General features: G+C 42.5%; 1 protein-coding gene across 6 annotated transcripts; it reads left to right on the top strand.

The window, feature by feature from the left end:
• Nucleotides 1–19,482: 19,482 nt before the first annotated feature.
• LOC104918237 (mitogen-activated protein kinase kinase kinase kinase 4) lies at nt 19,483–69,615 on the top strand. Of its 6 annotated transcripts, XM_027277871.1 has the most exons (30): nt 19,483–19,540; nt 31,014–31,139; nt 34,666–34,776; nt 35,192–35,282; nt 36,984–37,114; nt 37,288–37,342; nt 37,520–37,598; nt 37,702–37,877; nt 38,152–38,224; nt 38,430–38,640; nt 41,063–41,224; nt 41,318–41,404; nt 43,860–44,189; nt 46,137–46,292; nt 50,332–50,634; nt 52,178–52,287; nt 53,809–53,969; nt 54,081–54,178; nt 54,894–55,072; nt 55,199–55,316; nt 55,799–56,146; nt 56,950–57,064; nt 58,070–58,237; nt 58,527–58,670; nt 62,459–62,593; nt 64,941–65,041; nt 65,244–65,393; nt 65,523–65,682; nt 65,993–66,132; nt 67,390–69,615. In XM_027277871.1, the coding sequence occupies exons 1-30, from the start codon at nt 19,526–19,528 to the stop codon at nt 67,471–67,473; spliced, it is 4,317 nt and encodes a 1,438-aa protein (XP_027133672.1). In that variant the 5' UTR covers nt 19,483–19,525; the 3' UTR covers nt 67,474–69,615. The 6 variants fall into 6 exon arrangements, with proteins under 6 accessions (XP_027133672.1, XP_027133676.1, XP_027133675.1 ...); XM_027277875.1 differs by lacking the exon at nt 43,860–44,189; XM_027277874.1 differs by lacking the exon at nt 50,332–50,634.
• Nucleotides 69,616–70,740: the final 1,125 nt, after the last annotated feature.

The following is a 70,740-nucleotide window of genomic DNA, read 5'->3' as shown; positions in this document are numbered from 1 at the left end:
TAATGACTTTCAGGCACACGCATGCTACTGTATGCACATGCCATGGCACAGACATCCCAAGTCTCCCGGAAGTTCCGGGAGTCTCCCTGATATTAACAGTGGCTCCCTGATGCCCGCGAGCTAGGTAAAACATCCCGGATTTTGGATTACGCGAGAGAGATTAAAAAAAATGCGAGTGTGAGCATAAAGAAAAGATAGTACCTCGCGCATCATGCTCGGATTACTTTCAGTTACATTGCGCAGGCATAGGCGAGAGGAGGGGAGGGGGGTGAGCGCGTGAGACTGAGATACAATGAGCTACATGAAGCACCCGTGCATGCATTCAAGCGAAAACTCTGTTCAGCGTGTTCTCGTGTTCAGGGCGACTGGTTGCGAGAGAGAGAGCGCCGATTGGTTTGGTCAGCAAAATACACCAATAAGCTTTCGTTGTGGGAGGGACTCCCCGGCTGCAGCAGCGTGCATAGCGGGTCTTCACAGAGCTGCTTGAACGCCTGTCTGTAAATGACGCTGGATGCGTATCGGCCGTATCGGCCATGTGTATCGGCCGATGCCGATACACCTAGACAACGCTAATATCGGCCCGATATATCGGCCGGCCGATATATCGGTCGACCCTTACACAACGGCAAAGAAGATAGTGCTGGCCACCACCGACTCGTAGAACATCTTCAGCATCGTCCTGCAGATGTTGAAAGATGTCAGCCTCCTCAGAAGATAGAGGTGGCTCTGGCCCTTTTTGTAGACAGCTTCAGTGTTCTTCTTCCAGTCCAGTTTGTTGCACACACTCCCAAGTACTTGTACTCCTCCACAATGTCCACAGAGGCCCCCCAAATAGAGATAGGAGTTACCTGTGTTTTTTTCCTCCTCAGGTGCAGCCAGCTCCTTGGTCTTTGAGTTATAGGTGGTTTAGCTCACACCATGTAACAAAGTTCCTCTCCACCGCTGATACATCCTACTATTGCAGAGTCATCAGAATACTTCTGAAGATGGCAGGACTCTGTGCAGTAGCTGAAGTCTGTGGTGTATAGGGTGAATGGCAGCAGCTTCCTGTCTGCACCCTCTGTGAGTTTTTCTCCACAATTCGGCCGGTAAATCAGCTGGTCAAGTCCCTAAGCCGGCCGGCATCATGTCGATCAGCTGATCCCGTGAGTAGCAGATTCAGGCAGCATGTCCAGCAGGGAATGAGTGCAGTAACTCCATGGCGAAAAAAGTTGTGAAAAACACGGCCAAAAATCTTCCAAACAACATGTTTAAAAGTGGGCACACACACAAGCCAAGATTACTTAAAAAGTTACTGAACAGAAACGTAGATTACCAAGTAAAAAGTAAGAAAAGTTGAAAACGAACTGGATCAGTGGCAACAGGCTGCAACTTAAAGAGGGGAAACATTTACCATGTCCACTGTAAGAAGAGAAGAAGGGATGTACAAATCAATGCAACTTGTTGCACATATATTCAAATAGCATGGAAATATTAAAGATGCTTTGCTGTATAATCAGTGTCTATTCACTCACACACACACACACACACACACAAGCCTGTACCTGTAAAGCAGCCTGTTGCACTGTGTTGACAGACGGAAAAGGTTGGGTGGTGCTGATTCCAGGTCAGCAGGCGATTCACTATTATTAGCGCAACCACGGGCCAAATATTCATCACCTGAAAACAAAAGCTGCACAGTGTCGCTTGGAATAATCCACTTCTGAATATTTGAATCAAAGTATTGGGAACCTTTTTCTACGTTTTTAACAGAAGTGGTGATTTGTCAGGCAATGACTATTCAGCTGCTCAAGTCAACAAGAGATCATAATGTCAAGAATATTTGTATTATTTCAACTTTTTTTGCACTGTATTCCAACCCCCAAAATGTTTTCTGTACACTGTATAAAAACATCTGAATAAACAAAACCTAAAAAACATGATCCATGGTGTCAGTTGGGTGGTTTTAGCAACACAGTTGGTGTTTTCGACATGTGGTTCTTTATCTACCAGCGATGTTATGCTAGCAGCTAATCGGAGCCAAATCAGCCTCCCTGCCTCCCTCAGCAGCACAGCTCACCCAGGAGTGAGCTAACGTTTGTGCAGTTACTGTTGACTTAAGCTTTTTACTGAATTACTCTTTATTCCTCATAATCCCACAGCTCTGTGCAGAGCAGCTTCGTGCTGCCTTAAATAAGTATTTTCATCCACAAAAGTGAACTCTGGCCTGTTTTCGCCCGTGCCTAATGTTCTGAATAGTTTAAGTGTGGCTGGTCGATGTGTGGTCATTCTACAAACGTCCATTCACTGCACTAAACTCCAGAGAAAGTAGTAATAATGTTTGAGATGAGATTAAGCATGATGGTGTCACTGTCCTGGGACAGAAAAGTGGCCATTGTGCCTGAGATCAGGACCTTTTTTGAATTAAATCATAAAGGTTCATTTGTACCTCAAGTGGAAATTACTGACTCTAACTTTAAGGTAAATTAGGAGCGTTGGACATTGGCAAGATTATTTAAATCATTTTTGTTGACATGTTGGTATGTGGGGCTCTCTGAAGAGAGAAATTACACACCATTATTACTGCGACCTTCGGTGTCTATACGGCGACCCTTCATAATAGTTGTCACGAGGGCTGCTGTGCAGAAAACCCTCTTTGTGTTGGTTCGCTAATAATTCCAGCAGTGTCAGCACTGTCTTAATCATTTCAAATTAAAACAAAGTGGCTGCTTTCTGCGGCAGCAAGAGAACCACACGGGTTTGTTTGGGTCGTCCGGAACAGACAGTCGGCTCTACCAGCATGTTAGCTGGATGCTGTTGGAGGAAAAGTGGAGGAAAGATGAACTTTGACACCAAATATTCATGGTTTATTGTCATTTGAATAGTGCAGTTGATTTTAAACTGGATTTACTATCATCTTCTCTCCAGTTTCAGCCGGGTGAGGGCTGAGTATTGCTTTAATTTTTGGAATACTGGAGTGATACCATACTTTTTTCAGCTGCTTAGCTTCTTATTAAATGTATAAATGTATGTTTTCAAGAAACAAGCAGCCATACAAGAATCTTCCAAGACTCTTACAATAACTGTTTGATACCCGGTGCCACAGACATAACGGACAAGTATTGAGGTTTGATCCCCTAACCATGCCTGAAACAGACTGAAATGACAATTTACTTGATCGACCAACTTCTTGAAGATTATGATCACATTTAAAGATGCATCGCTCCGATTCACTACCAACACTTGGCCTCATGATACCTGAGATTGAGGAAGAATGATCGCATCGTGTTCTATGATGGTACACAGACTTTTTGTCTGGGGGGGGAAGGAGAGCATGGTATCAGATTTGTAGCTGTTATCAACAGTTACACTGAGCAGTATCTTAAGAGAAGTTCGAGCAGTTATATTGTACTGAAATGCAGGCAAAGTCTGAAATTCATTCATCTGTTTGATGCAGTTCGTCTTTGTGATTGGTAGAACCTGTCATAGAACATGGATATTTGAAGGAATGGCCTTTCACCTTTGACATGAGATGATCCCTGAAGCCCTCTGTTGAGATAACGAGCCCTCTGTCTCTCTACTGCTTGTGCAAACAGAATAGGACTGAAAAGTGCTGAACAGAGCAACGGAAGATCGCTCCTACAACAGAGACCCAGTGTTATCCAATCCTCAGTCTAAAATTTCCCTGCTCTGCCAGCCTCCCCGCTTTTCTTTTTTCAGCTGTGTGTTTTCACTGGCGGTTAAAACATCTCCGTCTTAATTAAGTGCGCCTCACCCTTCTCTGCTCTGAAAAAAGAGCCGCTCTCTTTTATTACAGCCCACTGTGAATGTGAAACCTCCTTCAGACCTCACTCCTCGCCATCACAGGGCCCTATATTTACCAGAGCCAGCCCCCTCACCCCACCCCCCCAAAACCCCCTCATTACCCTCGCAGGCCTTTGAAGAGGTGATAAAAATGCCAGTGTAGAAAGCTCCAGCGGTTTGGATATCGCCCTGCCCTTGTGTCTGAAAATGGAGGGTGTAGTTAGCATCAGTGCGAGGAGACGTCACCGCCTGAAAAACACCAAATCATCAGATTGTACAAAAACAACAACGTTTCTCCACGGCAGCGTCAGAACTTCCCGTGACTTTGTCCGTTCGTCTGGCAGCAGCTTCCTGTCTGGAGAGTGGCGGAGATAAAGCCGAGCACTACTAGGAAATGTAACTGCGGGAAGCCTGCAGAGGTGAACGCGGTCCAGACTCTAGCTTTAAATGACAGAGCAGCAGGAGGAGGAGGAAGCATGGAGAACAGCGATCATTTTCCTTGGCTCTTCTCTGAAAAGCTTGGCAGCGTTCACCCTCTTTGATGGTCTCCTCCCTTCTTTCTGTCTTTCTTCCGCTTGTACGTTCAGAGCAGTTTGTTTATCTGCCAGCTCTTCCAGCGCACTAAACACTGCAGTGCCCTATGCAACATCTCTCAAAGGTCCGAATCATCAGCGGAGCCGAGGTTTGGTTTGGAACTGGGCCTAGCAGTTTTCGCTCAGTCAGATAAATCTATATATTACCCACTGCAGGGGAATCTTCCTGTCTTCTCGTCTTTTCCTCTGTCTCTCCTTGCATTTCTTTCCATCCTTTTGGGTTTTTGAGGACAGCAGGCCGGATTGAATTATGGCTCAGAAAATCTCATGAAATCCCCACAACCTTCCTCGAGAAGCTGCACAGAGGTGGAGAGTGTTTGACAGACTTTAGATCGAAATTCTGCTTCGGCTCGGGCAACAAGAGGTTACCACTGCATCAGCTGTCATGGTGTACCCCTCTCAAGTTAAAGTTAGCTCCTTCATGATGGGCCCTTGTTGTGGTCGGGGTTGCTTGGTTGTGGTTTCTTTGGACGTTTTAGGGAAACTGAAAAGATCGCACCTTGAAGTAATGCACCAGCAGCAAGAAACGAAGCCAATAAAACTTAATTTCTTTTCCTGCATGACTCCTCCACGTGTTGCTGACTTTGTTTCAACAGGAAGTGGATCACATTTGGAAGGTCGGACTCTTAAAATGCCATCTCAGTGAGGCAGAGTTGCGTTTTTCTGAGTTCCTGTCTGTTCCAGTTGATGTTTGTGCTTTGGTGATATGGATTCAGAAATCACTGCTGTTGACCTTCGACCTCTGTTTAAATCACATCGGTGCCTCCTCGTAGTCTCAGTTTGCTCTGTTGCCATGGCGATGCAGTGTACAGCGCTGCTACCCCTGAGGGTGCGAGATGATGCATTATGGGAATGAGCACTTAAGTTCCCTGCCACACACATACACACACACACACACAGAGGTACTCAACAAATGCCCTGCAGCTCTTTCCATATTGTTAAATGCAAAGGCAAATACACATATACACACACACACACACACACACACACACACACACGCACAGCTTTTTTAATAACTCAACATTATTGCCATTGGATTTTCATCAATACAAAATACCAGAATTAGCAGAATTGCTGTATTATTCATGGCTGCTGCCCAATAACTCCATGGTGCAGTGAGTCAGACTGAAGCTCGAGCTTACTGTAGCTTCCAATGACAATGATGCAGCCAAGACACAGTGATTTGACTGATAAGAGCAGGTTTGCATCGCAAGCTCTTTAATGTATTTCATGAATCCGCATTCAGGGCGCAGCCCGGGCTCTTTCATTATAAATGTCTTGAAGTTTTTTTTAATCTGCCGTTCACTAAAAGAAAAAATAGTCCAAGTATTAGTATTAATTCTCTGTGTGGCTCTGGAGCCGGGCTCATTGTGAACAGGCCCTTGTAATCATGGCCATCTTGCATCGGTGTCTGGGTAAAAACAGGCCACGGGCCGCATTTGTGTGGCACAGAGCGAGCGGGCGGACGCAGAGCTGATCTCTGCAGCACGCGCGTGTCGTCAAAACGAGCCGTGTCCGACATGACCCGCTGCATGTCGCACGTTCCCCTCGTGCTCCACCTCGGACGGAGCTGCACAGCTCGCGCTGTGTGATGAGTGGCGGTCTGTGTTTGATAGCGTACAGCAGCAGACGCTGCGTGAGTGATTTCTCTCACAGATGGTGCCATTGTTTTAACACCACACGGACAACAGCTCAAGTTTGACTGAAAATCATCTTTAAAGTTTGAATCTCTGTTGCTTTTCTGTGGCATTTGTTTTAGTTTCTCTATCCTGTCCTCCTCAATGCTTTACTTTACATTTGTAATACCGACATATCAAAAATAAGGACATAAAAAGGTGACATCAAATGTCACCTGGCTCTGCCACCCGTACACTCATTAATGGAACGTCCTACCAGTTCCTACCAGATCAGCGGCGTCCCTCCTGAAGACCTCCAGCTCTTCAGAGAGCACCTCCTCTGCTACACCACCAACAACTGGACATGCTACATCTACATGCTAACATGCTAAACCATGATGGTGAATATTATACCAGCATAATCAGTGAGCATGTAGCTCAAAGCACTCACTCTACCTTTTGTAAGCTACTTTGGACAAATGCCCAAATGTAAATGTAGAAATGAACTAGGATTAAGACAGAACTTAAGTTCAGTCTGGCTTGCATCAAGAGTTTCAGTCATGAGCGTACTGATATGAAGTAATTCACGTCACATTTTGTAGGTTTTCCACTGATCTGTTATTGAAATTGAACAAAATAATAGTATCATTAGTATTGCTATCGGCAACAGGATTAGCTGTAGTTGGAGTAACAGGCTCAGCTGTAGATGAGTGACTCTTCCAGTCCTTGGCAGGTCGTTCCATCTTGCTTTTTTTAATCTCCTCCTCATTCTGAGTGCTCATCTTCATTTATTTTAATCCTGAGGAGGAAGAATATCTTCTGTCATTAAGGAGCATTACGGCATCATTTTGTCTCCAGTGCCAAACCCTAAATCTATAAAGAACTGGGTGGTAGCTTCAGCCAGTAGCGCTTCCCACTCACACTCACAGAGATCACGAAAGGCTAAAAGCACAGTGAGCTCCAGCTAACAAGCTAATTCTTTTAGCACTTTAAGCTGGCACGGCCCCGCTCTCATTAGGCTCAGCGTTGGTTTCCAGGTTGAATGTAAGCAGCTTCTGGCCCCATGTGGATTAGTCGGCCTCGCTTCAGCAATGCTCACACTCGCTTCTTTTCCTCTTGATTCTCAATTTTTACTCGCACCATTTGCATTTTTGGTGTTTTTCAATAATTAGGCGGGTAGCTGGAGGATTTAAATCCCTAAAGTAAGCTAGAGAAATGAACAGTTTAAGCTGCTGATGCCTACACAGAGTCCCTGCCATGGAAGGCGGATGTGCTGTTTGATATTCAGCAGCCCGTAGATATAGACTCTGTGGAGATTTTTTGTTAGTTATGCTTGTTAATGAGTCACGACAAATCAAAAGCCAACAATGAAAATACTTTAACGCTGTAAGAATCAGTAGGTTTGAAAAACTCATGCTGTTCATAAGCTGGACTTAAACGGTCACAGCCTCTTGTCTGATGTAGAGTAGGTGGGTGGAGGTTTGGTTGAACCAGGCAGGATGAGAGTGTGTGGGAGTTGTGGGTCACAGAGGGAGCTGCAGGAGGCAGCGAGCCAAAGGAGGAATAAAAACAGATGCTCCGCTGTCGACATTACCTGTGTCCAACTGTATGCCAGGACGCCATCACTCCTCTCTTCCTCCATCGTTTCCCTCAATATTAACCGAGTCATTGTGGTTATACAGCTTCGAAATTATACTTAAACAGATCAAAAGATTAGCGTAGAAGATGATGCACAGACTTGACCACAGGCCAGAGTATGCCAAGTGTGGATGGACTACAAAGATAGAGTAGAAGTTTTACTGGCACTTTTAGAGGAACTGTCCTGCAGTCATTAAGTCCAGAAGTCCAAAAGTCTGAATGTTGGATGTTGCTTGAACTGTTCCCCAATAGAAACCTTTTTGCTTTATTAAAAACATATTCATTCAAAAGACCCAAACATGAGCAGCTCTGTGAGGCCGGACAGCAGAGCTAAGAATTCATCTGGCATGGTTCAGCTGACATAATGCTTAGCATCTTGGTTTAGCATGTTATCATTATGACATATGCTTATTAGCACTAAATGTTAACGCTAACATCAAAATGTTTCGCTCGTATAATACTTATTGTCAGCGCTAGCTTATTAGCACAATATAATGCTACCATGACAGTGTTCAGCTAGTATCATTTGGCATCTTGGTTTAACATGTTAGCATCACACCATTAGCCTTTTAGCATTAAATGCTAATGTCAGCATGATGTTTAGCTGGTATATTTGTATGCTGTTATGTTTAGCTTGGTTTAGCATGTGAACATTTGCTAATAATCAGCTCTAACCACAAACTTCAGCTGTGTTTGGACAGATGAACATGTTGACCTGATGAGGAACATCCACCTAACAGTTGTTGTTGTTTGGACCAAATCGGTGGAATGACCGACATTACTGCACAAACCGTAAAGACCTGAGAAGTTTTACCAACATCCCTCTCTGTTTACTTCCGTCTTTCAAATGACTTTAATTAGCTCCTTACGAGCAGCATTAGTTTCTTTCCTTCAAAACATCGTTCTATCACTTCATCTAGTTTCATCCCGTGCCTCAGAGGAGGCCCCTCTAACAGGATTTGTTTTGTAGTGAACTACTCCCTGATTCATATCTCTGCAGCCCCCAGTGAGCCAAGATCAACACTAATGAGCCTTTGAGAGAGAATAATGAGCTTCCAGCAGTCGCTCGACTGTGTCTTCTCTGGACAAGGGGAGGACGGTGTGTGGAGGCGGAGTCGGCGCAGAATCTCAGTAACAACAGGGGTAATGGCGTCCGACAGCGAGCTAATTCCTCTGGTGTACTCAGCCACTTCCATGTGGGCCTCCATTCAGAGGCTTCAGACCTGGAAGTATCTGATGAAGCAAGGAGGCGGTGGCTCCTGTTTGATTTTTCTTATCTCTTATACAAATGCAGAACTTTAAACCTGAAATTCAATCTACATTTGGGTTAAATTTAGCTCAGACAACCATTTCAGACCGATACCAAAGACATTTAGTTAGTTGTGCAAATTGAGCCTGCAACTCAAGAACCTTCTCCGTCTTATGAATTGAACCAAACAATCGTCTTTGTCTTTCTTTCCTGACAGCCAGCTCCATCTCTTTTCTGTACTTTACACCTTTCCCCACTGCCTTTCTCTCCACTGTGGTGTTGTTTTTTCACTGCTGACCCCCACCTCCTCCGCTAATGGAGGAATGTCCTGATGAAAGGAGCAATGAGAGGACGTCTGGTCGTCTCGTGTCTGGACGTCCTTGGACTTAATGCTGGAAAAATGTAGCAGCACCTCCCCCCTCGTCTTTGTCACTTCAAAGTGAAAGCTAAACTTCTTTGTCGATTCAAGCCACTTGTTTGACTCAGCTACATCTAAGGAATACACAAAACCGTAACTGTAGGTGATCACAAGAAACTTCTTGAAGTTCCAGTCAGGCCATGGCCTCACAAAAACACTGGATTAGGCTTAGTATGATTGGCTGTTTACCTCAAAGTGAATCTTCGGGACAGTAGCTGTATTAAAAAAGAACACTGTTGGTCTTTAGGCGTTCTTTGAGTCGATCTTTCGATGGACTCTGCGTTTTCCCAGTTGCCCCTGTGTGGCGTTTGAAAAAGCCCTGATGTCGTGGTTTGTCGGCCTGGTCATAAGCCATATCCATTTCATTGACGGTCAGTCCTCCCTGTGAGTCTAAAAATGGGGTGATAGAACATTACGTTATGGAAAGTTGCACCAGTGCCCAGAATGTAACCCCCTTTACTACTACTAGATCTAATTACAACAGCTATGCAATGCTGTCTGTCTCTCCAGCTACCTGTCTCACCCCTCTCTGTCTTACTTCCTTCTTCCTTGCCATTGCTTTGTGCTTCTTTAGACCACATTAGCTCCATAGATCTAGCTTGAAAAAGCACATAAAATGCCTGAAGGACGGGGCAACAACTCTATTTATTCACTGTGTACCTGCTTTTCATTTTGTACTAATGATTTGGATGTTTCTTGGGTTTAGCGGAGGAGCGGACACTCCCATGCTTTTTTAGCTGCCCACAGCGGTCAATAGAGATTTGTAACCGAGCGGCCTCTCTTTCTTTCTCTGTCCGTGCGTCTCCCCAGAGTGAGGCTGCTTTCTTGGCCCACTTACACAGAGCTCCCTGTTTGACCACACACTGAAGGCAGAGCGAAGCAGCAAACAGAAACCCAGCTTAGGAGCAACAATCTCTTCATCCCTCACTAACGGTTTTCAGCGCGATGCCCTGAGCTCAACCACTTCACCTCTTTCTGCTCAAAGCTCTTCACAGGCTGAAAACAGCGCGTCATGAAACAGTCTTTGGTTTGGTTGATGCTGAGTCACATGATGTGTTTATTTAACTCTGTGATGACTTGGGGCGCCCCGGTAGCTCAACTGGTAGCTCGTATTTCCCATGTACCAAAGTGCAGACATGTCGTCCCCTGTCTCTCTCCCTGCTTTCCTGTCTGTCTTCACAAGGATGAATAATGAGCAATCAGTCCAGATTACAGCTAACACTGTCAGATGATTAACCGATAAGTTGATCAACAGAAAATGAGTTGTTACTTTCTTGATTGAAAAAATGTCAAATGGTTCCATCTTTTCCAATATGACTTCCATCTTTGGGTTCTGGACGGTTTGTCAGACTAAACAAGTCATTGAAAGATGTCACTGTCTCTATCACCAGAGTAACTGATATTTAAAATGACGTCTATCATTGGTCAGGCCAAAATCCCAAACCTTTGCTGTGTCCAGCTTCTTGAATCTCTAAAGCTTCTTCCACCTCGTCACCTTGAGCTTTGATACTTTACAGACTAAACAATCCATCAACAGATGAATTGATACTGGAAATAATCCTTCATCGCAGTGATACTTCCAACCAGAGATTTATTCCTGAAATGTTTCTGGCAGAAACGAGTGGAATTGTTTTGGGCCTCTTTAAGAAGAGAGAGATCATGATTAAAGTTATCAGTTCTTTTACAGTAAAATCATAATAATGGAAATATTATAGAACTGGTTGCTGCAGTTGTTGTTGATGATGATGATGATGATGATGATGATGATGATGGTGTGTGGCAGGATGCACAGAAGTCAGCAGCAGCTGCTGTCTGTTTTGCTCATCTGGAAACTTCTGGTAATATTTTAACTCCCCCTTTTGGACCTCATTATTTTTCACACTTTTCTGGGTGTGTGTGTGTGTGTTTTATTGTTGTGTGTTGGAGTGCTGGAGGTGTGGAAACCATCGTTATGACAACAATTATCAGCATTTTCATAAATACACGCGTCACTGCTTCCATCAATGAACACTTGTTAGTGAGAAGCTTTTCACACCGCTGACCCGCAGAAATAGGAAGTCTGTTTGTCTCCTAGTGTCTCTCCATGCATGTGTGTGTGTGTGTGTGTGTGTGTGTGTGTGTGTGTGTGTGTCACAGCTTGCACCTGGCTCCTTGTCTATCCCCCAAAGCCCAGAGGGGTGCAATAAAGAACGCCTTGTCCCAAAAACCATGATGCGCACACACACACACGCACACACACATGCACACACGCTCAACAGAGTCAGGCTAAACACGCACATGGACGTGTGATGCAAACAGATGTGTGAAAGTATATGTTACTTCTTTAAGATATGTATGTGTATATATGCGTGAGAACCTCTTCTGTGTGTGTGTGTGTGTGTGTGTTGCAGGATGACTCCACTCCCCTGGCATTTCCTTGGAGGGAAGTCGCGCAGCTCCCTTCTTTCTTCGTCTTAGTTCTATCTGGCTTCCATCTTCCACACACACACACACACACACACACACACACACACACACACACACTCTCTGTCCTTACTTCTTCTTCCTCCTCCTCTATAAACCCTCTGACACTCAGCCTCCTTCCTCTTCTTCCTCCTGCTCGTCTTCACTCCTTCCCTCCTGTGTTTTCTGGCAGCAGACTGAAAAAGTTCAAAAGAGATTGCCAGGTCTTGAAAGGAGATGAACTATTTTTTTAAAAAGTAGGAAAGTTCCTATGAGACGTCGCTGGCCAACATTTCATTGAATTGACTGATCCTCTGTGGCGACGCTGCAGTTACAGGATCAGTAACGTCTTTGCTCTCATCAGCTGCAGCCAGAAATGCAACAAACGACTCAACTCTGTGCTTCATTTGACCCCAGATGCAACATCCTATCTACCACAGAGCTCCTGCAGCGTGTGTGTTTTTACAAACTCAGCTGTCAGAATGTAGCTTTGGTGCTGATGCAGCGTTAAGGTAGCTGAGAATAACGTATTCCTTTAAACACACGGAGCACACTGGATCCACATGGTCCATTTTAGCAGTGCATTTCATTGAAACAGTTTGTCTGTAATGTTCTTACACTTTGCAGTTTTCCAGTGGGTCTGATTGAACCCTTTGGCGGGCTGGTTCTGGCCCATGAGCCGTATGTTTGACCTTAAAACAAACACCTGACTAACAGGTTTATGTGTCTTTTGGCCAGTTAGAGGCAGAGGGAACAAGTGACATCATCAATCTGTTTTTTTTAATACATATTGGGCAGTGACATCACTAATTTGGAGTCTGGATTCTGGCTAATGAATGTCTTTTAGCTCTGTTTTGGTCTCTACCAGCTCATTAAGAAAACAGCTCCCTCTTTAATGCCTCTAAATACTCCACTATGTTCACCAAATAGTGAAAACCGCTGCCTGCTGGTCTAGAAGATGCCGTGGGAGAGCTGTGAGAGTCTTTATTCTTTGTACACTTCCTCTGTTCGAATGTGGAAATGTTTAAACACAGCATCATCTTCGAACTGAGGTAACACTTGTTTATGTCACAGCAAATCCGAATTTTCTCTGATCTCTTCAACACATAGAAAGGAAACTGACCACAGATCAGTATCAGGGTTCAGCTTTTGTCCTGTTCAAATGAGAAACCCAGATTGCCCTCTTTTCCCTTAAGAGTCTCAGCTCCAGGTCAAAGGTCACACCAGCTTGAAGGATCATAGTGGGGCGTATCCTATGGACTCTGCGGTCAGGTCCCCGTAGTCTAGACTAAAGGACCTTATTAAACCTGCCGTCTGCTGGCTCCGTGATCGGAGTGAAGGAGGCTTTAAAGGTTAGACGTGAGCAGGCCTTTGTAAATGTCCGCTGTGGGGCTCGTTCAGGCTCCATGATTGTCGTTTTAATTACCCGCTTTTATTTTTTCAGCAGTCTGTGAAACTGTCGGCACATAAACAAACGGGTCCAAATGTCCCACGGGCCATGAGGTCGATGAGCATTTGTCAAAGATAGAGGATGTTTTTGTTTTCCACGGGACCAGCTTCAAGTTACACACCGTGTTCATTATGAGAATATATTGGAATGAAGTCTACTGCTTCTGTGCTAGTATCAAGAAAATGACCCTCCAATCTAGAAACTCGTTGAAATGAGTTGATTTGTATCAAACAGGTGGTTTTTATGGACGCTATTGAAATGGCTGATTGGAAATGTCGTCATCAATGTTTTCCGATATTTATTAGATGGTAATTATCAGGCATTGTACCTTTAACACGCTGTATTAGACTCATTGATTTTTATGACGTCTGGTCAGCTCAGCAAAATAAAAGACAGCAGTCAGCAGTTGATAATAGGTGTGAGTGTAAAAAAAAAAAAAAAAAAAAAATACCAATGACATCAGTGGAGCTGGTGATGTGTGGGGAGCGACGGGCCGGCCAGTGTTGGCCAACAGCAGTGGTTGATTTTAGTGAGTGTTGGCCGTCATGGGGGAGGAAAAGAGGGTGAGTCAGTGAAGTCTGCAGGAAAAAAACAAAAAAAAACGCTCCCAGAGTGAATCAGTTGATCAGCTCCTCCACATGTCTGCTGACTGAGCATTCGGTCTGTGATTTGTATTCAGTCCAACACTTGGTAAAGAGTCGGCGCCCACCGATTAGGCATTTCAACCTCGCTGTCATTGAGCTCTGATAGGATGACGGCACGAGAACACGAGATAGCTCAGCAAAGAAGGCTCGTCATTCAAACCTCGGCCGGTTCTCACCTACCCGGTTACTCCGGCTTCCTCCCACAGTCCAGACTCTAAATTGCCCATAGGTGCCAGTGTGAGTGTGAATGGTCGTGTCTCCATGGCGACTTGTCCCACCTCTTGCCCAATGCCATGTGTGACAGTCTCCAGCCTCCTGCGACCCTGATAATGATCAGCAAGTTTGAAGAAGATGGATGTTGAACATTCTCTGCATCCAGCTGCTTTTCTCTTGTTTTATAATGTAATACAATAATGAAACAAATCAGACAAAGCATTCAGTGGTTCCTGCTTCTCTAGTCTGAATATCTTTTGTTTGGAATAGTTGATGCTTTAGAAATCTGTGATGGATATTTATTTGGGACATTTTATTGACCTTATTTCTAACAAACTTATTTGTCTTATGTTTGTTGCTTGTCTGCAGACTATGGACTGTTGACCGTGAAATCATTTCATCAGTGCAGTATCAGCTTTGGTCTCGCATGATGAGGTGAATGCTGTTCCCAGACAGACGAGAAAACAGTTCAGAGAAGTCATCCTCTAGATATTATGTATAATATCTTTAAAAAGCCCACAGGAGCTCAAACCAAGGCTGTATTGTTATCTTCTGTGTGGTATAAAGCAAAGCTTCACACACACACATACTAACTTGCCGAGGGCGTCTTTAGACCATGTGAGCTTTTAAAGTCTGCGCTGAAACCAACACGGATGGCCTCTCACCTCCAGGCCCCTCTGGGCTTTCCCATCATTAAGGCAGACAGCGGTCCAAACATCCCACACAGAGACTTGGCCATGCACGGTGGGGATGGATCATGGTGCTAGTCATGGGAGAGTCGGATGACAGAAGGATTGTATCATGTTTGAGTGGAGTCAGTTGGGAGGTGTTAACAGAGAGTTTTAATAACGGCATCATTTACATTCATGGGTATAAAAAGGTTTGGAAAATGCCAAATGAAGGATTTCTTCATTTAGTTAGCGATCACTCTGAGCTTCCTGACCCCCACGTTCTCTGACTACTCCTTCAGATAATATGGCTCAACTCAAAGTTGAGCCTGAACGCTTGACTTCAGTCTTGCTTTGTCCTCACATCTCTGTATGATAACATAAAATCATAAAAACCAGGTTGTAAAAAAATAACCTGGAATTTTCTTCAACACTACAAAAAGCTACAGCAGCGGAACAATATCTCCTCTAATGACCACCTTTTCCCTTGTTTATGTGTCCATATCGCCCAAGTGTGTGTGTGTGTGTGTGTGTGTGTGTGTGTGTGTGTCTGTGTGTGTGTGTGTGTCTGCTTCTCTGAACAAAGGAACCAGAGAAGAAAATGATGTCATCTTTTAACCGTTGTGTGCCTGTCTGTGTGTTGGCAGTTGAGGGGGGGGCTTCTGTAATTATTACAGTCTGCGTTCTGAGGTCACCTTTAATACAGACACACACACACACACACACACACACACAGAATCTTTCATAATTTAGACAGCATGTTGTTCATGATTTTGTCCTCTGAAAAACACAAAAGGAAAAAAAAGGAAAATATTTCTCATCTCAATGTAATTGGAAAACGAGAGGATGCAGTAAAAACCAGAGATTTCATGCCAGATGTTGATGAATGTGTGCGCACACACACACACACACACACACACACACACACACACACACACACACACACAGGTCAGGTGCCAGTTATGAGTGCTTTGTTTTCACTTCAATGACTGATGTGAAACTAAACCTTGCAAAGGAAAGAGACGTGTGTGTGTGTGTGTGTGTGTGTGTGTGTGTGTGTGTCAAGGTATTCATTCATCAGCATCTGTCATGATGTCACAGCTGCTCCTGTACTCAATGTGTGTGAGTGTCTGTTATTTGTCAGTGTGTTTAAGTGTGTGACCCTGGTAGTGTTTTGGTGTGTGTGAGGACTACAGGTTGCACAGATCATCTGCACCATAAGCACATACACTGGAGAGTACTCCTCTTTTGTGTGTGTGTGATTATGAATAAACTCTGTCAACACACATTCTTACTCCCAAACAAAACTGCAAAGTCAGCTGAAGCATGCTGGTACACTATCTCCTCTCTCTCTCTCTCACACACACACACACACACACACACACACACACACACACTGCTCCCTCTTGTTCTCTGTGGGCTGCAGGCCGTTCACCTGGGACAAAGAAATGCAAATTCTCAAACTGAGATAGTGAGGTCAGACTGAACGGGCAGGAAGCCAGGAGAAATGTCAGGGTCCATGTACTTTAGGGTGTGAGTGTGAGAGAGTGCTGAGTGCATTCACTAGTACTGCTAAGTGTGTGTGTGTGTGTGTGTGTGTGTGTGTTTGTGTGTACACATGTGCACATCAGAAATACCTCCTGAGTGTCTATGTGTCGTGAGTTAGAAAGTGATGACTCAGCAGTGCTACAGTAAGATGGATGCTCAAGTTTAATGGAGTCTGATGGAGGTCGGCCTGCACACACACACACACACAGTCCCATTGATGCTCCACAGTTCAGGGATGACTGACTGACAGGTCAGGTCGCGGTGGCAGCGAGTGTTCCAGACATCCTTCTCCCCAGCAACACATTCTAGCTCTTCCTGGTGGATCCCAGGCTAGATGGGTGATGTAGTCCCTCCTTGTGGTCTCTTACAAGTTGCATGTGCCCAGAACACCTCCAAAGGAAGGTGGCCAGGTAGCACCCTAATCAGATACCACCTCAGCTGGCTCCTTTCAACATGAAGGAGCTGTAGCTCTCCTTACCCTATCTCTAAGGCTGAGCCCGGCCACCCGGCAGAGGAAGCTTGTTTTAGCTGCCTGTATCTGCAATGTCATTCTTTCGGTTGGGTTGGGTTGGGTTGGGTTGGGACGTAGATGGACTGGAAAATCAAGAGCTTTTCCTTCCAGCTCAGCTCCCTCTTCCACACAACAGTCCGGTACAACATCCGCAGTACTGCAGGCACTTCATTTTCCCATCACTCGTGAACAAGACCCCGAGATACTTGAACTCCTTTGCTTGACAGCAACTCGTGAGCCAGCTGGATGACCTACTGACTTTAGTAGGACTGGTTTTGTGAATTCAGTGTTTTGGTCCAAGCTTGTACAGAATATTAGGTGATATTTGAGTTGTTGTAATCGTCTTTTTGTCTAGATTGTGAAATGACTGTCCCGTGGAGCTGCTCTGTTCGTGTCCCTACAGTTCACTTCAGTCTCTCCTCTGCACTGAAAGTGTTCTGTTTGTTTTCCCCTCCCTCTCCTCTTTGCTCCAGTTTGTCCTCTCCCTCAACCCCTCCGCCGTCACTCTCTCCCCTTTGTGTCTTGGCTCGACGTATTATCAGCCCACCTACGCTCTGCATTCAGTCAGTATCTGCACACTGCTCGCTCACTAGATTCAGATTTCAGCAAAACTATTAGAAAAATGTCTCGTCTCCCACCATCTCTACCGTTTGCGAACTCTCTGTCTGCTTGTTTACAGCATGAGTTTTATCTCCTCATGTCTTCTCCTACCTCACCTTTCTCTCCTCATACTGTAGTTCCCACAGTTGCAGAGATTTGCTTCCTCGTCCTCCATCTTTGCAGTTTGCTCTCTCTCGATCAGCCTTGACCTTACTACAGACCCCACCTAAACACACGTCCCCGTTGGCTAAACCAAAATGGGTTAATCCCTCACCAGTCATCAGTCGAGGGGGGGGGGGGGGGTTCAGGCTCAGGTGTCACAGTCCCGTTTCACACAAAAGAAACCTGATCGTGTGTCAGTGCAGTAACACATGCGCAGACTTCAGGCTACAAACATGATGTAGACATGAAGGGCTGCACAGACTTACACTTTCTCTCTCTCTCTGTTCGTTTTCCACCTGTGAAAACGTTTGAGCTCACGTTGTTAAGAAGTAACGGAGGCTTTCCGTGCAGGTTTTGGAGGGAGATTGGGCTCTAACTGCAGTGTCTCTGTCCACTGTTGCTGTGTTCAAAAGGTGTTCTGCACCTTGTTTTTTGTTCAAGCGGTTGTCTGACTGATGTTTAAAATAAACCATGAGAGAGTAGACAACTATAATATGACAAAGGGGTTGTTATGACTTGGTACTGTAGGTATTGTAGACATATAATAGACAATAGTTCTGTAATATCTGATGTCATCAACACAGGTGTTTCTAATGATACTAATGAAGGTTCCATTCCATTTATTGTAGCAGAGACTTTCCAGTGAGCCAACATGCAGCACAGCAGCACCCTGACTCTGTGTGACCTGAATGGAACTGAACCTTCATTAGTATCTTTGGTAACACCTGTGTTTAGCCGCTGTGAAAAAGATCATTGCACTTTTCAGCTAGCCAGTGAAGCTAATGTGACATTTTCTCCAATATTTGCTGAGATTACGCTGATAGTTGTACTATGGTGGAGATGTACACGCTGCACTGGTGTGTGGTTTTCACATCACCCACCCTTCACATAAACTGCAAGCATTTTTGTGCTAAAGCGCTACAGGTAGTCTGCGTGTCCGTTACCTTTAAGGCAGAGAAACTTTGGTGATTTGGCAGAGATTCTTTGGTTAATATCTGTCTGTAGGTGTAGTATTTTTTTTTATCTGAAGTTCAAACAAAAAGTTTTATACAACTACTACTACTAAATTATCTTTTTATAGCTGGTGGCTATCTCATGGTCGGCTAAATTGATATTAGCATGATTCCCCTTGTAGTTTCTAATGATACTTTGTAGCACTTTTGTTAATTCATTTTATCTATGGTTTACACACAACACAACAACAAAGCTCATGAACTGAACTGTTCTACAAACAAAATGGCTGCATCCTTCATGCAATCTACTATTAGCATATAGCTTCTTTTCTTCTCCTTTAGGCCTTGTCCATTTTGCTACTTAGCATTTGCTTTGGGCTTCTTTGAGCCTCTTCCATGTATTAACTGTTAAATTGGATATATGGAAGTAATTTAGAAAAAAATGGTATCCAGGCTATTTCAGCTGTTTTACAGTGTCTCATTTATGACTAAACCTTGAGGTGTGCGAGGGACCATGTTAGCTTGTCATGCATGTTTGGTGTTTCTTTTGAAAAGATCAAGTTGGATTTTGAATGTTTTAATTCCTTCTACCGGTCTGATTGAAAACACTGTTTGTTAGGGAGTGCTGAAAAGGTTTGGCCCATTGTCCATGCTTATTGTAGAGCAAATTCCTTGTTATGAATGTGTTTTTTGTTTTTATGACCAGCTGAGTCAACCGGTATGTTTGCCTATGAAACTACTGTCTGGAAAGCTTTTTGATTCCTACCAGCAATTTATGCTGTGAACAGGTCAACTCTTTGGCTTCTTTCCCCAACACTGAAAAAAGAAAAACTGTCATACTGTGCTCATAGTTGTCCCATAATTGAGCTGTTCATACTTGAACAATAGTCACATAGATTGATAAATGACTACAATGCTGTGTGTGCTGCCTAGGGACAAACACATAAAAAGTTTGCCTTTCCCTCATCTCTCCTCTCTTCTGCTTCTCTCTCCAGGGTCGACATGTCAAGACGGGACAACTGGCGGCCATCAAAGTCATGGACGTCACAGAGGTCAGTAAACTGCGCCGGGTTTATACTTTTAATGTTTTGTTGTTAATGGCTGGCGATGCTAATTCTCCAGTTGGTTGCCATCGAACCGTTGCGAAAGAGGACACAGCTAAAAGAGCGGCGGTCAAACTCCAACCATAGATGGTGGAAAACAAATTAGAAAACAGACATTAAATATGGCATTTATGTTTGTTTGATGTAGTAGTTTGCGGAAGGTTACAGTCTCCTCATCGGCCCACAGAACTGATGCTATTTTAGTCTCTTCAGTGGAGCTCAAGAGCTGCTTCATGTACACATGATTTATTAAGTCAGTTTCCACTGGACTACATTTTGCTTTCATACATGCACCAATGTTTTCCACCTTTCTTTATGTGCTAATTGAATTTTGAACTGCATGATGGCTGAACTGCTGCTCCACTTTGGCAGGGTTGTTGAATTCTATAACAAAAAGGTTCCTCTGTAGCAGTTATCAGTCTCTACCAGCAGCCACACAATTCAGATCTTGCGTATTTGGACCTGCTTCCAAATTTAGCTTCATCGCATCTGTCGGCCTAATTCGATACAAATTCTTTACTCGAGTGTTCAATATAAGGCTTAACACCAAAACAAACACTTTCTCTGACTCCCCTTCCCGTCTCTCCGCACGGCACCCTCATGTCAATGTTTTCTCTCCAAAAATAGTAATCGTTTTTAGGCCCATAATCACATGGCTTCCAACCCCAAGTTTTTTTCTTTCTTCATCGGATAAAGTTTGTGTTTGAAGCTCAACAGATTTTCAATTTCCTGAGGGCAGTTTAGCCAGTAGCCTTAAAGACTTAGGATTGGTATGTGTGTGTGCGTGCATGCACAAGGGTATTTTTGAGCCCATGGGTGCATGCTTTCCAGCTTGCACAGAGTTGAGTAAGGACCCAGAGGGCTGTAATTGCAGAAATTGGTGCTTCTCTGTGTGTAAATGCTGCAGTCCTGGTAGTCTAGTAAATCTTCATCTCACTTCGCTGATGGCGGTAGTAGTGAGAGCCTTTTCTTTTACTCATCATTGAATGAGAAGCTAAATGAGATAATGGGAAAAGTATTCACAAACAGCTATTTGAGGTCACTTGACCATTTCCTGCCCAGACGCCTTCAAGAGGAATGAGTGTATCATTAAGGCTGTCACATAAAAGCCTTTAATCCAGGTCAAGCGTTCCACTGAAGAGGATTGTCTGTCTGTCTGTGAGGACCCCGCTGCTTTCAGCTCTGTCCCATCTGTAGGATGATGTAAGAACATTTACACTTCAACGGTGTCTTATCCAAATAAAATCCAGGTGACATCTTCATTTGTAGCTGCATGTATGTCTCTCTGTTTGGCTAGGTCACAGATCTGATGAAAATCAGTTAAGAAGTTACCAAAAATGCTAAAAAATATATAGAGCAGATCAGCTTCAGAGTAACATTAATAAGGGGTCCTGATCCTGAGTTTGGGAACCATTTAGGCAAGAGGTTTCTGAAAAATAGTTCCCCTCAAAAGGTCAATATATATACATATCAAATACATACCATTTAAACTGTATGCAGGAAAAATGAATATGAATGAATATGCTTTACCTACCTTTATATGTTGTTCTAGACTAATAGAACCTCATCAATTCTACAAACGGCTCCCAGTTGTAAAAGGTTGATAGCACACTGCAGCATATTTTGAATAGTGCCACCCTCCCCAGCAGCATTTTATTTTTAGACAATTGAATAGTTGCCGCCTTTGCAGTCCTTTGCCCGTTTTCACACCCCTCATGGTTTTTCCTGTGGCTGCAGTCTGACACTCCCCTAAAGGAAAGGATGGACACAGCAATTTGAGTCTGTCAGCGAAACAATCCAGTATAAATCATTAATAGTTTGTTTTTTAAGTTGAAGGATAGGCAGAAAAAAAGACAGATCAGTTCAACATTGATTTTGACAGCTAGGCCTGTTAAAGGTCCAGTGTGTCAGATTTAGATCTATTTACAGAATATGGCAGAAGTGGAATGAATAATTCACAGCTCTGTTTTGTGAGTCTTTGATTTATATCTACAGACGCCATGCGTCCTCCAATGTTTAGGCTAGAACGGTGGGTTACAGTCACCAACTACACTGCTCGACGCCACTAATACCACACAATGGTCCTTGAAAAGCACAGGACTCATCTTAAAGTCATAGGAATTTAAACAATCGATGTTTAGTTTTATTAACAGTGATTTAGGTTGAAGGTTTTAGTGTTTAAACAATTTACCAATATTATTTATTATACTTTTTGGCCACTTGGGGGCAGTGGAAACGAGCTGTGAACACAATATTGACATATCACCATTCTTTAAGTTGATATAATAAACTTGTTAGCAAACAGTTGCTTCTTTACACATTAATATCTGAAATATCTGCTAAATAGCTGCTACATGCTTCACTATGTTCCCTGTGTATGTTGTTTGGTGCTGGGCTGTTAATATATAGTGGGTTCTTGGAGGTTTCCCCCTGAAAATAGCTGTCTCTTGTAAAAAAACAACGCAATGAACTGAAACTTCCACAGAGTCCAATAATTATTCTGAAAGGGTTTGTCACTTTGGGTGACCCCTTTCATATGGAGTCATGGGATCCAAATAATCATTATATAAGAATACTGGTTTAAGTATTCTCTATGATGATTCATTAATTTACATTGGCTGCCTCTGTGGCAGGTAACCAGACACAATTTGGAGGTCTTGTTCAAAAATCTAGTTCATGGTGAAATATTAAAAAAGGCAATCTGATTTTGGGAGCGTACCGTGGCCTCAGGCACAAATCCCCATTTCCAACTGTGCAGATTAAAGAGAGGACATGATGAAGGGTCAGGAACATTTGATGGGAATGTGTTTATGTATTCATATAAGCTGAATGAAAAATAAAAAATACACATGTGGGGAAGACACAGCGGCTTGTTTTTTTGTTTTTTTGTTTCAATGTTTCAAGTGGTCAGTTTCCACGTGGTTCAGACAAAGTCAAGTGTTTACTTTAGAAAGTAAACACTTGACTTTGTTTGGACACTCACCAGGATCGACAGTTTAGCAGAGGAAGTTGTTCACGTTGGAAAAAGCTCAAGCTCACGTGCATATACACACAAACAGCAATCCCATGTAACACTTATATCTATCTATGTGTGTGAGAGAGACCCATGAGGTGAACCACAGCAGCTTTCATACACTCACAGATTTAAAATAACACAGCTATACATGTCGCTTCCTCCCATATGTGCTCTGACCCACATACCACTTCCTGTTACACACACGGAGTGGGAAAGAGAGACACGTCTAAGAAGAGAGAGGATGATGAGGGAAATCCAGCCTGAAGGCCTGGCTGTATAGAAAAATATATCATTTTATTAGCATTGCTCTTGTGCCCCTTTGCACTGTACATCATGATAAACAACAGTTGTGAATTTTTAGAGCTGGTACCAATATTATGCAGTTAAAAAAATATCAATCAGCTGATATTCTTTACAGATCTTTCCAAAGCAACAATCCCTCGAACATGATAGCTTTTGGTGTCTATCCATCTTTGTTGTACTGTGCTGGAATAAGCAGATTGTAAGGTTGGCTGCTGAGGTGTTTTTCTGGGGGACTCATTGCAGCGGATGTGTCTAATTGCCGGTGTTTGTGACTCAGCACTGTTTCTCTGTGTGCTTTATTGGACGTTTCAGGTTGTAGCCTTTTCCGTCTTTGCTGGTGAATTCTGGTGAAGTTTCCAGTCCAGTTAACAATATACTACACACCAGCAATCCTCTTTTTTGTCTATTCAGTTCAAATGTATTTTTTATGGATTCATATCGGTATAAATGATCATACAGTGCTTACTATTTTTGTGTTGTGAGTGTATGAGTGTGTGTGTGTGTAGTCTCCAGCAGGGTGGTAAGAGAACGAGATGAAAGGGCAGGAAGTGAGCGAGTGAAACCTTAGACAGAGACGGCGAGCGAGGGAGCTCAGATAAGGAGATGAAACTCCCTCTCCTGCTCTGAGAAGGTTCAGCTGAAGTGCAGTGGGATTATGGGAGGGGCCGCTTCTCTCTTCACTTCCTTCGCTCACATCCATTCTCCACCTCTCTCCTCCTCTGTCTATTCTTCCATTCTCTGCTTTTTTTGTTGTTGCATTCATCCAGGTTCATGCCTCTGTTTTCTACCCCGCTCGCCGTTTTTATCGTTCGTCTCCATCCCTCGCCATCTTTTTTTCAGTCACCACCTCTGTTTTCTGTTAGAGAACCAGAGAGAGAAGTCATTGTGAATAGACTGAGAGAGAGAGAGGGAGGGAAGTGTAGCTGCAGCAGCTCTGCATTGGGAGCCTCACGCTGCTGCTGCTGACTCGATGTAATCTGGTGGGATTCAATCGGAGAAAATCGATCTTGATTAGTGGAAAAACTCCACAGCAAGCATCTCTATCTCTCCGTTTCTGTTCCTGTGGGAATTCATTGCTTTTCTCGCCACATTCCTGCTAGCTATTTCTCGTTCTGAGAGTTCTGCACCTGGAACAAACTACACACATTACAGCAGATCAACCCTCTCTCTCTCACCTCCCACTGCTCCATGTCCATTCAAAAGGTGTGAATGTGAAAAGTGGGAAGGTGTTGAAGGCATGGAATTGGTGTGTTTGTCTCCAAGAATACAAACGAAAGCCACGTTGAAACAAATGGAGATACATTTGAACACTGGCTGTATCTGTTTTCTGCATTTCTGTTTCTAACTTTTAGCCACACTGGCTGCAGGCTTGTAGAAATTCACTCAGTTGGTCTGTCCAGTGGAGGGAAACAACTCACTGGATGCCATGATACTTGATCCAGAAATTCAGTCTCTCCGAGGTCGATCCTAATGACTTTTCAGGCCACTAGTGCTGCCAACAGGTCAAATCTTCACTTATACAGTTATCAGAAGGACCACAGACAAACTTTAGAGCTTGTTGTTGATAGCTTCTGTTTTGTTGAATGCTGTTTTAACCCAGCAAATAATAATTCTTTTTAAACCAGTTAAATTTGTAGCTTGCAATTTTCTGTCTTTTAGTCTTTATCTTGGTGCTCAGGTTGCTACCAAACCAGTGATAGATTAGATATTACTTTAAAATATGGATTCAAGGTTAAACGTGTGATGCCTGCTGAGAAACAACAGGAGCACAGCAAGTGTTCAAAACAGTCCCTGAAACACGTTCTTTCCTCCAGGTTACTGGTTGCCTGTTTAAAGACACGCCGACCTCTCTCGGCTTTTGTCGAGGCCAAAGTCTCTCCCTCCTACTCAGCTTCCATTTTCCATTATGCTTCCATTTTGCGGCCGTCCGCTCCCCCGGGGTCGTGGTTCTGTTAGCTCTGCTCACTTTGTGTGCTGTAATACTTTAGCAGCAATATGGCCGCCACCGAGTCTCCCCACCATTTCATGCCAAGGAATGATAATGAGTAGCTTCAGGACGCCTTGTTTTGAATGACTGACTGCGGATATATAGTTCAGGGAAAGCGAGACAAAGACAGACAGGGAGTGAAGGAAAGAGCGAGAGACAGAGAGAGAGAGAGAGAGAGAGGTGCAGTAATCATGGGATACACTGAACACGGGACTAAAGTCATTATAGGAGACAGTAATGGAAAGTGATGCTGCAAGGACGAGAGAGTGATCGAGACAGTGAGTGTCCAAAATAAATGGACAGTGTGCAGACACGCTGGAGGGAAAGAGTCATAGAGAACATATGACAGAAAGAGAGAGAGAGAGAGAGAGAGAGAGGGGATGATGTCACTGTCTCCTTGTCACGACAGCTGTATCCTGACATACAGGTCACTTCCTGCCCGCCTCATCTCCATCTTTCTTGTGTGTGTGTGTGTTTCTGTGCTCTCTCTTAAGCTGCCTGTGTGACCAGTGGAGCTCAGCATTGAAAATCGGCAGCAACCCGCTGGGTCAGATTCCACTGAAACAATTCGATCAGGCCGACATAAGACAGAACATTATTCAGTGCCAATTTCGACCGTCCATGAAATGTTGCTTTCTTTTATTAAATGCGGAATATTTTAGGGTTTAGCTCCACAGAAGTGAGTTTTTTTAATCATTGCAAATACATCTCTTGGGGCTTTATTGCCTGCACAACATCACTGTGAGGTCTTTACTAAGCATTTTTCACCATTTATGTAGGCAAATAGTTATCAGAATAATATATTTTTAAAAGATCACCAGTATCAGTCCTATTCTTCTCACACATTGATAAGATATTTTCTGATTAAAAGGTCCAGTGTGTCAGATTAAGGGGGAATCTATTGGCATGTAGGTCGACCTTAGCTGCCGACACTTCCACGTCCACCACCACGTTGAACCTCCATGTTTCTACAGTAGTTTCTATTTACCCTTGTAAAGGAGCTTGAGGTGAGGGGTATACATTTGGTTGCAATCTGCAACCTTGACACTAGATACCACTAAATCCTACAGACCGGACCTTTTAATTTATGGTTTTACTGGTTTCTAGTCAGCCAAAGGTCTTGGATGGCAATTTGTGATTAGACGCACTTCGATACTGATGTATTTAAATGTCCGACTTTGTTAAATTACAAGAAACAATAACAACATTGAAAGTACGGTAATTTTGGAATTGATAAGCAAAGTCACTGTCGCCATATTGATACAAGAGGTAAGTAAGCGACTTCTCTTGCTGCCCTCGCACCTTTTGTTCAGGTCATCACTGCGGTGACGTGTCCACCGGGCTCACCTCCCCCTCAGATCGATGACATCAGTATTTTGACTGGCTTGTCAAGCGTACAGAATACTCTAGAAGTCACTCTTTCTTCCCTTTTCTCTTTTCTGTGTGCCACAAGTCTCTGTAGTGTATGTTTTGCTGAAAGGCATGGCCATCTGTGCTGCCCTGAACATAAAGGAGTGTAACCATTTGTATGTAGATGGTCGAGGTGATTATTCTCTTCCCTTCTTTCAGCTGTTGTTTTCAACCTTTATGTCTCTCTGTGAATGATGTGTAGGAACGTTCCTGCTGTGTTTCTCCTCATCTAGTCTGTCCTCAGAATCTGTAATTATACTCACTTGTTCCAAAAACGTTCACATGACTGACAGCTTGTGGGCGATGGGATGTTCTGTTGACCACAGAAGGTACTGTTTGTCTGTGTTGACTCTCTGAACGTGTCTTAGTCGGATCCTGCTTTTATTTTCACAAAAATATCGTTTATAATACGCAACTGACCGACTGACTGGTTGACTGAAAGGTTGGCTGGCTCACCTGCCGGGTAACTGGCTGGAGAACTTCTTGGTGTCTGATGGTCTGCTGCTGAGTGGATTAACAGAAGGACTGGCTGGCTAGCGGTCTGGTTTGTTGGCTTCCTGACTCACTGGTTGGCTAGCTGCCTGGTTAAATGACTGGCTGCCTGGCTGAAGCAGTAACCAACTGGCTGGCTGACTGACTGTGACTCAAGGGATTGGCTGACTGGCGGGCTGACCGAATGACCCCATCATCATTACGGACAGTCGAAAAACTCCTGATGAACTCTTAAAAACAGCCTGAGCAGATTAAAGTGATAAGTCACAGGCACACAGCTTTCTGTGGTGTACGAACAGGCGTTCACGTGGCGACATGCTGCCTGCACTTTACTTGAACATCTCCGGAGAACATTTGATTTGACTTTTGTCACAATAATAACCGCTTAAAGTGTAAAAATAGAACAGAGTTTTCTTTCTTTCCAAATGACTGGCAGCATAAAAAATTCCTGCTTTTTAAATAATCATAGATAAGTTGAGAAGAGTTGAGTTTACCGGGGCGTTCTGTATTTTAGAGATAGTGAAAGTGAGCTGCAGGTAATGTGTTTTTATAGACGCGTAGAAGTCGACTTGTTTCATCTTTAAATACTGAATTATGGCTGAATTGCCCTTTAAGCTGTGGACCACACTCAGAAATGTCAGCACAGTCTTTGGCTGCCTGTCTTCTGTTGCTCCGGCAGCTGCAGCGCCCGATAAGACGTGTGTGTTTTAATTTCTGCTAGCACCAACATTTAACGGCGACCATTTCCTGTAATCCAAAAAACCCCCACTTGTATGTGTTCAGACAGCCAACAGAATGAGGTAGCTACCTGCAGTGATAAATATAACGGTTGAATAATGTCCTGGCAGACATTAAGCAACTTTAACTCAACAGTCAAGAAGTATTTATTAGTTGCATTAAAACCAGCAATTAATTTGTTCTTATGTAACTTAAGTTTGACGTCATCTTTATTATTATGCTCTCTCTTGTTAACACTCTTATATAACCGTTGTTTTGTCCCGTTGTATGATACAGTATTTTCTTTTCAGGTCAAACCAGCTCCAACAGTTGCTTGTTATTTTCTTGAGCACAGAGCTCTGCTTGTGATTGGTCCAAACATGTACTCCATAAACTGCAGAGCTTCTTGTTAAATGTTGTGCTGCCGGTGCTGTTTGTTCATAACGGAGATGAAAAGGTTAAAGACAGGGTATATGACACATGCACAGCACATCGATGCAGTGTCTGTGTTGTTACGGTCATTATTTTGGCCTTTAACCCAGAAGGTTCCAGACCAGCTCTTTTCTAACTAGTGTTTAATTTTCAATTCAGACAAAATTAGAAGTTTGGTTACAGATATCGATTTTACTTGACCACCATTGTACCTTCTTTTCCCAAAGACTATTGTAGTAATTTATACTAAATTGATGGTTATAGCTAGGTTTTTTTAGCTGGGGTAACATTAACACGACTGTTTGGTTAGGGTCAGTCAGTCATTTCCGTTAGCATCATACAGAGCTGACTTTTGTGGTTTTGAGTTTAAAGAATTAGTATGAATTCTAGTTCAGACATTTATGTCCCCTTTAGGATGAACTTTGTTGAACCTTTTCATTTAGCACCATCTTCAGGTTAAAACTTTAATATGTGCGGTACTATGACAGAAAACTTGCTAAGCTAAAGTCATGCTAGATGGGAAATATTGGCATGCTAACGCGCTTAACTAAGACAGTAATCAGCGTAAACAAACTAGCACGTTAGCATTGTGTTTGTTAGGGCTGGGCATGAGTACTCGAGTATTTGGGGATGAGTATTGGACGGCAGTATTCGTTCAACGTGAAGAGCTCTAGTGTATCAGACAGACGTCACTCCACCTTTGCTGTGTCAACACAGGTGTTACCAGCTATGCTAATTAAAGTTCCAGCACCCTGACTCTGTTTGACCTGTATGAAACCTTAATTAGTGTCATTGGTGACACCTGTGTTTAACTACTAGGCTATGTCATGTCGACATGGCTGCTGTGAAAAAGCTCTGTTGTTTCTTTGTTGTTTGCCAATTTACATAAATGCAAAACATTAGACTGTAATAGTTAGTCTTACAGAAACTAAAGTGAATGTGTAGCTATGCAAGAAATTATTGTAACATTTGAATGTCTGTGGATATGTTTTTTCTTTATGTTGGCTACAGTGAGAATAGCACAGAAAGACAGGATAACCTAAACTCCACCTGCATTTTCTCCTGGGTGTTCATTTTTACATTTGTTTCTCGATAATAATGAAATGCAAGGGCTCTAATATAGAAATGACTTAACATGCCCATCCTTTGTTAGCATGTTAGCATTAGCTCACATAGCTGCTAGGCATAACAGACTTTTAGTTTAACTGAGAGCACGCAGAACCTGTGCATTTTAAATAGAGCCATAGAGCCAGTGATTTTGTGAATGAACCCCACTACTACAAAATGCCAAGAAAAGCCAAAACTCTCAGTTTAGCTCTCAGTTCCTCAGAACTTTTCCTTTGTGGACATACAAGGTTGCTGCAGCGCTCAGTTTGCTCGGGGTTCCAGGCCACAGCCGTGCATCACGCTCCCACTTATCGACCAGCCGTAACAGTGAAAATGTCATGTCGTGTCAGGCCTGCGGGATCAGACGCACGGCCGGCTGATGCAAAACCCTTGCAAATAAATGTCACACGGGTCTGGCGATGCTGCAATGATTGAGAAATAATCAGTGGATCTTGTTATGTGTCAGTCTGCGTGTCTGAGTCTGTACTGTAATATCCTGAGTGAGAGTGAGAGGTGGGATTTTGTTCGGCTGTTATCAGTTTAGGCTGTATCTGCCTGTATTTGTGTGGAGTCATATCCATTTATTACACTGCTTTAGGACATTGTTTATTTCCTTGCTTGTTTGATCTTCAGCACGTCTTTCATAGATGAACTGAAAACAGAACAGAAAGGAAAGAAAAGTTCCAGAGATTGGAGCCTTGCTGCTGGGACAAGTTTAACTTGGTTTCACCTATTTATATGCCTTTTTCATGTTTTCTCTTTACTGTCTATGACTAGAAGTGTTCCACTGGGAGGAGGGCCAACGCTTTAAATATTATGCAGAAGTCAAATCATTGGCTGTTCCTTCTAAAACATGGTGAAAGAAATGTAAATATTATGGGAAAATGTGTTTTCTAATGGGGATACTGTTTTTTAATGCTGGTCGGGGAAATTCCCCTCTGCATTTTTATTGAGCTGCTCGACATGCAGCTACAAACACTGTGACTGTGATGCGACACAGCAAAAGCTGCTGTAAAAGCATCCAGTGCAACTCTGCAAACCTTCAGGGTCAGCACAGGCCAACACATTGTTCATTCCTTTATTATAAATTTAATTTAAAACGTGTAATTGCTTAATCTGTCAGTTTCCCAGAGAACAAAAATCAAAAAATGTATGAGAATTTCCAGTTCATAAAAAAGAGAACATGCATTCATTTGAGAGGTTTGAAGTAGAAGATGTTTCATTTTTACTGTGCAGCTGAGACTGTGGAAGAAGCCGTATACCTGAATAAAACAGCTCAGTGTTGTGTGTTGAGATGTGTTGATTTGTGTGTTCAGTCAAATGTACGGCACATGGTGATGTTGTTGGGGTTAGTGTATTACTGGTTTGAAGAAAGATATATTAAACATGGTGATTTTAGATTTGACGCTGCAGCCAATAACTATTAAAAACTACACAATGTCTGTGTACTTTGTATGTTGTACTGTCAAATGTATGTGTAAACTCAGCTCAAACTTAAGACACAAATGCACTTTAAAGCTCGACAATGAATAAATAACTAACTCCATGTAGTGAAGTTGGAGCTCATGTGTGAGTTCCACATCTGAGTGGAAACTGTTAGCACTTTCTAGGCAGGACAGAAACCCTTTTTCACCTCAGACCAACGGGACCTGATATTTCCAAAACTCAGTCCGTAGGAATGTTTGGATGTTTGAGTTAAAACTCACTAGAGTAAACCCGAGTGTGTCAAACATGCGTGTATGTTTGAAAAGATTTGCAGAAAGTTGGCAGATACGTGATAAATAAATGGAAGCAGAAGTCAAAGTGACAAACTAGGTGATCTGAACAGAAGAAAATAGACTTGTATTGTTTGTTTTGATTTAGTCCATTAGTTCATATAATTGCTTCCTCGCCGTCTCTCAGGTAATAAGAATGTATTAACACTCATCTGTTTCCCTGTCTGTCTCTCTCTCATGTAGGATGAAGAGGAGGAAATTAAGCTGGAGATCAACATGCTGAAGAAGTACTCCCATCACAGAAACATAGCCACCTACTATGGAGCCTTCATCAAGAAAAGTCCCCCGGGCCATGACGACCAGCTATGGGTGAGTTTATTAAAACGCAATGTGCTGAAACTTAATATAGCTAACACAAAATTCCCACCAATCACAATCTCTGGATTCCCGACATTGTTTAAAAAATAAATACACAAAGAACACAAAAGTGAGATTCTGGCCAAAATCACTTTCTGGCTTATGCGAGAAGTTGATTTAACCAGATGTTTTCAATAAACTGTTGAATTTCATCATCACAACAGTGATGTGGTCAGGTCCATAATCACTGAAGTGCCAATAATAAGGTAAAGCTCACTGTCAAATGTAATACTGTGATTATACAACAATTACCAACTTAAATAAAAATATATGATCAAAACATATTCTTATTCAAAATAAACATTTTTTTGTCCTCTTTCTTTTCCAATCTCTGTTTCCATGGAGATTCATAGGACTGACTACTACTACTAAACAATCAGTCACTGCTGTAGACTCCTATGTGCAATGGAACCCAGTTTACTACGCCATGTGATCTAATCATTTCCAATAAGTCCACAGCATTGTGAAGTTCAAAAGTCAAAACAAGTTGAAAAAAGATCGATGTAATAATTTTGTAAAATTAAACGAAATATTTCTCTTCAGTCCAACATTTTCTCTGAGGTCACTGAACTGTTTGATCTCTGACGTGCTGCACACAAAAGAGGCACACACCTGTATTAATGAGGTACAGACCTGTAATAACGAGGTACAGACCTGTAATAACGAGGCACACACCTGCATTAATGAGGTACAGACCTGTAATAATGAGGCACACACCTGTATTAATGAGGTACAGACATGTAATAACGAGGCACACACCTGTATTAATGAGGTACAGACCTGTAATAACGAGGCACACACCTGTATTAACGAGGTACACACCTGTAATAACGAGGCACACACCTGTATTAATGAGGTACACACCTGTAATAACGAGGCACACGCGTATTGAGGCACACACCTGTAATAACGAGGCACACACCTGTAATAACGAGGCACACACCTGTAATAACGAGGTACACACCTGTATTAATGAGGTACACATCTGTAATAACGAGTTACACACCTGTATTAATGAGGTACACACCTGTAATAACGAGTTACACACTGTATTAATGAGGTGCACACCTGTATTAACAATGAGCACACCTGTATTAACGAGGCGCACACCTGTATTAATGAGGCAGTCTAACAGCTTCATAAAATCCAGACTATTCATTAATAAAAGTTGAAATCCGTTCTGTTGATTTCCAGTGTACTTGTTTAAAATATCCTTTAATTTAAACTTTCCGAATGTGACAATGTGGAGATGGCAGAGTAATATTTTTAGTGATGAGTCAGCTGTGCTGTCATGCTGATTTGAGCACATTCTAAATGTCTAGTCGACCAATCAGACTGCTTGGTCAGAACTACTTGTTGTGTAATATGTATCAGCCCCCCCCCCCCTCAAAAACAAACCATACAGTGTTATTAGTGAAAGTTACTGGACTACAGAGATGTTACAGATCAGCACTCACCAAATTCTCCAACATTAAGTCATGATTAGTGTGGCTATATTGGGGCTGTTTCGTTGCACTTACCCCATCTGTTCTCACACTTTATTGCCTGCAAACAATAAATTACCCCCCCTAGAGTGGCCCTCCTGGCCCATCAGACAGGGGAGAGGAGAGCAACAGAAAAACCCAACAAAGAAGCCAATAAAGCAAATGAAGTGAACAAAAAGAAGAATGTGAAACAAAAAGGAGTTAATCAGAGAGGGGAGAAGCAGAGGAAAAACAAACCAGCAGCACAGATTTATAGCTGCTGCTTTGCTGAAGGCACGATTAGCTCATTTTATGACCCTGCAGCTCTGCTGTTCCTCGAGAGGAGAGATCTCACTCTGAGTCCAAAACACAGCCCTGTGTTTGTTTTTACAGCTGCTCCACGACCCCTCACAGTCCTTACTGCTCAGCTCTGCTCATATCATGAGCATATTGTCCACCTCAGGATAAACGTGATGTTGGAAACTGTTTTTATGCTTCCGGTTTATTTGAAAAGTTTTGTCTCATGTCATGCAGGGCTGTGAAACACAGTTCACTGGATTTAAAGTTCTCGTCCACTCAAAGTGTCTTCACTTTGCCCTTTTCTGTGCACAGTTAGACACCAGAAGGCTGTTATTGCATTTATCTGCTGGAGGACAGAGTTTCTCTCTGCTCTCATTAAATATGAGTTGAAGACATGCATGTATGAGCAGGATTTTATGACATCGCAACTCGTTAGGAAATCAGTCACAAAATGTGTTGTGGAAACTTGAAACCTCTAGCACACAGACACTGAGAATGAACATGAGAAGTGTTTTGTTGAACAGTTGAAACTTTTGCATAATCATAGATTGTGGAGGGAGTTTATACTTTTTGACAAGGTTGGGAAAACCATGTCACAACACACAAAGCAGTATTTGTATAGGCACGAAAGCCTGTCTGGAGCTGATCTTTAAACATTTATTTGGTTAGTTCCTGTGTGATGTTACATACATACTGTGATTTCTAAACATATCAGAATATTCTTTGTGATATCATGTTATTGATTTTAGCCATAAAGCAATAACCTATTTATATCTGAGCATTCATGTAAAACAGTGATAAGAATGTTACATGAAAGTGAAGAAACATACTATATGACATTAAAGGGTTTAAAATTTGTCAAATTTTTGTAAAAATCTGTATTTTTGTGATTTTAGTGCCCCCCCATTAATTTGTGGAATTTTTGCCTTCCTAAAGCGACATTACAATTAGTAGGTTTACGATTTAGGTTTGAGAGTTTCAGAATCTTTTATCACTGTGGTAAATATGGATATCTGTACATATATATGTGATATCTGTATTTGTTCTTGTTGATTACATCACTTATGATCAAAAACTAGTGAGTCGACAACTTTGCTAACAGCCAAACACCAAACAGGGTCACCAACAGCAGACAAAGCAGCCAGCTAATGTTACTGACTAGTCCAACAGCAGTCAGCCCAGCTTGGTGTCTGTCTTTCAGCTTGGTGAAATAAAAGGGTGGCTTCTTGCTCACTCACTTTCTCTTCTTACCTTCCTTCATTGTCCTCTTCAGTCATTTTGCCCCTGCCATTATGTCCATAGACGCTGCTGAGCTCGGCAACAGGGTTAATAATCTGGGCTAACATTAGCTAAAATTAGCTGACATTGGCTAACATTAGCTAAAATTACACATTTTCACATTCACATGCACTGACTTGTACAGGGAGTACAAATCTGTGCATGATTATGATGAGGATTCTCTTGACCTGTTAATTTATGGTATATACAATGTTGCTTTGGTGCTCACATTTCTTCATATTAAGACCACATTTCCCATGAACCCATAAACATGTACAGTCAATTTTCTCACCAGCCTTCTACTCCTCCTATGGTATGTTGTCATCCGACACACTGACATTTCCGTCCTGATCTGATTAAAAGAGGAAAATATGGTGTGTCTGTGTGTGCGAGAGATTGTTCACAGTCTTCTCACTATCTTGTGCTCTCTCCTCCAGCTGGTGATGGAGTTCTGCGGCGCCGGTTCCATCACAGACCTTGTGAAGAACACCAAAGGCAACACACTGAAGGAGGACTGGATCGCCTACATCTCCCGAGAGATCCTCAGGGTTAGTCAGACTTTTCATTCCCTCAGTCAAAAAGTTGGATAGAGTTTAATGAGAAGCTCAAACAAATATTTATTTACTGTGACTGTGACTGCAAAGAGGTTGCTTCCATGTTGTTGCTGTTGATGTGACAGAATAACTGCTCCATGAAGTGTCACGTGCTGTAGGACTAGGCGATGTGGACCAAAAGTCATATCTGGATATTTTTTAGCTGAATAGCCATACTTGATATATATTGATATTTTTTTCCGTGGCCGGATAATTTCATACGTCTGTTATTAATGGTCCGTGGTAAATCGCACTCCCACCACTCATACTACAAATCCCACAATGCATAGATTAAAATATGGATATGTCGCACAGCCCTAACGTGCTGCATGTAAGATGTTAGAATGTTATGTTTCTGCTCTCTCTGCAGGGATTGGCTCACCTACACGCCCATCATGTCATCCACCGTGACATCAAGGGACAAAACGTGCTGCTGACTGAAAACGCTGAAGTCAAACTGGGTATGTGACGGTTCTATTTTGGCTGAATGGCGGGTCCAGACAGGGCCTGTAGACCAGGACCGCAGCCTGCGCTGTGGTTTGGATGGCTGCTCCGAAAAAAATACTGCAGCAGCAGATTTGAGTCAGCACCCTGCTGGTGCCAACTCGAGCTTTTTGATCTGTAATGTTTCACATGATCGCACAGTGTCAGGCCTTTTCTAAAAGTCGCACTCGGTCCTTCCTCTTAACAGTTTAGTATTCAATTCATTTGATTGGAAAATGACCGTTGATGTATTTTGATCATCATGTTGCAAATTGCCTCAGAACCACAGCAGGGCTCCTCGGTGCAGACATCACGCAGCATGTCCATTAATGCTTCATTAATTCACATCACTCGAGTACAACAAAACAGAAACACAGCGCTGTTAGACAGCTGCAAAAAGAGTGTGTGTCCTCACATGCCTCTGTCTGTTTGTCTGTCTGTGAGCCAACGCACTTTAACCTCATTCCTGGCAGGTGGAACAGCAGCACACACACCACCTCTCAACACTTCTCATAGTTTGGCTTTTACTTGTTTTTTGCTTTTTTTAAATCAAGTTGTTTAATGAAGTCGTACGTTATTTCACTACATGACTTAATGACTAATAGGCTGAATTGATCTGCATCACTCAGTGTCTGGCTCCTGTCATCATCTGTAAAGACTTCACAAACACAGAATTACGTCTTGTCCCTGTTCTAAAACAGAGAGTGGGCTTCGTGTAAGAAGTTATTATTTTTCTCCAAGCAGTGAGTGACGTTTGCATTCCAAACAAAATGGAATATATCCTCTTGCCTGTTGTAGGCAGTCATGTTAGTCCAGTCGAATCATCAGACCAGTCACAAGCTTTGTCATTACTGCTGCCTACAGTAGCTACAGATGTCATTGTCTCATAATGTGCAAGTAGGTAGGCTGCAAAATTCCAGTAATTTTCAAAGTTGGAAACTTTCCAGGGGAATAAATGGGAATAACCTGGGAATTTACATTACAATTTAAGACTGGCCCTTAACAGGGAACCTAAATATAGTTGGGGAAAATATATTTTAGCATAATCTTGACTTAAAGTTCTGATTTTGGCAAAAACCTGAATTAGTGCATTAATCATGCTGCCTATTCAGGTCCAGGACACTTGAATATAATTGATTATATTATTAGGAGTTATTGTTGTACACTGCAGGAAAGTACTGAAAAATGTTGTATAATATTAGACACTTTAGACATTACCCATCGTTTCCCATCATGCTTTCAGACGTTGGCACAGTAAGACTGTGGAGCAGGTATTAAACATTGCGTTCTGTGTGAAGGTTCTAACTGGATGAACCCTGCAGACAACATGTATACAGCTGTGCTGAGCTCATCCACGTTTGCAGCTGTTTTTTTTTCTCGCTCTGGCACAGGACGATAACATTGCTGCTCTTAATTCTGCATGCAAAGCTCCGATTGGCTCGATTGTTTGTCTCACCAGGGAAACAGCTGTTTAAGAGCAAAAACAAGCAGAGCTATATGAATTCATGAAAAATATCTTGGTCGACAGTTCAGAGGTCTGGAACCAGGTTTCCTCTAATCAGCTGTGGATGATAAATACTGTGTGGATGAAATAGTTAAAGATAGTTTCACTGTACAGCTGCATGTTGTTGAAAGTGTTTGGAACCAATAATGACTGATGTTGACTTTCTGTTTCCCAGTGGACTTTGGTGTGAGTGCTCAGCTGGACCGGACAGTAGGTCGAAGGAACACCTTTATCGGGACGCCATATTGGATGGCTCCTGAGGTCATCGCTTGTGATGAAAACCCAGACGCCACCTACGACTATAGGGTAAGGACACGGATCTGCTGTGTTACAGTGTATCAGTCTAAGTCTGTTCTTAAAACTGAAATTGCTTAGCTAATTTCTGAGAAGTTACAGACCTTTTTAAAGTTTGAGATCCACCGCTGTCTGCTTCCTTGGTAGATATTCTAAGTGTGAGAAATCTGCTCTTTGTCCTTCAGAGTGACCTGTGGTCCTGTGGAATCACAGCCATCGAGATGGCTGAGGGAGCTCCCCGTAAGTACACATCACATTAACATGGCAGTGCTTTGTTTGGCATTCTCAGAATGATAAAGCATTCAGAAAGGAAGGAGTAAGAGACAATAAGACATTTTTATCGGTTTAACATATTCATGGAAACAGTCTAAAATGTGTCTGGCTCTCACCTGTTCTCCCCTTTTTTGTTTCCTCCAGCTCTGTGTGACATGCATCCAATGAGAGCCCTCTTCCTCATTCCCAGAAACCCTCCACCTCGACTCAAGTCCAAAAAATGGTGCGCTGAGGATTTAACCTTTGTCCTCCCGTATTAACAAATATACTTGTGGATGAATATGCGACATCATCTCAAACATCATCATTTAACTCTAACCTGACAGGTCTAAGAAGTTTTTCAGCTTCATTGAGGGCTGCCTGGTGAAAAACTACACCCAGCGTCCTCCCACCGAACAGCTGCTCAAACACCCCTTCATCCGGGACCAGCCTAACGAGAGGCAGGTCCGCATCCAGCTCAAAGACCACATCGACCGAACCAAGAAGAAGCGGGGCGAGAAGGGTGAGTCCCAGAGGGGAGGTCTGTTGAAACACAGGATTTTATCCCAGGAGGGGATTTTATCCTGTAAAAAAACAACAGACACGAGACCAAAATGGACTGCTGGATAAACATCTGTAAACAATACCTGCTCTACAACATTTTCTTGTGAATCATTTATGATGATGTTTATACATTTCATTTACTTAAAGTTTCCAACCTTGATGTGCGTGGCGTGTTAGGTTACATAAAGTTAAACTAAACTAAACACTGTTCTATTCATTTTCCCTATCCACAGATGAGACGGAGTATGAATACAGTGGCAGTGAAGAAGAGGAGGAAGAGGCATCTGAGCAGGAAGGAGAGCCAAGGTAACAATACAGTATTACAACACATATGAAACAGTATAAATGTGTAGGAATTAGTTAGTCCTTGTGTATGCAAACTAGTATAGTCAGCGCAGCTCTCTGGTTCTATGTAACAAACTGACACTTTTATTTTACAATGTCACTATTAACAGCAGCTTGTTGTGAGCGAGCACACCAGCTAAAATCTCTCCTCGTGTCCCCTGCACAGCTCCATAGTCAACGTCCCAGGTGAGTCCACCCTACGCCGTGACTTCATTCGGCTGCAGCAGGAGAACAAGGAGCGTTCGGAGGCGCTGCGTCGCCAGCAGCTCCTTCAGGAGCAGCAGCTCCGTGAGCAGGAGGAGTACAAGCGACAACTGCTGGCCGAGAGGCAGAAACGTATCGAGCAGCAGAAGGAGCAGAGGAGACGGCTAGAGGAGGTGAGGCCTCATAGAGAACTTGTTTTACCTCAGCCACACAAGTTTTCTGTCGGCGTCAGAGTCAAAACAGCGTAACTTTGTTTGCACAGTCTTCTGTTTAATGTAAAACCATATTTAAAGTGCATCTATTATTCATGGAGCATCGCAGGATTCCTCCCAGGAGCTCCACTGAGTGTTAGAATGAGACTAAAAATACTCAGAGAAGGACTTGTGTTATTTATGAAGCTTCCTACACACTTCTCTACAAGCAGTGTCTCCTCTGAGAGTGAGTGACATCACCATTTTACAACAGTGAGAAACATTGACTGTAGAGGTGATTTGATGCAGGAAATAAGAAATCCATTACAGATTGATGATGATAAACTACTGTAGTCATGATCTAATAAACCCTAATGGAGTTTAATGCTGTTGATAAACTGTTAGATAAAAAGCACAATACAAACTAAATGTGCTTTACGTGCTGTGTTCACAGGACGCACACAGGGCGTCTTCTGGTGTGTTTGTAGCTTCAGTTAAAAATCTGGAAGTGCTCACCTGGTGGAGCGTGGCCTCATGTACAAAGGCAAAATGAAGCCCCCAAAAGATCATGATAACCGTGAGCAAGTGAAAAAAAAAAGAGTTAGTAGCTCTCGCCCAGACACATGTCGGACCTAAGAGCCCGATAGTGTGAGAAGCTGGGGGGGGGGAATTAACCGGTTTGCTGGGCGTCGGCACACTATCTGTGTGTAATAAGATTAGAGACTTTTGACCTGGAGGTTAGTGGTTAGATTTCTGGCCGGATAATTTTATATAAAGACTCAGAGATCAAATTTAGAACATTAATTGGTGTTCCCCGAGGACGAGTTTGAAAAAGCCGTTTTGTAATTATCCTCTATCTCTCTGAGCTGTGGTTCTTTTCTATTAGTGTCTGTGCGAGCGTGGCTCATTTTCCTCCTCTCTTGGCCTGAAGTGGTCACGTCCCTCTCTGGAAGGAAAGAACAGCAACAGAGACTTAGATCCTGTAACATAGGAATGGATAGAAGCAAACACATGAAATGAGTTTCAGCATGTGGATCCAGGAGAAGGACTTGTGTGTGTTTGTGCTCATGTTTTCCCACAGAAGTCACAGCTCCAGGCTGTGTTTTTGATTCATGACCTGATGGTGCCTGTAGATAAATCAGACATAAGAAGCCATAGTTGAACCTGTGCCATGTCACAGAAATACCACTGTACATGTGCTATCCTGTTGAGCGCTCAGTGTGTATAAACACAGTGTGTCACAGTCTGAAGTGATGTCCTGCAGCTTTCACAGCACCTTCTCATACCGCAGAGACACACAGAAATCAAGAGTAATGTCTCATCTGTCTGCTTAGAGAACCAAGTGTTAGATAACTACCTGTCAGACTTAAGATATTACTCCGATCAAAAGATGAAATCTGTTGACTTCCCAGCTCATCCACTCTGTGTCTTCATCTAGATTTTCTCACATCAATCAGGTAAATACAGGCATGTGTTCCATCAACTACTGCTGTCCTTAGTCCTGCGTGTAAACTGAGTTTGCAAAGTGTAAATGAACAGACATCATCATGCTAGGGTAACATTTAAACTTTTATGGAAGCCACATTAGTACAGTTTTACAAGCCTTGAAAGCCCTTAGATTGGAAGTGAACAGCAAATGTCCTGGAACAGAAGGCCTTGAATTCTCTGGATTTTTTTAAAAATCAGAACAAAACTCTCGATATAAATCTATATCCTCTGCAGCAGTTTTTAAATCATTGTAGGATTTCCATTATCTGTTAAAGTTTTTTATTTTATTTTTTCTATAAAATGTAAGAAAATAGTAAAATAAGCACACTGTGACATCTTCAAAATACCCAAATATTCCATTTAGTGCAATATATAGCTGGAAATTTAGCAAGAAAAGTGACAAACGACTAATACATTTTCAAACCTGGTCGACTGATTGTTTTAACTGAATAATGTCTTGTCACTATCACAAGAAAAGTGTCATCTCACTTCAGAAACAGTTCTGACTTTTTCTGTGACTTTGTCAGTTTTCTGTCTGTTCACTTAATTTTTGACACGTTATAACTATGTTCTGTAAATGGACTTCACTGTGATCAGTAAAGTTTTGGTTTACTCCAATATCACAATATCACATCCACACAAATAGATCATCTCCTATTTTGTGTCTCACTGTGCCGCTCAGTCGAGCTGCTTTGGCACCAAAGATAAGTGAAGACAAATCACAGTTGTGTTCTAACAAAAGGTGCGTGCAGGTCACATACAGTAACTCAGGGCCTGATTCTGATACTAAAACTAAGACTAAACTTTTAGTTTTCTTGCGGATGGGAAAACAGGAGTTCTGTGTCACATATGACTAGACAAAAACCAGAACTAGGACACTGTCAGCTGTGAACTGGCCTCCTGTGTCCGCCTGCAGCAACAACGGCGTGAGCGCGAGATGAGGAGGCAGCAGGAGCGCGAGCAGCGCCGACGTGAGCAGGAGGAGAAGAGACGCATCGAGGAGATGGAACGACGCCGCAAAGAGGAGGAAGAACGCAGGAGGGCCGAGGAGGAGAAGAGGAGGGCCGATCGCGAACAGGTAATCACACTTTCCTCATAATTAAGATTCTGAATGTGGAAATATGATCTATTGTTTTCTGACATTGCGGGGTGGGCCGTGTTTGATTGACAGGAGTACATCCGTCGTCAGTTGGAGGAGGAGCAGAGGCACCTGGAGATTCTGCAGCAGCAGCTGCTCCACGAACAGGCCATGCTGCTGGTGAGTGTTTGGCTGCCCTGTCTAACCCCACAGATCACATTCATTTACATTAAAGTTCGTTATTTGTATATAACCATATGTTTTTTATTCTCTGAGTATTGGTCTGTATCCTCCTCTCTACATCTACAACATTTCCTGACTGTTATATTCATCAGTTTCTGTCCCAAGTGGTTCATTTTTTTTAACGTTTCCACAACTCCCACATTGTTAAATTTCATAATGCAGGTACTTATTATTCCTCCGTTACACAAACTTTCCTGATTTGGTTTTCTTTCCGATCTAAACGGAGTGAGGTTTTTGAGACTGACTTCTGACTTTTGTTGATCCCAGAGGAGCCATTAATAATGAAAATAATAAATAAGTATTCTCAGGTTTTTTTCTGGAGAAGTCGGGATGTTTACAGGGCTCTCAGCAATGGTGATGTCGTCAGCAGGAAACTAGTCATCCACCAGGAAGAGAGGGTTTCCCCTGTTCTTATTCCAGATGTTCCAGTGCAGGAGAAGAATTCAGTTATCTGGAGGGCTTTTTGAATGACTTAATGTTTTTCATTTTTGAAGTTTTCAAATCATCTCGGGGTTACAGAGGATACTCAAAGAATGAAAGGATATGACCACTCATGTCCTCACTTCCAGTCTTCACACCATCACTTAATCATGGGCTGCACTCCTCAGGTCCTCCACAGTCACCAGACTTCAGTCAGAGCTGATTTAAAGTGCTCAGACACTTTGACCAGGTTTATGAGAAACAAACTACACACGTTTCCTTGAACACCTTTTTGCTATTTCACATGCAGTTTCTGGCGATGGGCTTCAACTTCAAAATTCTTCTAAAACTTCTAAAAATCATTGCCTTCTTTGAATTCTCAGCTCAACCCTGACTTTATATGTTAATGAGATGTCATGGGCTTTAGGGCCGTAATATTTGCACTCCAAATTTGTGCTGAACATAACTTGATATTTTATTGAGTTTGCCCGTCAAAAAACTCTTGCACCTTAGAGACATTATATCTGTTTAGTCCTTACTAACTATAAAGATCCACATGTACTGATTCTCAAAGCAGACGCATCGGTCCAACCTAGCTACTGACAATAAAGCCTTAATTTAGTCTTTATTTTTTCTAATACAGTCCCTCCAAAATTGTTTTCGTAGCACAGCAGAGTCATAGTTCACAAGCATTCTGAGATTATCATACAACAGTAATAGTAATGACAACAATAATAATGAGACAAAAAAAAAAAAAAGAAATCAACCTTCATTCCTTGGTCGAGAAAGTGCCAGAATATATCAGATAATGTAGGTCCTACATAATCAAGAAATTGATCCATATATGATAAAATAAATCAAATTTTCCTCTGGACCAGTAAGTCAAATATTCCATGGGTAAAAGTATTACCGTATGCCAGTCTAACGACTGAACTGACTGTTGGTTGCTTATTTGTAATCCATTTCAGCAATATACTTTTATGTGCAGCATATGTTAACGCATAAAAAGAGAATTGTGAGGCACCTCCTTTTTTTGTGGGTGTGGTAATCCTAACAAAAGACAGTCAAATATGTTTTTTGCATGCTCCTATATAGGGGTGGGCGATATAGCCTAAAATTTATATCATGGTATAATTTGAACTACACAACAGCAGTCTATCATAGACTGCTGTTGTGTAGTGCCAACTTTTTTCCTTCCACTTAAAGACTGGCTTGGCTTTTGCGCGTCACCACGCATACGTTGGCTTTCTTCATATTCCAGAACGTGTTTGGCTTTTAAATGATAAAACAGGTTACTCGTGTTTCCATGTTTAGCGATCACTGTCGCCCGGCATATCCTGCAGAATATGTTCTCCTGAGCACTATCTGACACCTTGTAGCCAAACCATGTCCATATCACAGACGTTGAGTCGGTCTTTTTTACGAGCTCCTCCTCCTCCATGCGCTCACTGCTCGCAGCCATTTTTCTTCCTTCCTTGTTGTGGTGACGCAATGAACTATCGCGATAGGAAGGTATAACCCAAAATCTCTACCGTTGGTCAAATTTATACCGCATACCGTTTATACCTTTTATACCGCCCACCCCTACTCCTATATATCTATTTCTGTAGCTTTATCTATTCCCACCCCTAGAACTATTCAGCCGTTTTACAAGAAAAGATGAAATAATTGAAGAACTTGAGCAAAGAGGAATGAAAATACACAACCCTCCTCCTTCTCTGAGGCTGATAATTGAATATAGAGCCCCTTAGCTGCAGTGTACACCTGACTGTCCATCATTTCTCTTAGAAAGCTCAGGTGGACTTTAGGGACTCTGCTTTGCGACTCTAAATGCCCTGTAGGTAAGAACATGTGTGGATCTGAGAAGGAACTAAAGTTCTATCATCTAAATGGGCCCCTAAAGAATAAAAGTGTTTACAACTTCAGCCACCATCTCTCTGTCAGAGTTTTCAACTTCCCTTCCTGCACTCAGGAGTATAAATGGCGGGAGCTTGAGGAGCAGCGCCAAGCCCAGAAGCTCCAGAGACAGCTGCAGCAAGAGCAGGCGTACCTGCTGTCCCTCCAGCAAAACCAGAACCTGGATAGTAACAAAACAGCCCAGCAACAGAGCATCAAACCCCCACAGAACCCCGAGCAGGACAGGATAAATCCCCCACAGAGCCCTGAACCGGATACAGCCAAACAACCGCAGAGCACCGACCTTGATAAGACTCAAAATCGCAGTCTGGAAAAAACTACAGAACCCAAGCAACCTGTCGCTGACCTCCAAGGCCCTGCCCCTGACTCTGAGCCAGTCAGAGAGGTGATCCCTCGCAGCTCGTTGCCGTCGCACTGACTCCTGTAGAGCGCTTCCTTTGCTTGTGTGTACTCACTCCCACTGCTTCAGGTGTGCGATGTGTACATGGTGATGGCTAGCTGCTGGTGTGGGATGTGTGGACGCTTTGTAGTTGAGCTGAGTGACTAGAATTTCTGAATGTCTCTTTCTAAACTTGTGAATCTAATCAATAAACCGGTCCACGATGCAAAGTCTCTGATCTCCTCCCAAACACAGCAGTCATCCTTCCTGGATTAGAAAACACTATCTAGTTTTTTTCCTCCTGTCTGAACCACTGTGGACGCCTGAACAGCTCCTTCTCCTCAGAGAGGACACTACTGCTCCTCTAATTGGCCTCACTGTTGTCCTTACCGCCATATCAATGGAGTTACTGTAATAATTAGCCACCTCATTAGCTCTCAGTGTAACTCCTATCTCTCTCTTTTTGGCTTCCTGCTGTTGCCATTTAGCACTTGCCGGGGGAGGAAAAACAGCTGGACTGGGTGGGTTAACACAGTAGAGCAACGTAAGAACTGCCAGGACATTTAGATGTTTGCAGGATTTCTTTTCCAATAGTTGAACTCTTTCAGGTGATCCAAACACACTCTGGCAGCCATGTTGGGGGATAAACGTGGATGACAGTGAACAGTGGGTGTTTGTGACATTCAGTTGGCTGCTTCAGCTGAAGTCAGCATCTTTTACTTACTGAAAGGATAGCTGTGGTTTAGAACAACTTGGGACATCATTCCTGTCTGTAATAATAACACTGTAATCGCCAATTTCACTGCTGAACTCTTGGGTTGTGGCAACATTCCAAAAAAACTTTAAGATTAGACAAAGTTATTTGTAAGATAAAACAAAAATAACAGTGAAATTATCACCCCAGCTGACAGTTGGAACCATAGACAGTATAAATATGGACATTGTATGACCTGAGGTGGGCTGAATGGCGCCTGGATGCTTAAACAAGCCACCTGCAATGGCACCCACCTGTCAGTCAAAGCAGCCAGACTGTTAATTCTGCATTACTTTAACTCTTAATATAATCTGAACAGGTGAGTTGTATAAAAATGATTAAAATATATTTTTACTTATAGAGACTGACTTGTTCTGTAGCCAGCCTCAAGTGGACGTTTGAGGAACTGCAGTTTTTGGTATTTCTGCTTTGGCTTCAATTCAAAGCCACAGAGGTTACTGCTTGGTTGTAACTGCCTACTACAAATAGTGTTTTGCGATGTTTCCAAATCTCAGCGGTGAACTTGGTGATTACAATGTTATATTAATATTAATTATAGCGATACACATTCACCCCTTGTGAATCTGATTGATTCTACAGCTTTGCATATTAAGTTGTCAGGTCGCTGAAATTGATTGAACACACTTTGGTCAACAGGAATGAACTATTGACACACATTTTTTTTATTTGTAGAGTAGCTCAGTGAAAGTTCTGTTAAGGAGCAGTCATTTTAAAATTAAGATACTTAATATCTCAATTTGGGTTTACCTAGAATTCTTAAGATTTCAGACTAAAGAAACACTCTCTTCAATTTTTCCTGTGAATCCGTGTCCTGGACCTTGTGTGTGTCCTAACCTTTCCAGTTTCACCGTGAATGTTTTCCCTCCACATGAAAAATGCATGACACTCTTCGCCGGTCGCGGTGCCGCTGTCCTACTAGCAGGGATGTGGGAATACTGTGGCAACAATAACACTACTGCCCTTGAGGAAGTGCTTTGTTGCTCCTGCTGGTGTGCCTGTATCAGCAGATGACTTTCTGATGTGCTGCTAGTACAAATCGTCTCTGCTCTGCAGGGGGAAGCTAACAAACTGTAGCACCTAATAGCTTCTGTCCACTTACTCTCCTCTTTATGTCCTCACACACGTTGACCTGCACTCTCAAACCACTGCTAATGCTGCTGCACGTATGTCCTTTTTAGGCTGATGAGCGATACCGAAAGAACATCCAGGGTTCTCCTCAGGCAGCTCAGACCAAACCACAGCAGCCTCCGGTACCACCACGCTCCGAGTCTTCCTACCCCAATGGGAACTCGGCGTCTGAGGCGCCCGCCATGCACCGGCCTGTGGAACCACAGGTAAGCATGATGTCTTCAAACCCATCCCCCTATCTTCTCTACTTTCACAGCAGTTGTACACAGGCAACATTTTGAGTTGGTGTGGGGTCGGTCTCTAGTTACAGTCCAGTGTTATTTCTCTTCGCTGTGTCATAGTTTAATGGGCAGATGGATGCGCTAAGGCTGGTTTAGCACATCATCGTATGCCCCCCTCCACTCCACGTCTGTCGACAACAAAGTGAACAGATTGTGAGACTCGTGACTCAAAAGCTCCTCAAACCAAAAAGTAAACACACATTGAGTCATATGACATGCTTGTATGTCACATGAAGACTGCCGTCCTGTTCATACTTTGATCTGACAAACAGCTTTCCATACAGATGGAACTACAAAGACTTATTTCATACTTCCTGTTGTGGCTTCAAATTAAAAGTGGCAGGTTGTATTGTGTGCTACAGGAAATGCTGACATACTTGCTTATATTAAAGACAGATCGGTTGGTTAGTTGGTATAAGAGGATACAGACATAAGTGAACTAGTAGATGCACAGCTTTAATGTGCCCGCATCATGGGCTGTGATCTGAGTCATTTGGATTGTTGGAGTAGAGCTAACAGTTATAATTACACCTGGCTGGAGTGGAAACTGCAGTTTTCTTGATGGAGACGCTCTCTTGAAACACACTGCAGCAATCAACTTAATCAACACAAAGCTTTCAGTTGTAAATGTGCCATTTTTCCTATGTGCATAGGCCAAATTTGATTTTGTTTAGAGGATTCTGGCAGCCTGATGCTGCCCGTGTGGAGGCTCATTTCCAGGCTGGACTGACCTTATGAAAAGTGAATGGATTCATGGTGCTGTCATTCAAATTGTAAAGTATATTGAAAACATTCAAAATCGGCCTTGTTTTTAGCTTCATGTAACACTTTCTCCCTTCTCCACTGACTCCAGATGTTGCCTGTGTGTTTTAGCTTTGTTCTCATCATCTCTTTTTCAGGTGGCTTAAAAACACGTGAGTCTTTGCTGTGTGAGTGAACTGGTATTTTTGTGAACACGTGAGATGTCTTAGTTGGATGTCACTAGTTGTGCTGCTTCTCTGTCATTTCCTCCTGCCTGAATTTAGCTCAGCTCTTTCAGGTTGTTTCATCCAGATCATGGATCCAACTCTCTGCTGTTGTTGAACTTCTCTACACTCTTTTTTAGCTTCAGGGTTGTCATCAGTTCTGTTTCAATTCACCAGTTTTAAAGTGCAAATTTCTGAGCTCATGACAGAATGTTGATTTTCACACAGAGGAGCCAGCGGTTCTTTGTCAAAGTTTCTTTTTCATCTCAAAGAAGTCTCCCTTTTTATGAAACTTTTTGTGGTAATGAAAATGAAATGATCACAACCCTGATTATATACTCTTCTCCCATGATTAACTCTTTGATTGACAGGTTGTCCACCCACTCGTTGAAGTATTTTTCTTCAGAGTCACTTCTTGACTGTGTATCTGTGTGTTTGTGTGAACATGGTGCTGTTGTTGGGGGTTTGTACTTCTCTGCTGCACATACTGTATCTCTGTATTGTGTGCTGGTGATTAAACACATCCATAATTCATGGGCACCCAGATTTGCAGCAGGGTGACTCAGACAGTATTAGTCATCTTCAGAGCGAAGGCTTCAATCCACTATGCATGATTAATCGCAGTTACTGAATTCAAGTCTGATTTTTGGGGGAAGAGGGGGTGATGATGTAACGATGTAATTCGCTGCTGTTATTGATCATTACGTTAAAAGTGGATTCATCAGTTTTGTCTCATTAGCTGCAGGTCATTAGGCTCAGTTGCAGCGTTGTGTTTTAGCATCGTAACATGCAAATTCTTCGTGTACTGAATCAAACTTGGATGAGTTCATTCTGAGGTCTGATTAGAGCAAATTAAATTTAAAAAAATGCAGAACTGCAGTGGCAAGAAGCTGCATTCTGTCGTATTTGCTAAAACTGGAGGTGAAACCTGATCTCATGGTGCTGCTGGACCCACAAAATAAGCCGTGAAGTCTGGTTACAATTAAACAACTAAAACTACTCTTAAGGTTAGGGGAAGGTTGTGCTTAAGTTTAAAGAAACTAAGTCTGGTTTCAGACCAAATCCAGTCTTAAAACAGGTTTTTGCATTGTTTTGAGGAGGGAATGCATTTTCCTTCACAGTCAGCTCACAATTTATGCTGCAAAATTGTGACACAAAGAAGTTTCCTTTGGTTTGTGTCCGATAGTTTGAAGGTGAGAGACAGCTGTGGTCAAACCACACAGACAGTGAATGAGAATGAGGAGCACTGATATCAAGAAAGCTGGTAAAACTGTGAAATAAGTTTTTTTTCCTCATGTTTCACAGTGATTATATTCAGCAAAAAATAAACTCAGCCCCCTCCACTCTCACAATCCTGCAGCGATTCACTGCAGCACCTGGTTTGGTCTGAATACAGCAAGATCGGATGTGGCCCCACAGTCCAGTGTCAAAATCAGAAGCTCTCTGCCCCAAACCATGAATGTGTGCATTGTGTATGAGCTGTATGTGGTTCAGTTTGCATGCCGGCCTGTGTTCATGCCCCATAAATACAGTTTGTCTCCATGCTTGGTACCGGGGATGAGGCTGAAAATTGAGGAGACTCAGATTGTCTCACATTGTCCAGTTTGACTTAGTGATGTTGTCAATTAAACTGGACCGGAGACTGAATTCAAAGCAGAACAGATTGTCTGCAAAATGTCTTAGATCATCTGAATATGAATGCAGGACTTTTACATTGTCTTGAAATTACATGTAGTGTTTTTTACCACTGCCATGTTGTAATCAGTTATTCTGAGAGTCCCACCCATATTTGTCTCTGGATCCTCTCAGCTTCATCTCCACATTCACTGCCTGTGCTTTTTGTTATTGTTACAGTCTTTTGTTCTGCCTGTGTCACTCTGAGAAATCAAAAGTACGACATGTATGATATGACATTTTTGTTGCACCGGCTGCACCTTTTCCCTCCAAAATAACTCATCTAATATGGGAATAACAGCTTTCACATCAGATTTCACTTTGCCCCTTTCCTTCTTCTTCTGGCCTCCTTTCTGCTCCCTGAAAAGGTGCAGCCTCTGCAACAAAGTACAACATGTATGTACTTTTATTTTCTGAGGATTTCTTCCCTCCTTTGATCCACTCTTTAAGAAACTGGGTTCTTTAGGAGCTTTGTTTTGATATGAAGCCATACTTTTCAACTATGTTCCACTGAGGCCAACCTGTCTTCAGGTTTTCCCTCCAAGTAACTGACAAGTCCTTCCTCTGTAGTTTAGGTAAAGCCATTAAGTTAAATCAGCTGTTCTGGTGTTGAGCTATTCTGTAACATTTCCACTCTCAATCAGTTTCAACATGAACAAGTCTCGAATTCAATCAGAACATTAAGATGAGGTTAAATACACAGAAAAAGATCAAATGTTCTTTTTTTTAGCTCTCTAATAAATATATGGCTTAATTATAACCTTGACATTTACATCCCTGTGAAATGCAGGGCTGATATTTCTGAATGTCAGCAAATAGGACCTAAATGAGAGGCCCAGCCTAATATTTTATTATTTTATGCTTGCGCACATTTGGATGTTTTTAAACAGGCAGCATAATTCTCTAATAAATAAAGAAAGAAACTGAGCAAAGAAAATGTATTTACTAGGGAGAGCAGGAGCAGGCAGTGGTCATTCAGGCTTCAGTATCAAAATAAGTTTTAAAATCCGTCACTGATGCAGCCTGTGAAAAGACAGAAAATGCTCTTCTTCCTTCATATTATAGCTTTTCAACTCACTGCTGGAAGCCACCTTTACATTCAGAGATGGATAAATACAGCAGTACTATCTAGTCCATGTCTGAAAAGGACTAATGTTCCTGAAGCTTTTACAAAGGTGTTCCTCAGGGAACCCTTTTAGGCTCCTGTATGGCTCCAATCTGACAAACTCCTAAAGATACCCTGAAGCCCCTGTCCTTGTTTGAGTGCACTGCATGCAGATTGACCCATCCTCCCCTCGATGTGTTCTATTTTTGTCATCTGTAAGGTCCGTTCCCATCTGGCTGCTTTAAAGAGCAGCGGCAGTGTGGCTTCGTCAAACTCCTCCGCTACCGCCCCACCCATTGTGTCACGGTCCTTAAGCGAGCCACTCGCCCCTAGCTTTGAAAATCTTCACCTTCGCAACAGCCAGGAACCCCACCAACACCATCATCCTCCATCTTCATCGTCATCATCATCATCCTCCTCCTCATCATCATCATCCACGCCTGCACGCACTGACCCACAACCCCACCCCCAGCTTAGGCCCTCGCCCCATGAAGTGACCCCTTCAGAGGAGGTCCCGCCCAGGGTAAGGACAGGACAAAAGAGCCCTGGTGTTATCTGGCAGCAGTAGTTTTAGACTTGACACAATTTTCTGCTTACTGACCAAACGGGACGATCGTCCTGATACCCAAGAAATCAAACTGTCATTATCCTGAGCTGTTTAATTCATTACTTTAATAGCTTCCCACCCTCCGCCTGATTCTTTATGCTATCAATAATTCATTCTATATTGGATTTTCTTGTAGTGCAGAAAAAGACTTGCAGGGGAATTATATATGATCTAATTAAACCCACAATCAATTAAAATACAAGTTTTTGTAATGAGGCTTGTCCGCTAAAAATGTCTTCTCTAAAACAAGGTTCAGACTCATAAGGCTTCCTGAGGAAATCAGATATTGTTCTGGATTTATTCCCCCGATACACAAACTATCATGAAAAGAGGAAGCTTGCATCACATGTGAATCAGTACTGACATAAATAGAGGTAGCTCACTGTTATTATGAGCCACAACAATCCGTCTGTGACCTCTTTATAACCCATCCGTGGGTGCTGTGATAATGTGAAACATTAGTTAAGGTTGGAGTTGAAAAAATTGTCTTTCTGTCTCATGCTGCTTTTTCTTCTCACCAACTGATTAAGCCTTTTACTGTGCAGCCACAGAAGGACATAAAAAAACTGCAGAGAGAGAGAAAAATAAGCAAAGCTGGAGAGAGCTCTGCATTTAGAGAACAGTTTGTCCCACCTGAATGTATGGCGTGCCGAATGCTTCGGCTAAGTATAGGAAAGACAGGAGAGCTATGTGGTCCTACCCACAAATTTGGGGAGTCTGAATCCAAAAAAGTAAAATAGATCTAAATTCAGTCCACAGACAGGAAAAAAGAAACCGTCTGTTCTAAACAGATCTGCTGGCAGACCGCACCACTACCCTGTCGAGATTTTATAGAACATAGTTTCAATACAGCTCATCAAAGCATCAGATAAACAAAAAGAAATGTCACAAGAATCATGTCAGTCTTGAAATACAGGAGAAGCATGTCACTAAGAAAAGATTGACCTTTCATTGTCCCTAACTTACACTTGTAAACAAAGTGAAATAACGTCTATTGATGTTATTCTAAATAATGTTGGCTGCTGTGACTTGCGGGTCTACTCTGCACTGCTGTCTTGTTTTGTTGAGCTTTGGCTGCTGCCAAATTTTCTGCATTGGCTTGTCTGATTTTTACATCTGAATCAGGAAAATGTTTGACTGTGTGACACGTGACCACTACTGTGATGGTTCTGTTTTACGGTGGGAATGCCAGGTGGAGATGAGTTTAGTTGGTGGAGGATTTGTCTAGAACATGTTTTATGGTGCATGACTTGGATAAAAAGTCTTGGTCTGCAGGAGGTGACATAGTTTCCTTTCAGGTGAAGGCACATCCACAGCTCATATCAGCAGTGACTTTAGTGAAGGTTTTGTGATGGACTGCTGTGTTTTTTGAGTATTTCATGTATTCGCAGCACTATGAAGCACATTCATACACACAGAGTGTGTATGTGTGAGTTGGTCACTGTCTTTATCACAAAAGGTTCCTGTCAGAACTACATCAAGGTCCCCGGTGTTGCCAAGGCGAGACTCGCCTCATCACCATGGCAACGCCTCACACAGCAGCCATGCTGTGCAACGCAACACTGCCAGGTAAACTGACATAACCCTTTGATTTGTATGATTGTGTTGTAACATATCTAATGTGTGTATAAATATAAATGATTATGTGTGGGATTATTAAAACTCAATAACTCAATATGAAATGTTTAATGTAATATATAAATAATGTGATGTAATGTGGAAATGTATAAATAAGTAAAGTCATGCCAACTGATACACATCTGCATGGTTTGGTTCATCTTGGTAATATAAGCTGTAGGAGATTAAAAATAGTCAGGAAATGAAAATCTGAATTTTTGCAATAGCTTATTCAATTTGTCAATAGTAAATCTCCATGCAATACATGGACATTAAATATAAGATGAAATTAGCATCAAATTACAGAGAGAAGATAAGTTTATAGGTGTTGAAGTGGGCCCAGAATAGTGCCCTGTGGGACACCACTGATTATATCTTTAGAGGACAATATACAGTATTAGTGTAGCTACTGTGTGTTCATGCAGAACACTTTGTGGGAGTTAAATCAGTCCAGGACTCTGACACAAATGATATCTTAAGGAAGTAAAACTCCACAATGTCAATTTGTAAAAGAAAATCATTTGCACCCTCCAGGAGTCAAAGTGCTGTGAAGCAGTGTGAAACCAGGCTGCTGTTTTCAACTATGTAATTAAAAAGACATGGAAAAACAATGAATTTCTAAAAGACACTGGGAATAACATACTTGTTTGGAGATCTAACACACACACACACACACAGGTGTCCGTACACTCAGTGTCTTCACTGTGCTGCTATAGTCATTGTCTATAGAGTTGTGTGGGAGGGTTTATGTAACAGAGCTAGCTGTCTAACTTTGTGACACACACACATTCACATCTTTCTATTTCCAAACCACAAGCTTCTCATGAGAGTCTGTCATTTCTCTCCCTTCTTCAGACCCTGCAGCTGTACAACACACACTCTGTTCTTACTGTACAATTATTTATTTAGCATATTTCTGTTCCTCACTGTGGACTTGTTTTTTGTGTTAAACAGGATATTCTCAAATTCTAATTTTATAGTCAATCAATCAATCAAATTTTATTTGTATAGCCCAGATTCACAAAACACATTTTGCCTGGGAGGGCTTTACAATTTGTACAGGGAGTGACACCCTCTGTCCTTAGACCCTCGGTTTGAGTAAGGAAAGTAGTCTTTCCCACTGTAGTTAAGAGTAGCTCTGTGAATGAGTGTGATGTTTACCCCTTATGTCTCTTTGTATGTATTATTTATGGTTTGTTTTTCTCAAAACAAAAAACTGATTTATTTATTGAAATTATTGATTATGCAGAAGCCCTACTGAATTTAAAAGCGTAAACACATTTACTCCATTTTAGGCATATTCTGAGCCACAAAAGGCATATTGAATATTATTTTGGCTGTTCATATGTTTAATCCAATAATATGAAACACATCAAATCACACCGTGCAGTCAATCTCCACCTTACCAGTTAAAAGTCTCTACAATGGCTTCATCTCTGACTCCCTTGACTTCGGTGTCTGTTGGCTCTACAGTGCGGCGGAGCCTCGGCTGCTGTGGGAGCGAGTGGAGAAACTGGTTCCCAGACCAACCAGTAACACCGGCAGCGGAGGCTCCAGTTCCTCCAGCAGTTCCAGTAACTCCAGCTCTCAGCCCGGTTCTCACTGCGGCTCTGGAGAAAGGTTCAGGGCCCGCTGTGAGTCCACACACACTTTCAACAAACATGCAGGAGGTGGACAATATAACCACATTAAAATAGCTTTTTCTAGTAAACAAACACTGACCTTTTCACCTCCACCTCCTTCAGCCTCTTCCAAATCAGAGGGTTCACCCCTCCAACGGCCAGAGAATGCTGGGAAAAAACCAGAGGAGAGGAGGGACTTGGTCAGACCGAGCAGGCCAGCGGTGAGAGCTGACTCAAGTTGACTAGCCAGTACTGTAGCGCGATAGCTGGGATGGATCTAGATCTAGAGCGTGTGTGTGTGTAGTCATAATGACATGATGACATGTGTGTGATGATTCAGTGTGACCTGATGGGACATTTGGCTCGTGAGTGTGGGAATGATAGTAAACTGGCTTCTTAGGAGTGACGTGGTGATAAATGGTTGTTTTATCTTGGGACTGCGCTCACTGGCTGAGGGGTTTCCTGCACTTATTGCTTGCTTTCTCTCCACTGGTCCTTCTGCCTGGGTGGTGGCCATTTTAACTCATGCCTTCTCTAACCACAATAAAGAATTGACATAGTATAATTGTAAGTTTTCATCTTTGCAGCTCTAATACTTTTCTCATTAGAATTAATCCACTAACCTGACCTACAGTAGCTTGAATGAAGAGCATCAGCTGTCCGGCAGTCATCTCTTTTCTAGCTTCATCTTCTGGCTTTGCTGTTCTCGCGTTGACTTCTCATTAGCTGGCATTCCTCTATAACCACTCTTCCTCTCCAGCAGCTTTCTGTTTCCTGCTTTACCTTCTTTCACTTTTTTAACTGATAATATGATATGACTGATCTTGGCTAACGTCTCAGATGAAGGGTGGCCAAAGTTCCAACACTGGGAGAAAAGTGAGTGAGATAAACTGACCTCTGACTCAGGTTTTTCACCTTTCACCTCCTGACCTTTAGGACCTGACGGCTCTGGCCAAGGAGCTGCGTGCTGTTGATGACGTTCGCCCCCCAAATAAGGTGACAGATTACTCATCCTCCAGCGAAGAGTCGGACACCACTGATGAAGATGACGATGAAGAGGTAGACCAGGAGGCAGGCGAGGAGTCGACCTCTGGCCCGGAGGACTCCAGAGCTGTGTACGTATACAACCTTGACCTCTGATCTTGTACACAAGGTCGGATTCCTCTTTAACACAACTGCAGTGCCCTGTTAGCTCACCTGGTACGTGTTCGTGTTGAATAGTTTTTTTGTCTCTCCTGCAGCTCCTCCAGGCTGAGTAACGGAGAGACAGAGTCGGTGAAGACTATGATTGTTCACGATGAAGGCGAAAGTGACGCAGGCTCGACACCCTGCAAAGACAGCACGCTGATCGTCCGACAGGTACCGGCTGAAAGGAAAGAAAACAGCAAACATCAGCTAAACAAAGCAGCCATTCACCACATACTTTGAGTTATTCTGTTGTGCATTTTGTTCATTCATACCCATTCCCAAGTGTGTTTTTCCATTTTGTTTGCATGTTCTGTTCTTGTATAAGTCGCAACTGGTGGAGAGCAGCTTAGTGTTACAAAGTGTTGAAGTTCAGCAATGGGGATTTATTCTAACATTAGATATTTAATTAGGTTTTGTTACATTTTAGATCCATTTAGGACTTCAGGTTGAAACTTTAGCCACGCGTATTTAGTACCACTGAATGACTCAGCATATTGTTTTAGCATATAATTCCTGACTAACAAGAGTTTTCTTTGCGTCTGTAGACTAGCCACTGTAGTTTGCCCTTTGCTCTAGCTAACACCTTCCCCTCCCCTGAACTCATCAGGAACACATCTAGACCCAAAGTCGTCTACCCCTCTTTCTACTTCCAGAGTGCAGGTGACAACAGAAAGCGTCCGAGCCCCGGCCCGGGCCAAGCCCAGACCCCCGTCCGGCTTGCGGGCTTCGCCCCAAGTCCTGGCTCGGGCTCGGGCCCGGCCCTTGGCCAGCACACCCCCAGTCCCCACCACCATCATCACCACCACCACCATCACCCCACACAGCACTCGGACAGGAACGGCTTTGCCGGTCGCATCCACCACCTCCCAGATCTGATCCAGCAGAGCCATCATTCCTCTCCCTCCTCCACTGCATCCAACTCCCCTTCCTCCTCCAGCCTTGCCAGCCCCTCCTCCATGTCCCCTCAGAGTCCCCTGGACAAGCTCGGCATCCTCACAGAGGTATGTCCCCCAGGCCCCAAACATTGTGTGATCTACACTTCTAATTTTTCTGTCCTTGTTTGGGTAGCCCACCCTCTGCTGGTCACTGTTGGCACTGATGTTTTTTTTTTCCTCCATTGGTGTAAGCTTCCTGCAGAGAGATGTGGAATAACAGCTAAAAGACAAACTAGACTTAGATTTTTTTAAAGGTTTTAGGTTTTTTAAAGAGTTAACTGTACATGTTTTTAAGTACTTTGGTACAGTACTACAATAATGTGGTCCCACCGCTCCTCAGTCAGTTTTATATTTATGATCAAAGATCTGTTAGTTAAGTGTCCTCGGAGGCTAGTTGTGCTTTTACAAGCAGCCTCCCCCCTCGGCCTCTAAATCTCATCTGATGCCTTATTGCCTATTTTCATCAAACGAGTCATATTCTCACATTCCCCACACAATAGATCACAGCAAACAGAGCTGTTAGGAGCACCACGGCAAGTATGTTTCCCCAGAAAATCCTTTTTTTTTTAAAAACCAAATGTTTGTTTCTCCTTTTTGTTCTTTTTTTCAGCAGCACTCCATATGTTTTACCCTCCACCATTGTTTTTGCCTTCTTCCTCAGTATATATCATTTTACCCTCCAGTTGAATGCTCGTTGTATTTGCATGCAAAACATACACATATATCAGTTTGCCTGCTTGTTTGACTGCATTGTCTTGTTAATTGTTTACATGAAGCGTTATCTGTAGACATTTAATTCTGTAAAAGTGTTTGACCTTTTAAAAATTTGATATTCTGTCACCACTAACTCTCATTCTGTCTCACTGTAGAGCCAATCTAGTAACAACATGCAGAAACACAAGTCCTCTTCCTCCTTCACTCCGTTCATCGACCCACGCCTCCTCCAAGTCTCTCCATCCACCGGCAGCGCCCTCAACAACGTCGGTAAGCCTCGTCCCCACTGGCTGCTGGGAATAATCAGATACCAAAAGTTTCAGATGCGCAGCAAGTTTTAGGGTACTTTCTTTAAATGTGTGATTCCAGGCATCCACATGCCTTTTCATCGAAAGATCCAGGAACTGGAGGAAACTCAGGACCTGTGAGGTTTAGAAGCTACAAACGTTTCATGAGTGTGATCTGTTTTCTATTTGCCACTCGCATTCCGGATCATTAAGTTTGGAAAATCAGAGGTTACAAAACTGGGACAGTTCAGATTGAGAACAGTAACAGCGTTAAGGAGTAAATTTACAGAGAAACATTCATAACCAAAGCAAAAGCAGCATGGACTCTGTGAACTCGTTAGCTGCCACAGTTTATAAACAACGCTTTCTTATCAAGGCAGTCCTCTTGTTCCCATCATCCCTCAGAGGTTTGGCCATCATCAAGGCTAGATCTTTCCAGTCTTAAGGACTCTGGTATGCGGAGCCATTACCTTACCTGATGCAGCTGATGACCAGCCATTGACCCCTTAACTATACTAGATGGTTCATTCTACATATAATCGCTGATTTGATGAGTTTAGATTTTCCTACAGGCGTCCAGAGTCCAGATGGCAACTGAAGTGAGGCAGAGAGAGCAGTGGTTGACTTTCTGACTATGAAATGATATGATGCTGTGGCTACATGGCATTCTGAGGTTGCTGTGTTGCTGTGAACTGAGTGACCTACAAACAAAGCTGCAATTTGTAGTTAATGTTGCCTTTAAACCACCTTATAGATCTGAGTAGATCATTTCCTTGGATAATGGTCAAATTATGCTTCGTTTTCAATATAACGGTCCCAGCCTTCAGGTTCAGACTTTGAAAATCAATGCTGTACTCAAAATGAACAAAAGTAAATGAAGGAGATCTGTCCATCTTTCTAACGCTGATCATTTGACTGGCCCCCACCCTGCCCGGTAAACTCTACATCCTACACTGTCCTACCTAAGCCCTTCCCTTTGACCTTTTAGGCTATGCTAATGATGCCCGGCTGGCAGAGGCACTAAGGGCCGACCCTTCTCGGAAGGGCTCTGTGGTCAACGTTAACCCGGTCAACACTCGCCCGCAAAGCGATACGCCAGAGATCCGCAAATACAAGAAGAGATTCAACTCTGAGATCCTGTGTGCAGCACTCTGGGGTAAGAACACGGTTACCAAAGTAACAAAGAACAAAGTAGTAGTTACACATCATTGTAGCTTGTCAATTGTGACCAAACCATGAACAACAAGATGTCCACCGACATCTTGTTTGTTGATCTTTAAGTTGTTGCTAGAGAACTCTTGACCACAAGGTGGCAGCAATGCCCTGATAAAGCTACATACTGACCAGACTGCACACTGTATTTGCAGCTGTTGTCCATGTTATTGGTGTTTTCCTAAGTGTTTGTGTTTGTGTTTGTGTGTGTGTGTGTGTGTGTGTGTGTGTAGGTGTGAACCTTTTGGTGGGAACAGAGAGCGGCCTGATGCTTTTGGATCGCAGCGGTCAGGGGAAAGTTTACCCTCTGATCAACAGACGACGTTTCCAGCAGATGGACGTCCTGGAGGGACTCAACGTCCTGGTCACTATATCAGGTACAAACACACACACACACACCATGCAGACACATTTTAAACTTCATGCAGTCAAATGAGTCCGACTGGAACCAAAACCTCCATGTTAATGTACAACTCTGATTCCTAAAAACAAAAGTTGTGATGCTGTGTAAACATCCATGATTTCCAAAATGTTATGCAAATACGATTTCAATTAAACAAACATTTGATTTTTAGTTTTTCAATGAAAGTTTTCAATTGTGCATCTTCTCCTGTCTGTTCAGATGACATTGACATCAATCTCGGACAGGTTTGGTAATTTGTTTGCCAAGTGAGCCTCATTAACAGGAAACTACTTAAGGATGTTCCACATTTTTAAGCAAGTCACAGGTTTCATGCAATATGGGAAAAAGAAAGAACTTTCTGTAGGTAAAAAGCATGAAATAGTGCAGTATCTTGCAAAAGGTAAGAAAACACTGGATATTTTATAAAAAATTAAGAGAGATGATCGTATGTGAGATGATTTGTGTCTGATTCAGAGTTGTGTTAGTTCAGATAAATGTGTTAAGAAAAGTTTCTGTAAGGTTTATCATTTATATTATTTTATATTAAGAGAGCAGCTGTGAAAAAGCCACTGATGAGTAGAAAACAGGTATTTGAAGCTGCTGGTGCCTCAGGAGTCCCAAAAACCTTGTGATGCAGGATACTCCAGAGGCTTTAAGTTATATTTTGGCTACCCTCAAACAATTCCCACAACCTGCAGTGGGCTCAGAAATACATTATGACTAATTTTCAACAGTTTCATTCACTGATCAATGCCGTGCTACACTGGATGGTTCAGATGGATGGAGTTCTGGGTGATTGGTGGATGGCCACCATGTCCCAACAAGGCTGCAACGTCAGCAAGGAGGTGGTGGAGGGATGGGCTGGAATCATAGGAGATGAGTTGGTAGGCCCCTTTAAGACGCCTGAAGGTGTCAAAATGAGCTCTACAAAATATGTGGAGTTCCTAACTGCCCGTTTCCTGCCATGGAATAAAATTATTTTCATGCAAGACAATTCACCATCCCATGCTGCAAGAAGTACCATCGAGGTCTTTGCTGGTGGGGGGGCAGTTTACCTCAAAGCAGCAGCTCTGGGAGGTGTTTCTGGAATCCTTAAGGGAAATATAGGCAGAAACTGTTCATGGACTTACAAATTCAATGGATGAGAGAGTTGTTAAGGTGATATCAAAGAAGGGCTCCTATGCTAATATGGAACTCCATCTGTAAATTGTTTATGATTGAAACAGCTTTGATTAGAGAAAATGACCCCCTAATGCAAAAAATACAACAGATTTCTGTTTTCAGTCCTCCAGAAACTGTTGAGTGTTTTAAAACTCTGTTGTGCATAATCATTTGGAACACAGTGTACAATCATATTAGTTTTGAATGCAGTGATTTCTGTGGTTGCTCTTGATATTTGAATGATTTCATGGATTGAAGATCAAATCAACACATTATTTGAAAATGTGCGTTGAGGAACTTTGGTGAACTGATGGACTGTTTGCGCACACAGTTTTCCACAAAGTGGTGAACCTTGGTCTGTTCTTTCTTGTGAACGATATACATACCCAATCATGACACTATCACCTGTTACCAGTGAACCTGTTTACCTGTGGAAGGTTTCAAACAGGCTTTTCAGCTTTACACAACTTTCACTCTCTTCTTGTTCTTGTCCAAACTTGTTATGTGTTGCAGGCGTTAAATTCAGAATGAGTATGTATTGTTTATGAGTTTTAACATTAAATATCTTGTATTTGTTCTTTATTCAAGTGAATTTAGGTTGAAAAGCCTTTAATAAATCATTGCATTAAGTTTTTATTTACGTTTCACACAGTGTGCCAACTCTTTAGGAAGCAGGCTTGCATATTCAGTCAGTTCTGAGACTGAAGAGAAGTTTGACTTCCGTTTATCCTGCTGTGTCAGCTCATGGTGCACAGTCACGCTACAGAGTGTGTGTGTGTGTGTGTGTGTGTGTGAGAGAGTGTGTGTGTGTTTTGACTCAACTTACCTCTCTTCCTGGATTGTGTACACATACCTGCAAACAAACACTAAAAGCTCCCCAGATGAATTGTGTGCGTCTGTTTCTGTTGTTGCATAAATATTTTTAAACTCTCACACACAGTGAGTTGAAGGATTTCTCAGATTGAAAGTGCATTCATGTTCTTACTTCTCCCCTTTCTCAATTTCTCTCTCTTTCTCACAAACACACACACACACACACACAGTGCAGTCATGAGTGTCACAACAGATATTTTGAGCTCAACGGATGTTGCGTAAAGCTCAGCTCGGTGCGACCACGTTGTGTGTGTACGTTATGTAACGCTGACACACACTTGAGTTTTCCATGATGGAAGGAGACGCCACCGAGAGAGTGACATACGTCCATTTCCTGCCATGAAATAGTTTGTGTCGCCAAAATGTAAAGATATGCGTCATAGAAAATTGTATCTTTCCCACAATCTGAGAGGCATCTCATCATTTGACCACTAAACAAAAGCTTCACACGCTAAATGTCTGACCTTTAGTGTTAAATCTGTTCACAGCTTAATTTCTTCCTGGTGTCTTCTGACAGTAGTTGACGTTGCCCTCTGAGAGCAACAGGAACAAGGTGCACTTTATTTCTGGTCCTGAGTTTATGGCACGCATAAGATGGACTTTAATGATCCCAGCCTGCAGAAATTCCCTTGTCACAGCAGCTCATATACACAAAGTGGATAAGAAGTTGACTGTGCACTTGATTCTTGCCAAAAGACACAGAAGTAATAGTTCAGTGTCAGTGTGTATGTGATTTGCGCATGAGGGGCCATTAGAATCAGATTCATAGATGTCAGTCGTTGCTTTCTGTGTCTTCTCCGGATGCCTCCTGGGTTTAGCAACAGAAAACCGAGGGCTGAGTATTAGATTATAGAATTCAGAGCTTGAATTGGACCAGCACCAACTCCGGCGTAATGACACCACCTGCATGTAGACGCATCAAGTATCATCTCCACAATGCACACCTTTCACACGCAGTTGAGTTGCGGGATTTCTCAGATTGAAAGTGCATCCATGTTCTTACTTCTCCTCTTTCTCAATGTGTCTATCTTTCTTACACACACACACACACACACAGTGCAGTGTCACAACAGATATCTGGAGCTAAACGGATGTTTGGTAAATGTCACGACCATGTCGTGTGTGTACGATATGTAACGTTTCAATGATGGAAGGAAACGCCACCAAGAGCACCAACTCAGATGTAATGACACCACCTGTATGTAGACACATTAAGTGTCATCTCCACGATGCAATTTTTTTCTCATGTTAATCCAGACACCAGCCTCATTACTTAGACTGTGTTCATCGCTGTGCAGTGCTCATCAGTAGAAATGCTGCTGTCATAGAGTGAGGCTGTGAGGAAAACTGAAAGCAATTCCACCTGGAAAACTTGCTCAACTTTAACCATACACTGAAACTCTAACTGTGAACATGGTTTATTGCATTTCATCGTGTCAGAAACATGACCCGCACTTAAAGTTTGCTTCTCATGAATATTACTGCATTTAAAAAGGACATTATTATTATGTTATTGTGGACTCTACGAACACGTTTAGTATACCAGCTTTACTGTGAGACTAAAGTGTTTCATCAGGGTCTGTACAGACCGATATTCATGAATGTTAAGTTTGTAGTGATCAGCTTCATGTGTGAGTTTTAAAGGAGAAACACCAGTTCACTTATTCTTAAGAATTTCGGCATAGAAAATCAGTCTGACCTGATTTGACCTTTCTCGATCAACAACAGGTAAGAAGAACAAGCTCCGTGTGTACTACCTGTCCTGGCTGAGGAACAAGATCCTGCACAATGACCCCGAGGTGGAGAAGAAGCAGGGCTGGACCACCGTGGGAGACCTGGAGGGCTGCGTCCACTACAAAGTCGGTAAGTCACGTTCTCGCGGCAGCATTCCAAGGACATTCATACGTATAAATTAGGGATGCAAATTATCGATTAATTCATTAATTGTTAGTTGATTGACCTTATCGATTAACGATTAACTGATAAGCGGCTTTTTTCCTGAGAACATACATTTCTCACGGTGTCTTTAACATAAAGCTAAATATTGCTTATATATTGAATAAAAAATGCATGTTATATTCCTCAACTAATGTTTTATTGTACCAGTTGGGATACGGTACAGATATGGCATTTAACCTAAATAAATTCTGCACAGAAAATTGAAATACATAAAAAAAATAATTGTGCACTGGCTCACCTGTTGCATGTGAAACATTAAGCAACATAAAATATTTTTTAAAGCTATACAATATGGGCTTAGCCTGCACAGTATTAAGCCTACATATAATTATCTGGTAAAGTACTTAGATGAAAAACTTGAAACATTAGCAGCACCACTTATAATCTCCCTTGTTCTGAGAAAGGTAACAGTAAGATTACTAGCCCTGGAAACTTACAGTAACATGTAGTACTGAACACAGCTTCAATCATCCCTGAGGAAGGTGACAGGAAAATTAGAGGGCCTCTATTAAACAATTTCCCGCAGAAATGTTGAGAGTGACGAGAGAGCTGAGCATGTTCATTTAGACACAGGAGCAGATAGCGATGACGCGCTAGCATGTATTTCATTCTTAGTGGCTAATGCTAATTGCTAGCGCGTCAGCACGGCTGCAGGTTTTGAAGGTGGTATCTTAGTGAACTCGTAGAGCTGCTGAACTTAAACGTAGCACCGCAGAGTTTACACTGAGCGTCTTTGTCATCATTGCTTAGTTTGAAATGCTACATACTCCACTCTGGGTCTGTCGCCGCGTTACGTTCAGGTACGTTCGCTGTGGCCTAGATTAAACAATGGCGCCCTGGCCCTAGATTCAGTTAACCCGATTCATTCAATTTAATCGATTAAATTCTTTTCAACAATTAACCGATTAACTGTTTACATCCCTAGTACAAATACTGTAATGTTTGGGCCTCCCTGTGACCTAATGGTCTAAGACTCTGGTAGCTCACCTGGTAGAGCCTGTGCCCATTGTACAAAGGCCCAGTCCAACATATACCATGTGATGTATCAGTTTACTGGTTCAGTTCTGGCTTGGAACCTTGATTTTCTCTTTTATTTCATTTTTCCAGCCTGTTTCTGCTTCCATCACTAAGTCCTCTGATTGACTTTGTTTTTAAATCATGTCAACCTCGGAGCTTCAATAGAATGAGCCAGACATCCAGGCTTTGTTATGAATGCATGTTTCCCATCAGAGATAAACCGACCACATCTGGTTTCAAATGGCCGACAGCAGATACATAGTGAGTGTACATGCAGGACACCAGCATGTCGGTGGAAGGAAAGCCCTCGATTAAGTAATAATGCGGTAAAGACATCCGAGCGGACATGTAACTACACCGTCCTGTCTAAAACTTAGAATGTCCTCTGTGATGGTAGGGCCACTGTGCAAAGGCCGGTACTTCCTGTTGGAAACCCCTCTCAATTGATCAGAGCTCTCTGATGTAAAATCCATTTCCTGTTGAGGAGTTTTATTCATGCGTGCCCATCAATGTCATGATGCCATCAATTACATTTCATTGGAAGAACAGCCAGCAGAGACAGAAGCAGCACAGGTGGAAAGTACAGAGTTTCCAGAGATAAAATCAATATTTGGGGAAAACTCCCAACTCTGCACACTTTTCTGTTTTTTAGAGTTTTGCTGCACATCAGAAATACTACATTCAAATAATTTCTTTACATCTGTGGATGTAGGTGGAGGGAAATAAACCGAGTGGGGAAAGTTGGACTAGAATTTCTTGCATTGAATGATTCTCAAAAAACATGCACAGATGTTGCTGAAGATGCTGTTGAATCCTCTCATATCTACAATCAAGGAATCATTCATACCCCAGAACATGATACTGTCATGCATATGCCATGAGTAAGATATGACTAGATGGCACATATAGTGAATTACTTTGATTTTGCACTGCAAGTATTCTGCACTTTGAGAATTAACTTCAGTACACTTGGCATTTCTCACTGAATGTTGCATCAGGAAAGGAAATGAACTCATCGTCTGTGGAGTCACAAAATTCTGAATGAACATAATTTAAATCAATTTTACTTTTAAAACTTTAAAATCCGTCACTGAACGAGATGATTTTATTGGTATAGAGTCAGATCACGAAGCCTGACAGCTGCAGTGTGTCAAACATTACAAATATAATCTAGCTGTTTGGTGATTTACTATGCAGCAGCTCTTCTCATGTTGTTTGGATTTTTGTTCCCCAGTCAAATATGAGAGGATCAAATTTTTGGTTCTGGCTTTGAAGAACTCTGTGGAGGTCTACGCCTGGGCACCCAAACCCTACCACAAGTTCATGGCCTTCAAGGTGAGTCTACATCCTTTGTTGTGAATGTTGAGGCTTTAAAGCAGGTGACAGGTGAAGTTCTTAGATAGTCCAGATTCATTGATCACTGTTTGTACAGCTGCTTGTCAACATTGATAATCTCTGCCCTGGCAAATATTGACTGATCTGATGTTCAAGCGTCGGCTGGCCGACTGAACCTGTTTTTCTGACCCATGTGCTTCAGTCTTTCGGTGACCTGGTGCACAAGCCCCTGCTGGTCGACCTGACTGTGGAGGAAGGTCAGAGGTTAAAGGTCATCTACGGTTCATGTTCAGGCTTCCACGCTGTGGATGTCGACTCTGGCGCCGTCTATGACATCTACCTACCCACACACGTAAGGACGCACATACGTGCTATCTCACACGCATTGTTGGCTGGGATCTTCATCAGTTTTGCACAGTTCCTAAGATGTCTGTTCAGTATTTAGCAGTCATCACCATGTTGGTGTTGTGTGTCCCTGCAGATCCAGACCAGTATCCAGTCTCACGCCATTATCATCTTGCCCAACACTGACGGCATCGAGCTGCTGGTGTGCTACGAGGACGAGGGCGTTTACGTCAACACCTATGGACGTATCACCAAGGACGTGGTGCTGCAGTGGGGGGAGATGCCGACCTCAGTGGGTGAGTCACATGAGCAAAATACTACACGAAACCCCATCGTACATACATACATCATCTTTCTTCATACATTTATCACTGATTAATCATTAATCTAACACATGCTAACATATGCACACAGCTATTGTATTTTACCAACACAAGTCACTTTCATTGATCATTTATATGTCGCTGCAGAGGACACACACAAACACACACACACACTTATAACACTTGTTCAGTATCAGTGAGATCTTCAAACCTTCTATCTGTCTTTAAACATTTCATTTTTTTAAATGTCAGTGTGTGGGTTAACTTGAGTCTCTCTGTGCAGCCTACATTCGTTCTAACCAGATCATGGGTTGGGGAGAGAAGGCCATAGAGATCCGCTCGGTGGAGACCGGCCACCTGGACGGCGTCTTCATGCACAAGAGAGCCCAGAGACTCAAGTTCCTCTGTGAAAGAAATGACAAGGTGAGACCTCCATGTGGACGTGATCCTGATCTGATCTGTAAGATGGGATAAATGACTCAGCAGAACTGGGATTAGGCGTGTCACAATATATATCGGTATTGATAATAAACATGACATTTAAAAATGAAACATTGAAGCCATGTTAATTAAACACAGAGTAATATTGTGTGAATAATGCAGAGCCTCTTAAATCAAATCTGATTCTTTCCATTCTCACCAAGTGGTTCACTTTTAGTGTCATTGTCAACTTCAACCTCCATACGTATTTTGGGAGTAATTCATTTGTCAAAAATGGTCAAAGATGAATTTGCTTTTTTATATCAGTCTCTATAAATTCTTTCGATTGTCATGTGGTGAAACCCTCCAGTTTCTAGAGGTGTGGGGCTTGATCATTAATCATTGCACACTGATTCCCACACAACATGACAGATACGGTAACTGTCTTCCAGTCACACATGGTGGCTCAGCCTCTGCTGCTTCAGCTCTGTCAGCTGTGCAAGTGACTGAAGTTTCTCTTCTCTCTCAACCTTAACCAGGCTGTTGAGACTAACGAGAAGTACAGCGATAGAGGGAACCTTTCTGTGGTTGTCCGTGTGGGAAATGATGTGAGCTATTGCGGACTGCAGCTTAGTGAGTTAGCTGATCTTTTTGCCTCAGCTATATGTTCATCTTTCTTATTGGAAATGAGCTGTTAGTCATTAGTGGGAAATGTCATAGGAGAAAGCACAGCTCTGACAGAAGAGGTGCTTCTACATGACACGTGTCTACATTAATAAGAATATATAATTAGCCTCTTTTGAGAGGAAGATTTCTGTGGACCTGAAGACTAAAAACAAGGTGGTCTGAATGATGCATGGGTGCTCTAATAAGCCATCTTTTTATTCTGCTTCTTATTGCACTATACCTCGATTGTTCCCTTTACTGTAAGTCGCTTTGGATAAAAGCATCAGCTAAATGTAAATGTAATGCCATCCACCTGTCAATCAAAGCGGCCACGCTGTTAGTTATGTGAAACTTTAGCCATAATATCATTTGAACAGGTATAAAAGTTCACCCTCAGTACAGTTAGGAAATTATCTCTAGAGCAAAACGTTTTTTTTGTCCCAGGCTGTAAACATGTTTATTTCTGCTGTGAAGAAGCCTCTTCGAGAGCTGAAACGTCTCCATGGATGTATAAATTCTATATAAGTTCTATGTTTATCAGAACACTGTTAGTGTTGAGATAAATGACTCCACCTGTCTGTTTCTCCTCTTCAGGTGTTCTTCGCCTCCGTCCGGTCCGGAGGCTCCAGCCAGGTCTACTTCATGACTCTTGGCCGAAGCAACCTGCTCAGCTGGTAGAGGTCCACACCCCTGCCCTCTTCCTCCTCCTTCTCCTCATCCTCCTCATTGTCCTCCACCCTCACTAACACTGGATCTCAGAACCCACCGTCGACGTCTTGTCAGCACTCAGACAACCAAAAGAGAACAAGAACCAACCAGCCCTCTGAAGCCGACGACAACAATGACTTCACCCGTTTTCTGGAGCTGCACTGAGGCTCCAGAGCCGCCTGTGACACAAACCGGTCGAGTCATGCAGTCGCTGCCCACTGAAATACCTGAAGTGACGACTTGCATAGAAAATGAAATCAGTGATTAATTAATATACGAGAGAAAGTAGAAATAAATTAAATGTGAATTGACGAAGAGGGGGCAAACTTTTTGTGTCCCTCTCCGTTTTTTTCTCGGCGCTCATCGGATTACGATGGGATAGATTTTGTACCTCTGCATCATTTCCGTGCTCCTGGGCTGGTCAGTAAGCTTGAGGTCTCCTAACTACTAGTACTGCTACCACCATTATTACTACTACTGCTACTACCCTCTGCAGGTCTGCCTCTTTTAAGAGAGTTTCCCCCCCTCTGCCCCACGCTCCTGCCCTCCGCCCTCTCTTCTGAGCGTTTCATGGGGCTGGTGAGGTGGGAGTCTGTTGTATTAATGCTACAGTAGTGTGTGTAAATGTACTTCTTTTTGGTCCAATTACTGCTGACATGCTGGTTAGAGGTCGAGACCGTCAGCCTCCAGGGGTAAACTGTAAAACCCCGGCGCCAGTGGGGCTCGTCACGGTGACAAGCAGGCGAGAGGGGCCTAATGTTTAAGGTTCTACCGTAAGTCTGATTGATGGGACTCGACAGGAGGGTGTGTGTATGTATGTGTGTGTGTGTGTCGTTGAAGTATTGTGTTGTTCGGACAGGTGCTTTACAAGAAAGGGAGATAATGAAGAGAGAAAGAGACGTTGAAGCAGATGGATTTCAGAATAGTATTTTTTGAATTATTACTATTATTATTCCTTGAAGATAAGTGTAACTATGTGGAGTAAAACATGTCCTTTACCTTGTTTTTTTTTTTTTTTTTTTTTTTTTTTTTTAAGATTTCTGCACATCCACCCACAGTCCAGTTTGCTTGCTTTTACTTTGAACCCACGGAAATGCAAGGTGTGTTTGTCTAAGAAGAAAGTGATGTGGGTGTGGTCCAAAAAAAAAGGTGTCTATGTACAATAAAAGTTCATTTAATCTTCCAGATCAATGGTCAGTAGTTTTCCCTCACCGGTCAAACATGATGACCTAAACTCATCTCTAGCAGGACGGTCAGCTGATGTTTCTCCACTCCAGAAACTTGAACTGCTGTGAACGGTTAGATATCAAATGAAAGGATGATAAAGGAGCGATAAAGTAGAGGAGAGAGTTCAGTATGTGTGTGTTTGTGCGGACGTCGACGAATCGCTGGGGTAAAGGCATGGTCAGCAAGTTTATTTCAGCAGAGGAGTTATTTCTGGAAGGCGCTTTTTCTCTCTTCCATTTCATTTTTCACTTCATTCTTTGGTTCGTATGAATGCAATGCACTAAGTGTCAAGAATGTAGAAAGACATATTACTGTGTGGTGGTCCAAGGCATGAGATGATGTTTTTTTTTTTTGGCTTATCTTGTCACAAGTGATCAATCCTAGATGTTCAATTTCGAGTTAAGACGATTGAAAGCTGCAGCAGTGGAGCCTCTACGACAGGTGTAGATATTTTCCGGGGGGGTGGGGGGGGTTCTGTCTTTGTTTTTCCTCGTTTTCCACAGCTGTGAGGATCTGTCAGAGCTGAGGAGGCTTTTCTGGCAGCCTCTTTTCCCATCAAACGAGGACGTAAACCTTTTCAATTCACACACCTAGACTGAATTTCAGTATTACTGTGATGAAGTGTCATGAAGCAGGAGCAGACCATTTCCTCACTCGGCAGTCTGTGAAGAAACTGAAGACAGAACCCCACACACACACACACACACGTCCTGCTCCACCTGTTATTTAAGTTGTCTGTATATGTGAAAGACTGAGCAGCAAACAGCAGCATCGATCGCCTTCAGGCCTCCTTCATCCGCCAGGCTGGACTTTCCTCCGTTTCCACAGCGACTCTTGACAGATGACACATTCACTGAAAAAAAGGGGGGGGGGGGGCTTTCAATTCAAAACACATCAGGTCACAAACAAGTTGACCTTGAGAGCGTGTTTCCCTCTGACGACAACTATTACACACATGATGAGCAGTGTTTTGACATGTTACTGTCAGTCATGCAGTAACACTTTCTGTCACAAACTTTTTTCTTTTTTTCCCCCCTCCCCTCGTATAGAAAAGCAGTTTGGACCCCAATGCTGTGTCGCCTGAGGTCTGTGTGTGCAGTAATATCCGCTGTGTCTCTCTTATTGCATCAAGGCCTTGATGAGTGGCTGTATTGACTTCATGAAAAAAAATGGTGGTTATATTATTGATTTTATTAATGGAAAAAGGGTGAGATATGTAAGTCTATATCTGATGACATTGGGGAAAAGTGCCAAGAAGGCAGCATTTAAAACGTGTAAACCTTGTTATGAGAACCACTACTTGGAAATCCTTTAAAAAAGAAAAAAAAATCACTTGAAGCATTGTGTATTCTTAAGTTTTAGCGTTAGTCAAGAAGCTTAACGATAGTTTCTGTTGTTTCTGTAAGTCTATGTACACGTAAATATGCGACTGCGGTGGTTTAATATTATTATGCTCACCTTAGGTGGAGAAAATGTTTACAGAGGCAATGTTTTGTTACACTAATGTGCATCATGGTATTTATGTTTAATGCATATGCGTCTTGTTTGTTTTTGAGCCCGTTTTTGTTTTTTTTGTTTTTTTTCTTTTGGTCATCTCCCCCACCCCACTAAATAATCTACTTACAAAACAGTAAAGAACACACGTGTTGTTCATTTTCAGGTATTCGCATAGCGCTGCTTAAACGTGGAAACATTGCAGTTCCGTTCCCCGCAGGCTTGGACGTGAGGCGACGTGTTTTTCCTCTGCTGTTTCTGCCATGCTACTCTAACTTATGTCCTCTCTGTGTATGACAGGAAGTCATGTATTTTCCTGAAGGTTTTTTTTTTCTTTGAATAAACTTTAAAAGTAATTTTAAAAGAAGTGTCCTTTTTTTTTTTTTTGCGTCTCAGGCGTCTGCTGCTGTTTGTTCCCCAAACAAACATGTTGAAAACAGAAATGTTGTAACATGTGTTGGCTAACTGAAACACCTCAAACACACGTCAGTCGCACATTTTGCTCCGTTCCACCGT

This window comes from Larimichthys crocea, chromosome I (assembly GCF_000972845.2).
Source record: "Larimichthys crocea isolate SSNF chromosome I, L_crocea_2.0, whole genome shotgun sequence".
Taxonomy (NCBI): domain Eukaryota; kingdom Metazoa; phylum Chordata; class Actinopteri; family Sciaenidae; genus Larimichthys; species Larimichthys crocea.
The sequence above is the reverse complement of the archived record's forward strand: the minus strand, read 5'-3'. Positions and strand labels throughout refer to the sequence as shown.

Coding starts and splice junctions, on each gene's coding strand:
- LOC104918237 (XM_027277871.1), top strand. Junction 57,065..58,069: donor CAGCGCCCTCAACAACGTCG/GTAAGCCTCGTC, acceptor TTGACCTTTTAG/GCTATGCTAATGATGCCCGG. Junction 62,594..64,940: donor CTGCGTCCACTACAAAGTCG/GTAAGTCACGTT, acceptor TTTGTTCCCCAG/TCAAATATGAGAGGATCAAA.